We start from the raw sequence: 72,089 nt of genomic DNA on the forward strand, positions 1-72,089 counted from the left end.
TTTAAATTTCTTCCTCTACTAAATACAATGGAGGGGATTACACCTATTTGATCCATTATTCCACTGTTGTTACTAAACACACTTTCCTACACATCTTTCACTACCTCCACTATAACTTTAATATCGTCGTTGTATGGTAATGTCAATGAACATGCCATATTTTTATCTGTGGAGGTTGTTTTTTTCATCCCTTCTTTACCAATTTTTAATATAGGCTTAAAATGTTCATGTCTTTTCTGTATAATTTCCTCTTTCAAACTAGCGATGAGGTTGTCAGGATAATCTCTTTCCGAAAACATTTTACATAAAAAATCTAACTCACTAGTGAAAATAACGTCCTCACTTATTATTCTCGACAACCTAATCATTTGTCCTTTTATTAAATTTCTTTTCTGAAAATAAGGATGACAACTTTTAAAATGCAAATACGAATTTGAAAATGTTTTTTTGCGGAATATGTTAGATTCTATTGTCCCCTCTTTTTTATAAATGTTAATGTCTAAATATTCACATTTGTCTTTACTTATATTGTAAGTGAATTTTAGAAAAGAAGTTGTTCTTCCTAAATAATCAATAAAATCCTTCATTTCTTCTATATTCCCTTTCCAAATTACTAAGATGTCGTCCAGAAATCTTAAGTAAAGAACTACTTTGGACCAAAAAGTGCAATTGAATACATGACTTCTTTTCTAAAATAAGAAGCCAGTCGTCTAAGTATGGAACCACCTGGAATCCTTGACGTCTCAGGTGAGAGGCAACCACTGCCATGCATTTGGTAAACACCCGGGGGGCTGTGGTGAGTCCAAAGGGCAGGGCTCTGAATTGAAAGTGACTGGTTCCCAGCCTGAAGCGGAGGAATCTCCTGGAGCGTCTGTTCATTTTTATATGATAGTACACATCCTGGAGGTCTATAGAGCACATCCAGTTTTCCTTGCCCAATAGGGGTAGGATGGATTGCAACGTGACCATCCGAAATCTTGTTTTCTTGACAGACTTGTTCAAGATGCTGAGATCCAAAATGGGCCTCCAGTCCCCTGTTTTCTTTGGAACCAAAAAGAATTTGGAGTAGATTCCGGATCCTTGCTGGTCTGCTGGAACTGGCTGAATGGCTCTTTTTGCAAGCAACTTTGATATTTCCAACGCTGCTTGATCCCTTTGAGCGGGTGGAACATCTGGAAGGGATTTTTTTGATTGATTTGGAATGTGAAAGAATGGAATGGAATAGCATTCGGAAATGATGGACTGTACCCACTTGTCTTGAGTTAGGGATCGCCAGGCTTCTGGGTACAGTGATAATCTTCCCGACTGCCTCCGAAGGTGGACAGTCGGGCAACACCTCAGGGATGCTGGAAGGGCTTATCGGAAAAGGTTTCTCGATTGCCCTGGTTCTGCGGACCCCCCCTGCCTCTAGGGCGACGTCTACCATTATTGTTCCCCCCTCTGCCTCTAGAGAGGAACCGACTCTGTGCGTCAGGCAAAGTCCCTTGAGATTGCTTATGAACCACATTTTTCCACTTTTCTGGCCTTTGGGGTAAGGCCTAGAAGGAGTAGAAAAACGGACTCTGACGGCAGAAAGAGTTTTGCCATCCGTCTCGCACCTTGTCAAGGTTTCTTTCACTTGAGGACCAAAGAGGGACGATCCATCAAACGGGGAATTAGTGAAAGACGTCTTAAAGGGGTCCGCAAAATTGCATAGCCGCATCCAGGCATGCCGGCGTAAGGCCACACCTGTCCCTGCGGCTCTGCTCGCTCCATCAGCCGCATATGAAAGGAGGCGCATGGAGGAGTTAGCTATAGAATTTAGGGTGGCCAGCTGAGCGTTCATCTTGTCCTGAAAACCCGCAGCTGTAGGATCCTTTAACATCTCACTCACTTCCTTGATCAAGTCTCTTTGAAGACGAGTGAAATGACAGAGGTAGTTCAGCGAACGCATAGAAAAGGTCGCTGACGAAAACATTCGCTTCCTGTACCTGTCCATAGACCTAGATTCCTTGTTAGGGGGATGGACAGGCACCGAAGGATCAGCTAGTTCCTTCTTAGTGGCGGCAGCTACCACCATAGCATCCACAGAAACTCCCTTAGTCAGAAATTGCTTATCTGCTGGTGCTGTAATAAACTTCGAAGGTCTCCTGGGGGTGGGGTCCACAGAGTCAGGAGCCGTCCAAGCCTTTTTTGCTACCACCTGCATAAGGGGGTCAAAGGGGGGGGACACCCAGGAGGTGGAAGGGCGAGAGCCGAACGCCTCAAGATACACAGATTCATCCTCCGAAGGGTTAAGGGCTGGCCAATTTCCCCTCTGTTTCAAGATCTCTAGAATGTCTGCAAAGGAGACATCTTCAGAAGGGGAACGGGGGGAACCCTCAGAATCCTCTAAATCCGTGTCCGAGGTGACAGACTCAGGTGAGTCTATGTGCTTCCTCTTGCACTTTCTCTTCCTAGGGGGCTCCCCTGCCAATTCAGGAGAGGCCTCGGAAGAGGATGAGATCCCCACAGGGGATACTTGAGGAGCTGGCTCTCTGCGGTCTGGGATGAGGGAGTGAGTAGACATTACCTGAGGCACCGAAGAGGGAGGGACGGACGGAGCCGACTGTGGAGTTGAACCGGGTTCCAACACACTCCGCATGACCTCGAAAGCACCCCTGTCAGGCAGAGCCAGAGGTCCCCGCTCCGAAAAGCTGAAAACCTCCCTCGGCACCGACAGTGATGGCTCCGAGGCCGATGTCGGAGCTGAACTCACCAGCGCCGAAGCACCGAGAGGGAGAGCGGGGTCGGACAAGGGTCCGATGCCACTCACCCCCTCGGAGCAGACGAGGGAAGTCCGGCGCCGAGATTCTTCCAAGGAAGAAATCGGAGCCGACGATGGCACCGAAGACAATTGTATCGGATCCGACGCTACCACAGTCTCGGGTCCGAACGCCTGCCCGAGCTCAAAGGAGTCGGAGGAGGAACATTTTGAGAGATAGGATTAAGCATCGACTGATGAGTCGGGCTCTGAAGCATTTGGGCCAGTGCCTCGGACTTAAGAAGTCGACTCACTACCCTCTGAAGGTCATGGTCAGAAAGTCTCGATGACCTAGAGGAGTGAGATCTATGGCTCCATTCAGACAGCAAGGGAGATGCTGGAGCCGAATGAACGGAGCCAAGGGACGGTGACCTGGACCTCTTCCTAGATGTCGGTTCCGATAGTCTGATCGGAGCAGACTCAGATATTTCCAATACCTCGGCTCCAGCCGGAGCCGAAGGAACCACAGAAATAGAAGTTCGAGTCTCATCAGCTCCAGCTGGAGCCGATGTTGTAGTAGACTTTGATGTCTTAGGTGTCGACTCAGTAGCTGGAGTCGAAAACCTAGAAGCCTTAGAAGGTTTGCCCGAAGAAACAGTCGGGGGACCCTCAGGCTTTAGCAAGCCCCGTAAAATGAGCTTATTTTTTCTTTCCTGCAGGACTCTAGGGCTGAAGCCATGGCATACAGCACAAGAGTCCTGCAGGTGTAAAGGTCCCAGGCAGTACACACAAGAAGTGTGACCGTCTGTCAGAGACATTTTCTGACAGCACGAGTCACACTTCTTGAAGCCTGAGACCTTCGAATCCTTAGACATTTCAAGGAACAAGTGCAATCACACACAAGCACAAACACACCGATTACACTATTTACTAAAATAAAACTAATTTAAACTAACAAGTTTAGATAGTCTTTAAAAGTCCCTACAAAAACACGCACACTCTAGGAGGGATGAGAGGGCCCGAAGGCCTAAGGGAAGAACAGATAAGTTCTTGTGGTAAGGAGAAGAGAAAAACAAGAAGGAAGGGATAAAAATCCTTTAAAAGTAAGGGGATACTGGTCAAAAACTAATTTAAAAGGGATTTTCTAAAGTTTTTAAACTGTTTCCTACACTAACCTGAAGCCGGTTGAAGCAACACACCTCGATAGCTGTAGCGGCAAACGAGATCTGAGGTAATACCGCCTAGCATTGTGGGATATAAGGGGAGCCTCGAGCCGGTGGAACCAACTCTCGAGCTTTTAGAGTGGCCGAGTCGGAGCCGAGGTCGGCTCCGAACCCATCCAGCAAGAATGAAGGCGAGATAGACAACTTAACATCTTAAGTTGTGAATGCAAGCAGTCTGATTATACTTAGTTACAGCTGCCAGAGCTATGAAATTTGGTTTTGCTTTTTCTTAAAACACTAATTATACTCACTATATTTTTGTACCATATTGCTGGAGGTTTTGAGTCTGAAGGTTTCCCCTGATGAAGGACCATAGGCCTAATGACATCTTTCCAGATAAAGACTAAATGCATAAACAGTAAACACACAAGAGAAAGACCCTATAAGCAATGCATATCCACCAGGTTTAGTAAACAAAATTGCTAATGATGGTATTTATGATCATTGCCTTGCAATGAGGTAGAGCCAGGTTCTGCCACACTGCAAATCAAAAGGTAAATGTGGTGCAGACTCCAAGAGGAAGAGAGAAAGGGTTCACATAGTGGCAGCATGCCTCAAAGTAACAAACATGGTATGCCATGCCTCTCGCCCCATAGTATGTATGAGGTGAGATTCTTAAATAGAATCCTTATGAACTTAAGTTGCATATAAAATGAGGGAATTCAGTATTTAGTGTGGATAGTCTTCTGCAGAAGCCCACAGCAGAGTGCAGATATGAGAACGTATATGATCTGCCAAAAAACAAAATTCAAGGTTCCAATGGTACCATAAGGATGAGTGTTCAGCTCAGCAGACTCATGTGTTATGGATTAGTTCAAAGTATAGAATTTGATCATGGTACTGACATGCATGGAGAGAGGCCGTTGGAATGACCAGAGTATTCACATAATCTAAGAGGATTCTGTAAATATTTTATTTAAATTTTGTTTTCTTGGATAGAACGCTGATCACAAGTTTCCAATGTCAGTCTCAGTTCAGAAATACAAAGAAAGTCATAATTACATTTAGTGACAGTATGGTCACAGTACATATCTGTAAAATACTATTATTAAAGAGTATATTCAATTTTAATATACATTATTTATTCCCATTCAAGACAAGTCACATTTAGAAAGTACACTGTGTGATAATTATGTGTTGCTTATGATGGAATATGATGTAAAGAGTCTGTGAGCAGCTGGAATAAGTTATGTTAAGCAAAAGACTATGTGAGTGATGAGCATTGATGGGTACAACAGAATGTGCCATACGAGGGACAATAAGAGCGTTACTAGTAGGAGAAAGAGACAGAGCTGTAACTTGAGTTAGGTGATATGGTTGGATAAGAGGCAATGACATTTAGTTGATGAGAAGAGGTGGGCCTTTAGTGGAGTCCTGCGTTTAGGGTAACATGATGTATCTTATTTGTGGGGGAATACTATCCCAGACTTCTGGACCTACTGTTATGTACAATGGAATTCATTTTTTGGGGGTTGCAGAGTGGTTGGGGTTTTTGAAGTTGTAACAGGAAGGACTGTCTAATTAGTTTAGCTACTAGGGAGAGAAGGTCTGTTTGACTAGGAGCATGAATATCTAGGAACCAAAGAAAAGGTCCACGCTTTTGCTGAACAGAGAGAGATACAGAGGCAGAGGCAGTTTGATTTTTGTAAAGTGTTTTACAGCAGTGTTTATTTTTATGGGATGGAATAGTAACTCTACAAATTTTACTGTCTATTGTTTGAATGTGTGTAGAATTTGACTTGGATGCTGAGGCCATTTTCAAGTTGGGAGAGAATGCATTTTGCCTATGGCTATTCTGAAGGTTTTAGTAAGAAAGGTGCAGATTTTAATGGTACAATATAACAGTGAATTAGTTAACCTTTTTTTCCTTGTGTAGTTCAGGTGGATTGAGAAATTAAGAGAGGTGGTCCAGTCAAATGCCAATGCATTTAAAAGAGGTAGTGTTTTCTACGGGGGTGTTGTGATCATAAATATGCAGTGTGTGTCATTTTTTTTAAGCTTCTGTTTAATACAGAAAACCAAAGTTTTGTTTTTTGTGGAATTCAGGACATTTTTGTTGGAGATCCAATGAACAAGGGTTAGGAAATCTGCTTGCAGGTACTTCTAAAGGTTGAGTACTCGGTTGCTTGTTCGAAATAATATCATATCACTTCCATACAGCAGGAGGGAGAAGCTTATTTAGAAAGATGGAGAATAGTTGAGGAGCAAGTATGGAAACTTTTTGTACCCCTTCTGAAGGCTGACTGACTGGGAAATCAGGGTATGAAATTTTAAAGGAGAAGTGGTGACGTGTGAAGCAGTTTTGAAATTAAGGCAGGGAATTGGGACTCATACATATCTATAGGATATGATGAATCAGGATGCTGTGACCAATGAGGTAGAATCCTTTTGTAAAATCGATAAAGATGGTACCAGTGAGCTAGCCTCTGTCTACAGCATGTAGTATTTCATCCATTAGGGTCCATAAGGTTCAGAGTGTGGTCCAAACAGAAAAAAACCTGTAATATTTATGGAAAAGGAAGTTGTACACATTGATGTACTGGGTGAGTTGAACATGGGTATTTTTTAAGCAGTCTGCCTACAGTAGGGAGGACAGAGATTAGCCTATATTGATAAGTTCTAGTGGGGTTAGACTGCTATGGGATGGGGTTGATAATGGCTATTTTCCAAATATTTGGCATGATATTTTGTGTTAGGCAAAGGCTGAAGATGAGTTGCCAAGGGACTGAAAGAAAATCCCTGCAGTAAATGAATCAGGAATACAGGTCATCTCTACCTGGTGAGCTATCAGTTTTTATTTGTTGCAGAAGAGGTTGTGAATCTCATTTTTAATTGCTTAAGGTAAAATGTGGGATTTCGGAATATAGAGCGGTGGTTCTGGAGGGGATAGGGATAAACATGAATGTCTGAGAAAGTGGGTAGCTTACAGCATACAAAAAGAAAGTCAGAGACAAAGAAAGTAGGTATTGCTGCCTGTGGCTTGTTTTGAATATCCCTTCCAATGAGTCAATTATTTATTTCCAGAAATATTTTCATACGTTGGCTTTGTGTCACTGTATTGTTTGTTTGGTGAGGATTCTGAGTTGAATATATTGTTGCCTATAGCTACGGGAGGGGTTGTTTTTCCATGCCTGCCATGTGTCATCTTTATAATTTAAAAGGGATTTATATTCAGGATTTAGCCAATCCTTTTTTCTTTTTGTTTTGTACAGTTGAGAAATTTTACAGAAAAATGAGTCCTGGAGGTATCTGAGTCTACTGGTGACAGCTTCTGCAGCAAGGTTATGGTTGTTTAGACTTAACATGAAAAAACAATCTGTATTAGAGAGTGTTAAGTTGTTGGATGTTTGAGCTTGTCTTAGGCCTGAATGAGATCAATTGGGGGGGGGGGGGTTATTACATTATCATGAATGACATAGACAATCTTACATTTATATAAATGAGGACAAATCATACCAACACATTCTCAGTTGCAAACATTATACATTACAAACCTTGTCGACCATACCTCTAAACCTCTTAGTGGAAGAAATCTGGACAAAGCCTGACAGAATGGCAGGACAAAGGCCCAAAAATAGCGACATATTTTAAATATTGCTCTTACAAACTTAGAAAGTTGCTAGAATAATAGGATTTGTGTTGACATGCATTTCTTGAAATCTGAAACTCAAATGTATGTCAGTGACCTCCCTTCCTCAGCTCATCCCAGTGATTTGCCAGAAAACCACAAACTGTAAGAGGAAAAGAGGAACAGACCAAAAACATCAGGCAAAAATCTGGACATTCTGCGAAAATCTGGACAGTTGAGAGGTATGATGCTGACACATCTGTAGCTGCAAACATTATACATCAATTATAATATATCCTGTCAGGTTAGCTACAATATACTCGCAGCTGACTTGGTCGAACCACTTTGTTTGAAAAACGAACCTCGAACGTTGGCAATGTCGAACTCTGATATTGAAGTACAAATCTCACCCCATCTTGACCCATGTTAATGCTGGTCTCTACATCATATTCTATTTGTAATTTGGCAATACTGGAGTTTGGCAATGCCAGTTTTTGCGGATGTGAGTCGATGATATGGCCATTCGATTGGGTCAGCCACAAGTATATGATAGTAAACCAGTCATTGCCAGTCAACTATTACTTAAGCTCATTCAAATCCTGCCTTATTTTAAACCTTGTTCCTCCTCTGCATGTATTGATCCCACACTTCCCATTTTTCCAATGTAATTTGCTCCTACTTTTTTCTAAAGTTCCCAATTCCAGCTGTTTTATCTCTGTTACTATCTTCACTACATTGAATAATGTTGTTTTAGACTTTGATTTCCATTTTCTAGTAACTACTTTTTTGGCAGCCATCATAATTAGACTCAGCAAGGCCTTACAATGTCTAGGTAATTCCAATTCTGTATCATATCTCAAAAATAAGTTCCTTAATTACATCAATTTGCTCACCCAGCATCTCAAAAAGTGCAGTCTTCAGGGAATATTTAAAGTCTGCCAATTCATTACACTCCAAGAAAATATATTCCCAGTTACCCCTTTCTTCTGGGTAGAGCAGTTTGAATGTCACACCTGCTTCTCAACATTCCCTGAATAATGGAATAAATTTACTCCTCTTCTGCCTTGTGTACAATGAGTAGTCATTCTCCACAAACACCCTGCTGCCTTCCACTTTTAATACTTTGTCCTTCTACCACAGTTTTGACAGAATCAACTCCTTCTGCTGGTAAGATTGCATCTTTACTATTAAATGTGTAGAATGTTTTCTCATATCCAGGTTTGGAGCATACACACAATGTGCCCTTTCAATTAACAATTCCTGTTGTGAAATACCAGTCCAGTTGCTTATTTGTCATTTTCATAAATGTAGTACAGTCTATTCCTTCCAGTTTCTCGGGTACAGCAGAAAAACAAAGGTTTTCCCTATGTGCTCTGTCCTCTAATTTTATTATTTTTTGAAACATCTCTTCTTGTTCAGTCTCATATTCAGCCAGCCTTTTTTCATTTCGACCTCCGGGTTTTGCAGTTTTATCACCTTATCTCAATATCTGTTTAAAGCTTCTTCCATTTTTTCCAGCCTTTTATTATTTGATATACTCAGTGCTTCATTTATTTTAGTCAGGTCTGTGTGCAGTTGCCTTATACTTTCTAGGTTACTGGAAGTCATGTCTGGAGCTTGCAGCCAGCCTTCTTTTCATTTCGACCTCCAAGTTTTGCAGTTTTATCACCTTATCTCAATATCTGTTTAAAGCTTCTTCCATTTTTTCCAGCCTTTTATTATTTGATATACTCAGTGCTTCATTTATTTTAGTCAGGACTGTGTGCAGTTGCCTTATACTTTCTAGGTTACTGGAAGTCATGTCTGGGGCTTGCACTGCTTTTTGTTGAACAATTACAGTACTTTTCCCAGTCAGTGCTTTCTTGTTGTCTTTTGTAGCAGATTTTCCTTCAGGTCCATTGTATTTCTTTTCTTCTGGCATCCAGGCAGAGCACTTACTAGCCAGTTACTGAAATTTATCTAGAAATCTAGGTCCACTGGCTTTCTCTGCTAAGTTTCTGTTGTCACACTGGGAGAGCTAGAATTAAGCTGTTACTCAACGTACAGCCATCTTGGAACTCCAATTTGGGGGAGTGGATTTCTGTTGCAATAGTATGTAAAGCATATTGTGTAATGGTCACAAAAAGAAGGAGGGTAGACAGTAATATCCTGAGATCAGACTAGGATTGTCAGTGATGACTAATTAGATCTAGAAGGGGGTGATCGCTAGTGATTTCAGGGTATGTGGACTGTTGCACTAGATCTTTAAAGTTAAATTCAAACAGAATTTCGTTGGTGTCATGTTGGACTGAGTGAAACATATTTAAGTTGAAGAAACCTAAGTGTTTGTAGTTGCTTTTGTTTCCAAGACGGGATGTTATTTTTTGAATTAGTGTTTGGAGGGAGGAGAGAGGTAGACCAGGTCTAGTGTACAGAAAGCAAATATAATTTGGGAAAAAGGGTGTAAAAGTGGGTGGTCTCTTCTGATTCAGGACTCAGTAACAGCTAGCATGTCAGGGTTGTGCAGTTTAAAGATAGCATCAATCTGCTTTAGTTTGTTATGAAGACTGTGCATTTATTAACCGACAAGAAAGTTGGGGTGGCCAGGTCTGTTTCAATATTGCCTCTGATGAGTAGAATGAAAAGGATGGCTGTGAGTTTGTGTATTCTTTAGGGGAGTTCTGTAGTGTTTTTGTGTAGTAAGAAACTTGCATGGAGATAGGCTGATTCTGGATCTGCATTTTTGTGGTCAAGTTGGGTGTTGGATGGGTGAGTTATGGATAGTGTGCCTGAAAGGTGGGTCCACAGCAAAAGGACATGCCCAGGACCAAAAGAGGCCAGAACTATTCTGCAAAAGTATGTAAGCAAAGTATGTGTTTTTAAAACAAACCTGAGAAAAGTGCAAATAAAGGGAAGAATTTATATTTTGAGCATGCAGCTCTGTGCAGAACTGATACAACATATAACTACCACCATTACAATGGAACCTGCTCCTCAGAAGTCAGTAAAGCTACATGGGGGTGATATTGCACAACCAGGAGCTTTTGGAGGTAGAGACAGTATAAACCGATTATAAATAGTAGTCAGAGGAAAAGTGAAGCAGATGTAAGAAAATAACCAGGGACGAGGGCTTGACTTATATCAGTGTAATCTTGATTTATCCAGAGAGGTCTAGCAGAGCATATGGGGGATGTAGTGATCACCACTGTAAGGGTTAAAAGTTGCACAGATCCCTAGCAAATCACTGAGGTGAGAGATTGGGGGGGGGGGTTTGATCTAAACTGCTGATGAGATAGTGGGAAGTCTGATTACAAACAGGATTCTGGAGTGACAGTAATTTCGGGAGTGGGGGATGTAGGTACAGGAGTCTGATCACTAACAGGTAGATTATGTCTTTCAGGGAGCACTAACTTCTGCCAGAAGTGCTGGTGGAGATGCAATGCTCATTCATAAATTAGGTATGTGCAATGTTCATTCAAAGACTAGGTATGTATAGGGGATAAGGGAACCTTGAGTGCTGCTGCTAAAGGAGGCCTGGCGTGGGAGTCTATTGGAAGGGGAAGGGGGAATGGCTTCAAACACCACTGAAAAACTGTGGATAGCTGCTGTATGTATTTGATACTTGTATTACTGAAATCTTGCTTTTACAGAGCTATCTGTATGCTAAGAAGGCAAATTCTGAGGCACCAAATGTGTATTTTGCTCTGAATAATTTACAATATTATTTAGTGTGCTGCAGCATTGGTCTGCTTTTCAGATTATATTGCATGTTCCTTTTTATACCATATTGGTGAAATGCTAGAATTCCATTATTTACTAGTTTTCATCATACTATTTATTTATTTACTGTGAACGTTTAGTAGGACAGTCTGACTGGCACAGGTGCCCTTTTTCCGCTGAGGCCTGGGGAGAAAAAGCTCCAAGGTATCATATTTAAGGCAATCAATATTTACAAAAACAAATTTTATAATGCAGTTTCATTGACTAGATAGCATAATAGTCAGTATAATAAAACCTGTATTGATATTCAAAAACATTAAATTTACAAGCCTTGCATTGAAACTTTACAGACAGAAGAGTGGTGTACAAGATAGGTAGGAGTAATTTAAGAAGAACAATAGAGTGGGGTATTAGAGGAGATAAGCAAGTTTAACTATTAATAGAGAAGTAGTGATGGAATAGTAATTTGGTTATGCTAATTATGAGTAGTTATAGTAGTCTAAGAAGTACAATAAAGTGAGATATTAGAGGGGCTAAGCAGGTTAAGCAATTTTAGTGCTTTAAAAGGAGATAAAAGAAAGGTGATGAAGGGTGTTAGAAAGCTATGCCCCAGATGAGGAGCAGGGACAAAGCCAGGAGGCAGAGAGGAAGTCTTTTAGTAATGGTTTGAAAAGATGAAAGTGTGTGATACACCTGATTGATACAGGAATTTTATTCCAAGTTCTAGAGACACTATTGGAATACAGACTGACCCCAGCAACCCTTTGTGGTTTGTAGATGGCAGTTGTTTATTTGACTGAAATGGACAATTTGGAAGACAGTATTAAATAGGGGTCTAATTGCTGGGCAGGTGGATGGGATATGGATGATTTTATGGGTTAAGGTAAGCTGTTTGGTGTGTTTAGTGGTAAACAGTGGTGGGTAAGGTTTGTTGCAAGTGTATCTGGCAACTTTGTTATAGCACTGTTCAAGTTTAGAACTAAATGAGGCTTGTAAGTTGGCCATGACAGGGGCTCCATGGAGGACAGAGGTTAAGAGGTAAATGATAGCTGAGTTAATTTGGCAGAGCCTACGAGGAATTTCTTAACTCTATGTAGGGTGTCTAGTTTTTGAGGGGTTTTCTTGATGCTGTTGTGGATATGTAAATTTAATTTAAGATCATCATCAATTGTCATGCCAGTAGTTTTGTATGTGGGGAAATGTCAATCATAGTATTATTTAAGTAAGAAATTTTAAAGAAGTTTTTTTTTATGGAAATGGGATTTTGGAAAAAAAAGAAGTAATTTATGTTTTTTGGGATACAGTAATAAGTGATTATCTTGTAGCCAACTTTCAACAGAGTTAAAGACTTCTTGAGTAATTCTCTGAAGATGTATTAGGTTTTTGAAATGCATGTTATAGTAGATTCATCATAGTGTATGAGGGAAGCTTGCTGAGAGAATGTATGTAAATTGTTAGTGAATATATTAAAGAGTATAGGGCAGAGCATGGAACCCTGTGGCACACCAGTATTAACAGGAAGAGGAAAAAAGTGGAGAGCCATTTAAGAAATTGGTATCTATTGGTTAAAACAGTATCTAAACCATAGTAATGTGGATTGTGATAGCCTGAGGGAAGACAGCTGGCAGAGTTGTTTTTGGTGAGAGCCTAGATCAAAGGCTTTAGAGAGACTGACGAGTACAGAGAAAACAAGCATGGTTTCATCTCTGGCTTTTTTAATAGTATCTGATAACGTTAATAAGGCTGTGGTAGTGCTATGGGCAGGCCTAAAACCATGCTGTGTGGAAGTCAGGTCAGGAGCTTTCATGAAAAATATGTTAAAGAAGTTGCTTGTGAATGTACTTCTCTAGAATTTTTAACAAAGGGGATAATATGGAGATAGGTCTGAAATTGGTTATATTGAATGAGGTTCCTCCTTTATGAAGGGGGATGAAGAAGAATTTTTCCTGTAGAAAAGTAATGTATGTTTCCTTCATAGATCTGTTAATTGGAACAGACACAGGAAAGGCTAGGGAACTGACTGTCAGCTTGAGGTACTCTGCTGGAAGATTATCTACTGAAAGTAAACAGGGTTTCAGTTTAAGTAGCAGTGATTTCAAGGAGGAGGTTTGGGATGGGTTTTAGGGTGAAATGGGGGCTTTTGGCTGTCCGTGGAGATTGCATGTCAGGATTGTTGGGAGGAAATCTTTAGTAAGGGCTTTGATGCTTTCTACAAAATGTGTGTTAAATTGAGCAGCTATTTTGGAGGGAGATCGCCTACTTAGAGGCAATCTCTGCTTGACTTACAAAGCCATGTCTGAGCCAGCTCAGTTAGAAATGCTACATCTAAAGAAATCCCAATCCCTCCGCAATACACGCTTCAGAGACCTCAACCTCATTACCACAATCAACAGAACGTGCTGGGGGTACAGGTTCATAACCCAGAGACTGCCCAAGCTATGGAATAGACTTCTCATACATGTCAAACAGAGCACCTCACTGGCCCTCTTCAAGAGGAATCTTGATGAGTGGATGAGAAATAGAAAATTCACCCTGAGGATCACTCCAGTGGCTCTACTCGACAGAGGCACTGGGAACTAAGGTTGGGTTGCACAATGCCAGGGTAATCCTATGGGCCATTAGCCCAGTACACATCTATGAAATTATGAGCGTTATTTGGTGCAGGACTAGGATTGGTTGGTGTTCCAGAATTGAGTATATTATTAAAAGAAGACCAGAAATTTTTAGAGTTGGAAGACTGATTTAGTAAGGGGTTACTGAAGTAGATTTTCTTGTCTGCAATAATCTGTCTTTCACTACAGTTGTGTACTTCTTTAAAATGTTGTAGGTTTGGGGGATATGTGTATTTTAGCCAATCGTTCCGAGCTCTATCTCTTTCATACATTAGGTGCTTACTTTGAGTGGATAACCGAATATAGTTTGTCTTTATTTTGTCTTTATTTATTTTTTGTTCTAGTTGGAGCCAGACTATTGAGGGTTTTCAGGAAAAGTGAGTTAAATTTATGCACAGCATTATCGAGAGGACTATTTTTCAGGACAGATCAGTTAAAGGAGCTTAAAATTCTGTTAAATGCATCAGGGTTAAAATTAGTGAGGTTATGGGAAGTTCTAAGTAAGTAGTAGTAAGTTGGTAATAGACATTTGCTTTGTTTGTAAGTTCTAAGTAAGTGTTTGACGTGATGGGTGCTGAATTTGTTTGCATATGCAGCGGGTTGACCACTGAGGAAATTGGAGAAGGTATTACTAGAGAGATATTTAGTGGTATTGGACACCAGTATCCATTCGAAAACTGAACCACTTGATTTTAGGATGGTTATAATGTGTGTGTAGTACAATTCATACTGTCTACTATACGGACATTGTTATATAGCAAAGTATAGACATTCAGGAATTACATGACCATTTAATTAAGGGCACATTTCTATTGTTGATGCATATAAAGTTGAAAGTCCCATGCTAACAGCAGTTTCCATGAATTAACATTATGGAGATGGAAAACTTTGTTGCTCCACAGTATCACTGTGTATATATTGTTTGCAGCTTCCCCCTCTGACTATATATTTTTTAGTCTAGGTATTGCAGTTTCATTCCATTTTCAAAAGACATGCCAGTTCACTGTGTACTTTAAATTATCTGAGTACACAGTAGGTATCCTTGTCCTTGCAGTCCATGAAGTAGATGAATAGGGTCTGAGAAAGATCATTTCTGTTACCTAATTATCAAATAATTGAAACAGAAGACTGCATTTTCTACAAGGAAAACATAATTTGTTCAGTAAAGTCACACAATAGTGATGAAGTCCCACACCATTAATGTCTGAGGTTAAATCCTATTTTTAATTATTAGGTATCTGTGTGGAGTTTACACATTTTCTCCATTTTCAGATGGATTTTCTCGAAGTGCTCCAGCTTCTTTACACATAAAGATAGGATAATTGATTCTGTACTCTAAACTGTGTATGCAAAGTGAGTTTGTCCTTGCCCTTGCAGACTGTGTCATGGCTGTACAATTTTCATTAGCACCAGTTCACTTACTCAGTTAAGAAATGACCAAATCAATAAAACATAAATCTTATGTCACCCCTTTGATGTTTCTGTGCTGATAAGGTACTGCAACATAGTGCTGTTCTGTGCCATAATAATAAAAAAGTCATGTTAATGTACATAACTAATACTTATGAATATTGTGCTATAAAGCAACTGTTTTGAATTAAAGATCATATTACATTGTGCTTGTCTAGTACATAACTAAGTTAATACACATAAATATCGTGCTATGGAGCAATTGTTTTGAATTAAAGGTCATGATACATTGTGCATGTCTGGTAAGAGGTAAAAGGCTGTATGGCCTGTCTCTCACAGGGATCACTTCGAAACACCGAACGCCCAAAATCCCGACGCTGAAAATACCGAGACCAGATGACCAAAACCCTGCATTACAGAAAGACCAGAAGCACGAAATGCAAAATCCAGATGTTAAGGGATTTTGCGTTAGCGCTTCTTGTGTTGCGGTTCAGGTATGTATGTGTGTGTAAGTATGTTTGTGAGGGGTGTAGTGTGTGTTGTGACTGTGGTGTGTGTGTGTGTGTGTGTGTGTGTGTGAGGACTGTAATGTGTGGGTTGAGTTTGCCTTGTGTGTCTGTTTGTGCGATCTCGAAGTTAGAATAATAAAAAAGGGGGTGGGGGGTCGCAGCCCCCCACATGGGGGGTGCTTGCCCCCCCTGCCTATGTCTAGTGTAGGATGCACTGTTTGGTTTTGGGGAGAAGGTGTGTGCTGTTTGGTTGTGTAACTTTCGCAATTTTGAATTTCGCGGTTTTAAATATTCGGTATTGCGGGGTTTCAGGCATGTGGTGTCGGTGTTTTAAGCGTCGGGATTTTGGGTGTTCGGTATTTAGTAGTGATTCCCTCTCACACCATCCAGATAATATAAGTAGCAAGAAAGAAAATCTGTTAGCAAAACAGAGTCTGTTAATAAAGCATTTAGGGAGTTTTCAATCTAAGCAGCATTAAAGAAAATCTGTTAGCAAAACAGAGTCTGTTAATAAAGCATTTAGGGAGTTTTCAATCCAAGCAGCATTAAAATCTATTTCCTCCTGACAAAAGGTCATGTTTACTAAAGATGTTTAGAAGAAAAAAAATGAAAGGAATACATTTATAAGGGATTAATGAGAGACACAGTGCTTTATTCTCTGTTAAGTGGATAAGTGAACTGGTCCTCAAGGTCTGCATACTGACTTACTGCAATATATGCATGAGATACAAACAGTGAGTGACTTCTCAGCCTTAATTACTGGGTTCTCAAGTGATCCCCACATAACCAAATTGCCTCTTTAGTAACTGATCACTTTTACAAGAGTGAAGACGACTTTGCTCATCATCACGTCAAACATCAATGAAGAGGAAATCATTAAATGTAACTTTCTGGAACCTTGCTCAGCTAAGAGTTGAAGCAGAGAAAGCATGTAAAAGCTAACATTATTAAAAAAAATCATGCCAAACATTACCTTCTTTACTAGGCATCACAAATGCAGCTGTTCAAATGAAATGGGCTTTTCATAATAATTTACTGCTCCTCCTTATCCTTACCTTAGACGACACTTCTCAACTGTCCAGATTATTTTCTTACATTTTGGTCTGTTCCTCATAACCTTTGTGGTTTTATGGCAAATTGGACTGAATTCAGTACATAATGGCAGACATTTGAGTTTCAGACTTCATACTTTTCAGAAAATGCATGCAACACAAAACGTTTAACTCTAGCAACTTTTTAAGTTTATAAGAACAATATTTAAAATTTGTCGCTAGTTTTGCACCATTGCCCGACAATTGTTTTTGGCTTAGTTCAGATTTTGTGTGCTAACAGATTGAGGGGTATGCTGTAGAGATTCAGTTCAAATGTGCATCTCAAAGAAGGATTTTTGTGAAACATTTTTTTAATACACACATTACATAATTTTCAGCAGTGCCAGGCTGGAAAAATTGTCTTTGTTGATCAACTGGTACCACTATTCTCAGTTTATATAATTTGTCTGCTAAATATTAAGTGGGCTGGCCCACAAATACATTTTCTTGTTCTACATCACACTGCATCACATCTCATCACATAAACCACTTTATTTTATCCACATCATTGTGTCACACATTTACTTTGATTAATGTGGAAGTGGAACATTCATTGTGATATCATGGCATTATTGTATTCATTTCATGACATACACCCTTCATGGCCTACAGTCACAGAAAAGTTTCAAACACAAACTGAAGTCCCTTCATTTTTCCCAGAATTAGAGTAGCCACTATAGATAAGATCCATGTTAAAGTTGCTGGGATAGGATGTTGCAACTTGCTATGTGCAGCATTTAGATGGTATTTGGGAGGCAGAGTATTGTCTGAGTTCCCATATGGTTCTTCTGTCTGAATATTTACATATCAACTGGCTTAGGGGTTTGCTCCCATCTTTACTGTTGGTGACTAGGGTTCGACTAACTACAAGCAAGCACCAGAGGGCTTGCAGGTAGAGTGAAGCGAAACAGTGAATAAGTAGCTCACCAGTCTTAGATGAGGGTGTAGGCACCTTACACTTCAGCTGTAATACTCCATGGCAGAAGATAGGGGGAATCAGCATTGTACTATATGCAAAGTGTTAATTCTGTGCCAATCAGGAAACACTTGATGTTAACAGTACCTAAAGAAGCATGCATGCATGCTGGATCAGCTGCATCTTAGCTCTCTCCGGGGTGATATGGGAGCAGGGTAGTTAGAGTTAAAAGAAATAATCTTCAGTTTCTTGTGCTGGAAGTGCATGCCCTGTATGAATGTTGTATTAACTAGTGTGCACATCTAGTATATGAAACTGGCAGGAACTTTAATGGGACTTTGGGTACTGAAGGAGAGAGGAGAACTGGGGCATTGAGTTCCACGATGTTGCCTAGGGTCAAAAATACATGGCATAAAATATAACTTATTATGACAAATCTTAAGAAATGTCAATTATTCTTGCTAATTTTCTTTCCCATAGCAACAACTGGCAGATATTACTGTACTTACTTTTTGCACTCCATTCAAACTTATGCGGGGACAGTATAAAATGTTTCTGTTTCTTACCTTAATTTATTCTGCCATATCTAATCTTTAATTGCAGCCAGTAATACATCATGTTTTTAAGACAGAAAGAGAGAGAGAACGTGTGGGTGAAGGGTATTTGTATACAAGTTTGTTGTCTATGCATGTACAGGGAGTGCATTGTGTAACAACTTGAGATGGCAATATTAACAATGTGACAGTCTGCCAAACAGATAAGCTGATGTAGCACACTGCAATCCTAGTGAATTAAATGCAATTTTCAAAAAAAAATGAAAGTAACTACCAGTAAGAAATGGGGCAAGAATGTCCTAATTTGAGTAATTAAAGGTAGATGGGGAGGTACAGTTGTCTACCTTGAATACTGAAGTGTCAAAATTTATGAAAGTCAACATACATTAATTAAAGCCCTCAACAAAAAAAAGAGTTTTATTATTAAAGACTTCAGGTACAAAACAGTAGAGAGACAGTGGTCATGTTCACAAGCAGATGAAGGAGATGAGTGATATTTTATCATGTTGTGCCACACACAGACTTTGTAATCAGAGAGAAAAGGTACTGGATATACATGTCTATTTGTAATGGCCAACAGAACAAACGTATACTATCAACAAAAATAAAGCCACATTTCGTGAATAAAACTTTTTCAGTATACTTGCAACCAGTTCAATTTACTTTCTTCCTGGTACTGTAAACTGCAGTATTATATTTTTTGTCCAGGATATAGCAAACAACATATATTTACATATGCACACACAGTGTGTTGCAGAATATTTCAGAAGCAGAAAAATATACCTTACGTTTATATTTAAAATCTATAAGGTGCTACATTTTGCATCTAATTAGTAAATTAAACTATTAAATGTTTTGCATCATATACTAGCATACATGGCTATTATAGTGACAGTTTACTCATGGGGAAAATAGTGTCAGCATGAAGAATGAAAGCAAATGTAGTAGGCTTAGAGTCCAGTATTGAACCTATTTTAATGAATATTGCCTGTAGCAAATGCTGAACCTATAACCTTGTTCTAAATCTATTTTCGGTCTGTCTCTCTAATTACCTACTAAAGATATTTTCCATGCTTACACTCATCACCTAAGTACTGAAAAAAAAACAAAAAAAACCACACTACTTTACCAGCATGGATATGCAGATAAACAATAAATATCTTCATCCCTGGGATCGGAGTGGATCTATGGAGATGCTTAAGCACTGATTATCCCTTGGAGGGGGGGGGGGGTCTTCAGTGTCCTGAGAGTTGGTGGTACTTTGACTTTATACAGGCAAGATGTTATATGACTGAACTAGAACAATAAAAGTACATAACCAAACCCAAATGACTACAGATGACCTCTTCATTAATTCTGTTATTCTGAACATTATTAGGCTGCATGGTTAACATCTTGCCTCCATACAGACAAAAGTGAAAGTACCACCAACTCTCACAACATGTAAGAACCTTCCAAAAGTTTAATCGATGCCTAAGCATCTCCATGAATCCACTCCAATTCCAAGGACCAAGACTTTTATTGTTTATCTACATACCCATGCTGGTAAAGTAGTATTTTGTTTTTTTCTTTAAATTTTTTTTTTTTACAGCCTAGCAGTTCTCTGACAGGGTGGTCTACAACACATCTTGGTAAAAGCAGCGTCATAGGGTATGGTTATCTTGTTTATTTGTCATCTTAGTATTGAATCATAATAATAATAATATTGTAATGGGGAGGTTGCAGAAGGTAATATTCAGCCATGTGTTATGTTACCCTGACTGGAACATATTTTTTATGTATTTTTTATTTATTTAATAAAATGCTTTTCTCTATGTATGTAATTTGTCAAACAAATAAATACATACAAACATACACATAAGTGAAAGATGCATTGTTATGGACATTTTCATTCTTCTTGCTTCAGAGGGCTGTAGACATTTTTTTAAACTCTCATGTTTTCATCCCGTGAAAGAGGCATTGTTTTCATTGGTACTCAACTTTAGTTCCCTACACTGGCTCAAAATCCCATCACAATTCTCAGGACCCAACAATCAACTTGCCTTGCCACTAGTTTTAGCAACCACAGTCTATCAACAGTCTTGGGAAAGTTTTAGTGTGCCAGGCTTGGTTTTTGAGCATATATATATATATATATATATATATATATATATATATATATATATATATATATATATATATATATCTCATCTTGGCTGTTAGCCCATTTTCAGCTGGGACTTAATACAAGTGGAAAAAATGACATTTGTACCTATGGTGTAAGGGTAAATGTTACAATATAGATTAAGTTCAAATTTCAATGCAATAAAATGTGAGCTGGTTAAACCATCTGTCTCTATAACACAGAATATCAAGATGTGTGTATAGTGTTTACAGCTCCTACAATTAAAAATTAAGCTCTACAGTTAATATACTAGAACCAGACTAGATTAGTCAGTATATAGTAAGCTTGATTATTTAAATATTTTTAGAAATTACTGTGTATATTTCACATTACCGCAACAAAGTAATAACATTAATACACTTGCTAATATGATCCCTTATATTATATCTTTAAATGTCATGACTTTATAGCATTACCCATTAATAACAATTACAGTAAGATGTAAGAGGATAAAGGGCACTACAAGTTAAGAGTCTAGACAGAGATGGGAAAAGTTGAGACATGGCATCTAAGAATAAGGAGGAGGTTATGACGGTCTATGAATGACAGAGATCTGCAACTTTTTGACTAATCCTTCTGGGTCTGTGATAATTAAAAAAAATGACTGATTCTAACAGTAACATTGTTAACACACATCAACAACACTAAATTCTTTATAGATAAAATGTTGCCATCAGTTAACATGTTTTATTTGTTAGTATTTCATGAGCATATCTATATGAAGTTATTCCTAGAATTCTAGTTACCTAGAACTCTTTAACAAAAGCCCCTGGGAGGGTATCCTCCTGAGTTCCTAAACACCTTATAGCTGGTTATAACCTTCTAAAGCTAATTCCCATACAATCTCTCACACTCTGTAGATATTGTAAATAGCTTTTGACTTTAACTGTGTGAATTTCTTAAAATGTATATTCACGATATTTTGCCACTATGGGCAATATTGCTCACACTATTATTTGGTATGTATTTGTACTTGTACTTTTATTTTTATTGGACTGCTATCTTTACTGTAATCTGTTTCATGGAGCTTTTCTTCCTGGGCCTCCACGGACAGCTCATGCTATCGGACTGCCGGACTGCAGCCCTCCCACCTAGAAAAAAAAAGAAAGATCTTTAAAAAGCACAAGTCCCGACTGCTCTGCACATGGGCAGACGTTTGAAGACCTCAGACTGCCTTTATCAGCAGTCCAGATAGAGCTAGACAGGTACCCAGCAATCACTGCTGCAAATGCACCCAGGAATCAGTGCAGTGACGACCGCACAGAAGAGGAGGTCCAGATTGCTTCGGCTGCAGGCAGATCCAATGAGGACTGAGAGAGGTGAGCTGCTCTCACGGGACTTTCATTGCACAAGCTCATTCAGGAGGTAGGTGTTGCAGGTTTTGGTCACTGGCTGGATTGCTCCATGTCGCAGGTGGTTTTGCTGTTTCATGTTCATGGATTACTTCAGGTCGCTGGCTGGATTGCTTCGTTCGGGTAGGTGTTTGGTCGGATTGCTGCTTCATGTTCGTTCATGGATTACTTCAGGTCACTGGCTGGATTGGTGTGTGTGTGTGTGTGTGTGTGTGTGTGTGTGTGTGAAATGCCCCAGTTACTATATACTGGTGGCTAGAGAGAGCAAATGGTGGTCTATAGAGATACTCAGGCATGAACCCTGTACTTTGGATGCAGGTGGCAAGGACCTGAATTCCCTATCCACCACCATTTCTTAAAAAAAACTTGCAGATTTTTGCCTCATATTTGTTCTGTTCCTCATAAAATATGTGGTTTCTGTATCTACATTTTTCCTTGCAAAGTCTGTAGTGTAGTGGTGCACTGGTAGCATTGCTACCTAACAGCTACAGGTTCTCTGGTTTGATTCTTGAGTGGGGTGCCTTCTGTGTGGTGTCTGCATGTTCTCTCATCTTGCAAAGATGTGATTGGCATTTCCCTTTGCTCTGCTGAAAATTGTCTTTTGTTCCAAGTCAGACTAGTTTCCTGGTTAAATGTTTAAAAAAATAACAGGCATTTGAATTTCAGACTTCAGAAAGTACATGGTAACACAAAATTGTTCCAGCAGTTGTCTAAGTTTAAAACATGGATATTTGAAATTTGTCCCTATTTTTGGGACTGTATTCCCCCATTATTGGCTGTGTCCAGGTATTCTGCGCTAATGTTGAGAGTTATCTATAGTGAGAACTGTATTCATTGAATGTTTGGGGGCTGTATTCCCCCCCATTACTGGCTTTGTCCACATGTTTTTTGCTAAGAGGTTGAGAGCTATAGTGAGAACTGAATTAACTGAATATGTTTGGGGGCTGTATTCCCCCCATTATTGGCTTTGTCCAGGTATTTTGTGCTAAGGTTGAGAGCTATCTATGGTGAGAACTGTATTCATTGAATGTTTGGGGGCTGTATTCCCCCCATTACTGGCTTTGTCCACATGTTTTTTGCTAAGAGGTTAAGAGCTATAGTGAGAACTGAATTAATTGAATATGTTTGGGGGCTGTATTCCCCCCATTAATGGCTTTGTTCAGGTGTTTTGTGCCAAGAGGTTGACAGCTATGCTGAGAACTGAATTCACTAAATGGTAGCCATTTAAGTTTTGTCTTCCTCTCTTTTACAAAACAGCTGATTTGGCATAGTGGTATGTTTCTCTGACTGTTTTGTACAGGGTCCCCTGGGTTAAAGACATGGCAGTGAAATGTATGGTGGTAACACAGCATTTTATTCTAGCAACTTTCCAACATTATACAAGCAATGTTTAAAATGTGTCCCTGGTTGTCTCCCCCCCCCCCCCAATAAATTTTGGCTTTTTCCAGATTTCTTGTGCTGCAAAGTTCAGAAATACAACTGCGTGTCAAGTAGATTTTACAAGGAGCTGAGAGTTGCAGGGGAACAAAACTTTAGTGCTGCTTATTCTGAGTCTGCTTGCATTAATAGCACAACAGGTAGTGTACTTGCTTTTGATGCAGAAGGCTGTGGGTTCTACTCCCACAGTAGATAGATGCATTGCTGATACTGTACTGTGTTGTAAAGTGGGTGGATACTGCAGTCCTTTTTGGCAAAGATACCTAGAGTAGTAACTATGAACCTGTTATCAGTTTGCCATACAGTCCCTATTGCAATATTACTAGCTTATTATTATTTTTTTAATGCATGCAACATAGGCAATTTATTCCTCAAGGGCAACAGGCACTTTATTTGTAGATGAATAAACAGTGACATATAAAGTTGTTTGCTAGCAGCAACCTCTTCATTGTTACAGACTTCTTTAATGTGGAATTATTTAGATGACTTTTACTTCTTCAGAGATTGTGCATATTTACTGATGCTGGTGGACTGTAGAAGGTTGAGTAGACTTTTATGATGGAAATATTCTGAATTGGGTAGTTTTGTCATTGGTGCATGCATTTTGTTTCATTATTTACTGGAAAAATGTTCAAAACAATAAATTTAAAATGCCGTCTAACAACTGTACTGTATTGTACAATGAATATAATTTAGTAGAATCAGGAAGGTGCATCAAAGAGCACATGTATGTTTCATGTGCAAGGGGCCTATGATTTGAAAACAGCCCAAAGTTAATCTTTATCTGCAACTGGCAAAATGTATTTTCTTTGAATGTGGGTTTCAATGCTGTTTCATTCAATGTGCGTTTCAAGGGCAGAGAAGTTTTTAATGCTAAGCCTGTTTTCATTGTGAGACTGCGTTGCTTTGTTTAACAGATGTCTTGGTGTTTGTGCTGTAAAATGCAAAATAAAACTTTCAAATGAAATCCAGATCATCATAGAAGTAAAGCAGTATGCACATTAGTGTTTATGGTAAATAGAGTGAAATAGCCAAGTAATGGATCATTGGAATGGCTGCAGGGGGAAGGGCTCCATTCGACCATGATTTTGTGAGGGGGAAGGGCGGCAAACTCAAAGACAGGTCCAGCTGAACTATACCTCCCAACTGTCCAGATTTTCACAGAATGAATAGATTTTTGCTTCTTATTTTTGGTTTGTTCCTCATAATATTTGTGGTTTTCTGGAAAATCATTTAGGAATTAAGTCACTAAATAATGACACACTGAGTTTCAGACTTCATAACCTTCAGAAAAATGCATGCTAAAGTAAGACCTGTTCTATCAACTGTCTCAGTTTATACAAGCACAATTTTTAGTACTGTTTATATGTTCCCCCAATATATTTGGTCTTGTCCAGATTTATTGCATTAACAGGTTGAGAGGTACATGCAAATAAATTGCTTTATAGAATTAGGCATAGCCAAACCTCTCAACTGTCCCCGAATTTGGCTCAAAATGTTGTTCTTCCCCTAATAATCTTTCCGCAAAATAGCAATTTTGGAAGAAAACATGGAGGGTTTACAATTTAGAAATAACTGTAATAATCAAGAGTTATAGATTACTTTTATTTCAGAAATGCATGTAGATTCTTTTATTTTGTCAGCTGCTCAAGTTAGCAGTACTATTACTAAAAAAGTGTCCCTTCTTTGACAGGTTCCCAGCTGTATTGTGTGGCTATTTTATATTTTTGCATCACAGTTTTGGTCCATTTTTCATAAAATTGTTTTTTTGGCAAATTAGTGGTAAATCATTAAAGACTGAAGTTAGAAAATAATGACAGACATTTGAGTTTCAGATTTCATACCCTTCAGAAAATTCATACTAATGCAAGACCTACTATTATCGTTCTAAGTTTATAAGCAATATTTAAAAATTGTCCTTATTTTTGGGCCTTTGTCCCACTTCTATGTATGGCTTTGCTCTGAGGGTGAGGTATGACAAATGTGTCAGGGCCATCACAGTCAGCCAGAGACATTTCAAATTGTGACACACTTGTTGCACCCCACTCCCCCATGTAGTGACTCTGGATGTGTCCAAGAAAGGCAAGGAGCAGTTATGCAGTGTAAATGTGCAGGGTATCCCCCCATGCATATGCAGGGTATTCCCCCATCCAAGGTAGACACAAGTACTACAGTGGCTTTTCATCTATTCTTGATTTTGCAGAATGGTCTGGTTTCTGTCATATTTTTGTACTGTTGATTTATGCTCATTACTCAAAGTGCCTGTTGCTCTGTGTTTTAATAGCAATACTTTAATGACCATCAGGTAAGTTTGTCTGAGATCATAACATGCAAGTAAGCTTTAATAAGCATACTGTAAAAGAATTGCCAACATTGAAGCCTTTCTGTTGTTGTCATGCAGAGAATACTTAACTAGATAATGTATAAGCGTTGGGTATTGAAATGCCTATGACAGTATTTGTAATAAAGGACAGGATTACATTATTTTAAGAAGCTCATTACACTTGTTGGAGACTTCCAGTGATCTCTGAGGGCTTTACCCATAAACTAAACAGAATGCCATTCATGTGTGGTCCATAACCTGTACAGTAATCCTTTAAGCAATGTATCTTGAGCTTGTTTGCTTTTGATGTTTTACTTTGATCATGTTTTCCCCATGAAACAAGTAGGTAGTTGTCAAGCAGCAGGTCTTTTTTGGATAAGAAACATTTTTACAAGTGGGGGCATCACAGAGATTGCTACTTTCAGCATGTTACTTGGTACTTTAATAAAGCTGAATATAAATTATAATGCAGTGCAAGGAGAAGTGGTTTGAGTTGAGTGCTGCATGTTTTTCTTATACTTGATTTTGACTAGCATTCCAGTAATGTATTTAAAAAGTAATTTATTTTTTCATGCCGCACAACCTTTTTGTTTCCATCTAGATATTAAGTAAGTTGTCAAGCAGCCAATGCATTGAAATATTTTTATTCTTTTACACTTCATTTGTCTTGACTGGACTCTCATAATGAGGGTTTGGCACCCAGGGCAGCATATTTAATTAAAGTTTAGTTTTTGTGGTTTTGAGCATAGTTCCTCCCCTTTCTAGTTGTCCGCACCCCTTCCCATTGACCCCACCCATTCGGCTATCTCCTGGAGCCCCCCTTTGATTTGAAGTCACCAGCCGCCACTGCGGGCCTCCACTAAAAACGGGCTCTCTGGGGCCAGTGGACTTCCCCGGTAATCAAACTGGAAATAAATAAATAAAATTTAGAAGGCTTACCTAGTGCAGCTCTCAAAAACCCAGTACAAAATATATTTTTAAAAAAGCAATTCTTCTTGTTTAGGATATCAGCCGTTGCATATGATATAAAAACCAACACGTGCGAAGGGATGATGTGTACATTCAGAACATTGCATAGGAGAACTGAGGGAAAGTGATGAGGATGTGACAGGAGAATGGGACAGTGAGGGAATACGAGTTAAAAGGAAGCTCCTACTCTGGAGTCACACATCCTCATGAATGACAGCAGGCTATAAGGAGTATGAATAAGGCATGTTATAAGACAAGGATAAAGTCATTTATGATTTAACTCACTGGGTAGGTAACTAAGCAAAGTTAGCTACTGCATACAATTAATGAAGATGTATTGATTTACAAGATAAGAAAATACTCTCCTTACAAACTCTAAGATCTCACACCTGCTATCTCTAACAGCGAGAACTATATGGCAAAGAATGTCCTACTCCTTCAAACTTGAGTACTGTATTCCTTAGTAACTTTGCACTCTTCCTATAATACCCAAAGGCTACAAATTGTAGACTAAGATTCTTCAAATCTGCACTGCTTTCATATTCACACACACACACACACACACACATACATCACTGACACCTCATAAAGGGCAGTGATGTGTGTTGGGATCTGAAAGCATTTTTCGATAGGGCTTCCTTCCTTTTGAGCTGCCTTCTCTTCAGAATACTATGACCAAGATACTTCTTACCTCTAAGAACCAAACTAGCTTTCAGGGAACCACCTACCTTATCCACTAAGATATAACCAGAATGATGACATCATTCTTATCTGCTCTTGATTTAAAAGAACAAAAGGTAAAAAAGCCTTTTCATGCTTAGGAGTCCTCTATCTGGAACCACATACCCCAAAAAATCAGAACACACTTTACAAGAAATAATAATAATAATAATAATAATAATAATAAAACACTATGAGAGCACCTCATCAGTGAAAACAAATGTAATTGCTTCAGGGATAATGGTTAATAACTCAAATGACCCACATGTTCTGTTCATACACGAGCTAAAATAAAAATTGTGTCTAAATATACTGTATCAAAAGTTTATATATACCATTTTTGTTTTACTGTGTCGCTTTGTAATTGTTTTTCTTAAGTGTATGTCTAGTGAAATTTTCCTTCATAACAATACTTGTGTTGGCTATTATGTACCGCCTCTACAACCATATGATCGTTAAATTCCGTAGATTATCTATTTTGTGTGACCATATTGTGGCTAGAAAGGTGAGTTAGTCAACCAGCCCACCTACCCTTTAAACAAATAGCGAACAATATAAATAAAGAAATAAGCTCACCAGCTGTGTGACATTTAATACAAACACAGGACTGATAACTTTGACAGAACTGGAATGGTGAGGAGGTTCCATCTGCCAGGCGTTTGAGCCTAAGACCCTATGTGGTCACCTTTCCTCTTTATCCACTTATCTTGAGAACCAGCAACTTAAGCTGTTGGTTCAAGGTGCAATGGTGGAATCCTCCAGTCCTGAGGGTCAGCTGTTTGCCAAGAAGAAGGGCCAAAAAAGTCATTTTGATCTGACTGCTGTCCAGCCTCCCCCCAGACATCTCTCTAGAGGCTAGTGAAAGCCCTGAAGCCCATCCAGTGCTTATTCAGATTCCAATACCATGACTCCGTTGGAGGCCAGCATGGATACAAATTCTCTTGCATCCTTGGAGGTTTTTCAAACATCTGTACTTGACGTTGAAGGGGGGCCTCAGCTGATAACATCCTAAGGACTGAGGGGGATTTTGCAGATTTTAGTGAGGGAGGAGATTCCTACCACTATTATTGAGTCACTTCAGGGGTCTGATCTTCCAAGGGTATTTTGAGCAGACATTCTGCAGAAAAAGAAACAAAAGACAAATCATATTTCCCTGTTGTGGAGAATACCAAATGTGAATGGCAGGATTTCACTCAGGGTTCTTTAATGCTTTAATAATCCTGAAGACACCTCAAGGGGTCTCTATTCCTGCTCTCCTGGGACTTCCACTCCAGTCAAGAGGCCTAGGGAGTTGAACTCCTCAGATGAAGATCTGGACTCAGGGGAAGAATACCCATCTTATTATTCCCAAATCCCTTCCCCCTAGACTATGGTTCAGAGGAGGAGGATTCCTTAATACTCCACTTTGGAAGAGCTCCCCTTTGGGGATAGGACTGCCTGCATGATGGACTGTTTTAAGTGAGATTGTTCCCAGGTCTCTGATATTCAGAAAGGTATTATGAGCTCTTACAGATGGAGTCTCCCATACTATATGCTGTTCTTCTTGTTCTGGCTGCCCTTTCAGATGCCTCTTCTGCAGCTTCTGTAGCCACGGACTCTCAGCGTCATGCATCAGAAAAGCCAGATAGTTGCTTAAGGTGTGAAAATTCCTTTATAAATGCACTTCTGCTGAACCTTCTGTAGTGTCAGTCTCTTCTGACAAGCTATCAAGTTGCTACCTTCCACCAAGCTGCTGCATTATGCCCATGCAAAGGTTGGGCAAGAAGGTTTACACTGCTACTACCTAGTCCTTTAGCAACTTCAACTAAAAGACTCATACAACCAGGTATGTTTTGGCTGTCATTTCTCAGGTTTCTAAGATGGTTTCTGAAATTCCTGACTCTAATGGGAAGGTTTACGTCCTTCCCCTGCTGGACTCCACTTGACAAATTCCTCACCATTCAGTCAAATGTAGCTATGATACAGCTGATGCCTCTTCCAGGGCTGCTGCCTTTGGTTCAGTTATAAGGCATTATTCATGGCTTTATCTTCAGGCTTTACCTGATGGCATCAAGTCCAAACCTTTGGATGCTCCTTTGGCTAACAGAAATCTTTCTGGATATGCTGCTGCCCTTTAAGTCCCTCCAGGACAAGGGCAAAATTTTGTGGGAGCTAAAATATATTTTTGTTTCTCCTATTCCGAAGTTTCAGAGGAACTATCCTTCCAAGACTGCCTTTGTTCCCAGGCATTCTCACCCTCCTCCTAAGGGGAATATGGGTTCTAGGCATGTGCCTCCTGCCAAGACTACTCAGATTTCTGCTTCCAAGAAATTTTTTCAGGACAAGCCTAGTTCTATTTGATGGTTTGCTTTCCTCCTTCCCTCAGCGAGGTTCCCTTATCCTTCTACCTTTCCCTGTCTCTTCCAAATTGGCTATGATTCACCTCTCATTCTTGGGTTCTTGTCCATTATAAAGCAGGGATATTTCATGGTTTGGAAGACCCTTTCTCCCTTTTTAGGCATTCCTCAACCTCCTCAGGAACAGCTTTCTCATTGGCAAGTGGTTCTTAACTTTCTTTTGGATCAAGGCACCATCAAGCTGCGTCTCCTACCCAGGAAGGAAAGGATTTTTATTCCAAAATGTTTTTGATCCCATAAAACAAGGTTGCATGAAAAACAATTCTGGATCTTTTCCTGCTAAACACCTTTCTCAAGATTCCTTCCTTTCAGATGTTATCCTTTCAGACAATGTTTCCTCTTTTAGTTTCTCAGGCCTTTCTGGTATTTCTGGATCTCTATGGATACTAGGAAACAACATTTGCATATCCATCCCTTTTTCAGGAAATGTTTATGTTTCTCTTTCTCTTCCTTGCATTCTCAGTTTTCTGCTTTGCCCTTTGGCTTCTCTACTGCTCCAGGGGTATTCACCAAATGCCTTCCTCCTGTCATTGTCTTTTGGAGGCTTCAAGGCATTCAGATTTTTCCCTATCTAGATGATCTGCTTATTCAGGTTCCTTTTCCCCAGCAGTTTGCTTCAGAATCTCAAGTTTACTACTTGCCTATTACATGGTCTGGGGTTCACCATACACCTCCAGAAATCAGTTCTGACACCTTCTCAGGATTATATTTTCCTCAGATGCAGGCTTCAGACAATTCCTATATTGGTATCCCTTCCTACCCCCAAGGATCTGTCTCTAATAACCTTTTTCCAATCTCTTCTTCTTCTGGCATCCCCATGCTATCTCTTGCCAGGCTCCATATGTAGAAGCTTCAGTGATATCTCAAACCACTGTGGCTTCAGCACTGCCACCCCCTGGAGTTCCTGGTGCCCTTTCTTCCCTGTCTCAAGCTCACAATTTCAGTGGTAGATTCATCATCTCTCCTTCAATCTGGGACTTCAATTTCAAGCTCCAATTCCCAAGCAAAATCTTTTTGCACTTGCCTCAGCCAGGGGATGGGGATGTCTCCTGTGGCCCCCTTGAAGGTTCAGACCCTTCTCATCAGAGGTCAGACCATTTCAACATAAAAAAAGATGAGGGCTCTGCTTCTGGCTCTCCAAGCTTTTCATTCCTTCTTTCATCCTGAGTCCCTCACAATCTCACAGACAATACCACAGTGATGTGGTATGTCAACAAGCAGGGGGGTGGGGCACAAGGTCCTATCTTCTTTGCAGACTAACTCTTCAGGTCTGGGATCTAGCTGTCCAGTATCAAGGGACTCTTCAGACAGTTTACATTCTCTCAGAGCACAATCTAGTGGCAGATTGTCTGAGCAGGTCCAGTACCCAAGCTCACAAATGAATGATTCACAGAAAATGTGTTCCTGGACATTGTCCATCAGTGGGCTATACCTCAGGTAGATCTTTTTGCCTCCCTATTTACAAACAACTTCCTCTGTTCTGTTGCAGAGTCCTACGTCCTCTGGCTTGGAAAGTGAATGCTCTATCTTTTCCATGGAAGGGGATGTTTCTGTATGCGTTCTCCATCTCTTCCTCTGTTGCCATGAGTTCTGCCCAAGATCAGGAAAGACTTTTCAAAAATCTTGCTTGCAAATCCCTTTTGGCCCAGACAGTATTGGTTCCTTTTTATTTCTCATTTGGCTAGGGCAAATCACTACAAGTTACCTCACCGGGTGGATTTTCTCATACAAGAGAAAGGATCTCTTGCCCATCCTTGCCAGTCCACTCTTCAGCTGACACTGTGGGCGATAGGGTTTTGATCCCTTTTAGGCACTTCTTTTCTGAGGAGATGTTCTTGCTTCTGCAGGAAATGAGGAAACCCACTACCAGAAAATACTTTATGTCCAAATGGAAGCAATTTTCTATTAGGTTACTCTATCTTCCTCTGGATCCCCTATTTGCGGAGGTTGCTCTGGTGATCTCTTATTCATGTGATCTGCTCCATGCTGGGTTGGCATATTCTTCAGTTAAAGCTCACGTCAGCAATTTCTGCTTGTCTGCCTTTGACTCCTCCTTTGACCTCCATATTTGAGGTCAAGCAATTTCTCAAAGGAGTACTTCATATTGGGTCTCGCAGGAAACCTGCTCTACCTTCCCAGTACCTCAATTTTGCACTAGAAAATTTGACAGAGGCTCCTTCTGAGGCTGCTTTTTCAGCTTTCTTATAACATTATACCTGGAAGGCTGTTCTTTTGGCTCTCAACTCAGCCAAGAGAGTCTCAGAAATTCAGGCTCTCATGGCTGTTCCTCCTTTCTTAGTTTGAAATTCAGACTCTCATGGCTGTTCCTCCTTTCTTAGTTTTTCACAGAGACAGGGGGTCTCCGTACTAATCCTTCTTTTATGCCCAAGGTGGTTAATGAGCTGTCCCTTAATCATTCTGCTCATCTCCCTTTCTTTTCCCCTCTCAACAGTAAGTTATTCACACTTTGGATTTGCATAGACAGCTCAGATATTATTTGGATAAAAATAAAGTTATTCACAAATCTGAGCAGCTTTTTGTTTCTTTTTATGCCAAGACTTTGTGTTTGTCTGTTTCTAAGCAAATCAACTCCTCCTGCATTTCTGAGACCATTTCCTTTGTTTTTCTTTTCATGGCAAATGTCTTTTCTCATATATAATGGCTTATTCTACTAGGGCAGTTGCCTCCCCTGGTGCCTTTGTCAAGGGCCTGGATGCCAATTCCATCTTTGAGGCTGTTACTTGGTCCTTTGTTTATATTCTCACTAAGCATTACAAGTTGGATATTATTTCCAGGGACAGGGCAGGCTTTGCCTGGGCTATCCTGCATGGGTTTGTTGATGGCACTTCTGTGCCTTCCTCCTTCCAGGCTTCCTTTTAAGCTCTTTTTCTCTCCCTTAGGTAAAGAATACTGCAACAGTGATATGGAAGGACATAGTACAGTTGTACAAAATCTTACTGTGATGCTCCACCACTGGCTCAGTAATAAAGGCATCTCAATCCTCATCACTAGCACCACTGGGGGACATGCACTGGGTTGGTGACAGGTGCACATACAGTATTTCCAGATGCAGCTTTCTGCATCAAGTGCAATTTCCCTTAAGAGCACACAGAGACCACAGTCAGACTGTGGCTGGTTTATCCCTCTTTCTCCAGATCCCCAATAAGACTCCCCCTGCTGGCACAGCTATAGAGTTGTGATCTCAGCTGCGTGGCCAAGCCAAGACCTCCAACACTCACTCTATCCAACCACTGCTTCATGTCCCTGACCAAGCAGCTCACACACACACACTCTTGGAGACTTGTTTTACATACACACACAAACAACTGGGAAAGGCTGGTACAGGTTTACTAGCTATGCCCCCTTCTGCCCAGACTATAAGGTAGTTATTATAGCCACCAGACAATTCCATCAGATACTTTAAGATCCTTAACAAAGGGTGTCCCTATCTTACTTTGTAATGTTACTATCAATACAAATGGTAGTTTCACCAAGAGCAAGGCTATTAGGAGTGGCCTACACAGTGTCACTAAATAAATATGCAAGTACTCTCAGAGCTTAAATATGTCTAGACAGACCAGCCACAATGAAAGGTTTAAATATATTTAATAATAAATAAAAGAACAAGAAAATGCTAAATATATATACACAGTAATAGAGTTCAAAATCACAGTAAATATTTAAAAAAACATTGCAGGACAGTCTCACATAAAGAAAACCATCTAAACTATGCTTCACTATATTCCTGACTTAATCTCATAGAATTACTATACCCTAGTATACTTAGAGCAGCAAAACAGATGTGGTGAGTGGATCCTAATGCTGTCAGGTCAAAAACAAAATAGTCTCTCACTAAGAAATTTCCCAAATTAACATCTCAAATATTACTGCTGAGACAGCTTGCAGAATGACATAATTTATTGTCATCTGACTATCCCACGTGAAAACCTCCACTGATGCAGCTGGTAGCATTTAGCATCTACCTGTGAAAATACATAGACAAGGGCTTTTCTTAGATCTAAGGCAGATCCTGGAAGTTATAAAACAATAAAATACTTCCAAGACAATAAAGAAAATTTTTAGTTCTAGACATTGTGTCTGTTACTGCACTAAAACTGAAAGATAACATCGTTTTATTATATGGCCATAATGTAATTTAATTTCAGCTATTTTTCTGATGTTAACCTCTTGTGTTCCAGTTTCCATTGTTAAAATATATACATCTGAACAGTTACAATAGTGCAGGTAGAGTTCGGTTCTACTCCAGTAGGGCATGCTGTGGTTACATCTTTAAACAGCACTTTGTAAAATACCTCTTCAGCACACATCTGTACAAAGCAACTTATACGGCATACAGTTCTAATACATTTGTAACACAAGCATATCAATCATGCTGATATTCACAAATGACATATAATTATTTACAAAATTCCAGATAGCTGGGCTGGCAGTATCTCCTTTCGTGATACTTACCATAATAGTAGATGTCCCTCTCTTCACTGTTGTATTCGGTTCCTTCTTCCTACACCCTCTCTCCTAGCTCTTGCCCTGTATTTTTGCTGCTTTCCTGATTGAGGAGTTCCTTTTCCTCTTTTTCCTTCTGGATGCACATGCTCTCCTTAACCCTGAGGGATTTTTGTTCCTACTGGGGCTTTTTTATTATGATGTTTAAAACCTTCATATAATGCTAAAAGTATTTTACATGTCCTTTCAAATATCAAGTCATGTGAAGTAAATAATGGCACCTAATCTATACCCAACAAACCAACATTTGCCTCGCTGATATAGTCTGTTAAGTATAAACAACTACCTTTTGAAATGAAGAACATTATTCAGTGACAACAAATATTTAACTAAGTCACACCAAATGTACTTAATGTAAGTTCACACCTTAAAAAGAAATCTAGTCATACATGCAAGACTCCAAAAAGTGCTGGAATCCTAGGATAAAAAAAACAGAATAAAAAAACTCATCAATGATGTTGATTTCCTAACAGTAAGAAGTCATACAATTCTGGAATGTGGACTGTCCATGTATGAGAAAAATATCAGATGCCATGGAATTTGGCATTTTAGACTAAAACATTTGTTTACAATAAATTAGTTATGTACTCACTATAACTATGCATCTGTGTTGTCCATTTTCATTCTTCCTCAATGTATGGGCTACAGATCCGGTGTTGTATCGAACTTGCCCGCAGACCACAGACTTAAGGATCCAATTCTCGAGCTCCTCCCTCTACCCATAATGCCCCAGTCAATTTACAATAACTCAGATTAAGTTTGCAGCCTTATAGCTCCCAAGACATAATAGGAAAAAGGAAATAACAGTAAAGCTAGTGCTGAAACCTGGAACAAAAGATTCCAAAATATCAATAAGGTCACTCCAGAAGATGACAGGAAGGGGGAAGAAGGGTGGGGAGTTAAGAAAGAATGAAAATGGACAACACACAGATGCACAGCTGTGAGGAGTACACAGCTTTAATATCTGATTATGTCCTTTTCATTCTTCCTCAATGTTTGGGACAGAATCCCCAGCTATGTGGTTCTTGGGTGGCCCTCACGGAAGGTTATTCCAGAGAACTGCCAAACTAAAAACAGCTCTGCTTCTAGAAGCTAAATCCAGTTTGTAATGAGCACTAAAGGTATAAGTATTACATCACATAGCTGCTGCACAAGTATCAGAAATGTGAGTTCTAGACCAGGGGGCAGAAGAGGTGGCCATAGATCTAGTTGAATGTGCCCTAAGAATGCAATCCGTAATCCATTTGGCCAGGGCAACTTTAGAAACTGGAGATCCCAGTCTGTTTGGTGAGAAAGGCACAAACAACTGGTCTGTTTTTCCTGAAATCTTTTGTCCTGTATAAATAGAAACATAGTTGTCTGTGTACATCTAAAAGATGTAGCATGTACTCTCCTTTATTTAAAGGATTAGGAAAGAAGACAGGCAGATGAATTGCTTGACTGATGTTTAATTCAGAGGCTACCTTTGGTAGGAAAGATGGATTGGATAGTAAAGTAACTGCCTTTATGAAAAACAATGTAAGGGGATTTTGATGATAGAGCCTGGAGTTCAAAAATTCTCCTCGTAGATGTAATAGCTACTAGAAATTTTGTTTTCCAAGACAAACATTTTGAATTTTTGGCTGAAATTTCTAAAGTTTACTGTGTCAACTTCTGAAGCAATGCTGTCAAATCTTTCACTTGGGGACTGAGTAAGAAAGTGCCTTTTAGAAAAGCCTTGCACAATTTGGAAAAAGCTAAAGAGGAAGTTTTTGTCCTGAATGAAAATGTGATATGGCTGCTAAATGAACTCTGTCTGTGGAGAAACTAGCACTTTCCTGAAAAACTGAGGTAAAGAATTGTTGAACCAAAGAAATAGAAGCAGTAAAAGGCTAATTTCCTTTTTAAGGGCCCAGATTAAAAATCTTTTCCATTTACTCCTGTAAGTCTTACTTTTAGAAGCTTTCTGGGAAGATAAAAGTATATGATGAATCAAGGAGGAAAGCCTGGGCTGTGTCTAGCTATTAATGAAATTGGAGAAACCGTGCTGTAAGAGTATGCTCAACAATGTGTTAAGGTTGAAGGTAATTCTTCTACAAATATGCAACATAAATAACATATAAAATAAAGCTTGGTTAAATGTAAAAAGAGAGTTTAGCAATAGGTGATTAACATCCATACTAAATAACTGTGGCTTGGAAAATAAGGAATTTGCTTAATGGACATGTTTTCCTACAGAATCAGCAAGAATGTATGGATTTCACACTGTCAGCAAAAAGGCTGACCTCTTACAGACTTAGCAGAAATGTAAAAAAAAAAAAAAAAAAAAAAAAAAAAAAAACAGGATGTATGCATTTCACTTTGTCATTAAGAAAGCTAACCTGCTTCCTTAAAGAATGGACAACAGGAAAAAATCTGAATGTGTTTCTATCATACGACGCTGTTAACCAAGGAAGTTTGAATGGACATGCTTTTATCAAGTCAGCATGTGCACAAGATGGTTCCTTAAAAGACAGTATCAGCATTGTTTCTCTACAGGATGACAACATATTTTTCTGCAAACACCAGCAAACAGATGTTTTTAAACAAAGACCAAAATAAAATACCAAGGAGAAAAACAGGATGTAAAACCACTATAGCAAATTAAATTGTTAGGAGAGGAATTTTGTACAGGAAAGTTATCATTTATGCTGAACGAGAAGTAAAAAGTGATACAGTGCAACTAAAGCTGCAACAGTAGTCCGTTTGGTTTGTTATAAAAAGTTATTTATTGGTTACTGCTCCTAAAGTGACAGAGTTTGGTGCTATATCAGTGTACATTCTGCAAGTTTGTGTGGACAACAGACTGTAAATGCAATTATAACTAGACTTTGTTTTCAGCAGAATCCAGCCAGCAAGACCTTAGTGTCTTAAGACTTCGAATCCATCACAGTATGCAGCACCTTGATAATTAATTTTTCAGTGGAGTTTGCTTGAGGCCTAGAGTATTGGGATGCTTCATCCCCAACGGATGTGAGAGAAGGTCCGGACCGGGGTCCAGTATCCATGGAGGAGAACAAAGGAAGGGGAACCACATCTGGCATGGCCAAAAACAGGCAATGAGGATAACTGAGCTCTTCAACTGGGGGATAGAAGTAAAGGAGACCAGAGGGCCAAAAGTGGACTAGAGCATCTCTCAGTGACTCCTGTTAAGGGGGGAATGGGGCAAAATACCTGCTGCACTTGTAATGGGGAGATGCAAAGAGGTTGCAGCAAGTTTGGCCGCAGTGACAGAAAATCTTCTCTGCCACTGATTGACTGAAAAATCACTCATGAGGTAATAAAATGGACCTGCTGAGTTGGTCTGCTAGCATATTGAAAATGGATTTCCCTGGAATGTGCATTGCCACTAGAAAGTGGTTGGAGGAGACTGCCCACTGCGACTCTCTCGATACTTCTCGGCAAAGGGAGTAGAATCAGGTTCCACCTTGTTTGTTGATGTGTCAAGTCAAAGACATGTTGTCAGATTGAACTGCAATAGTTCCTACAGGAGAACATCTTGGAAGGCCTGTAATGTGAGTAGAACTGCTTTCATCTCTAGAACATTGATGTGTGAATTGGTCTCCTAGGGGGAACCATGTGCTTTGGACCATAACATGCCCCCCCACCCCAACTGTAAGGTGTCCTTGGTCACTGTGGCCATGGGGGGATAAAGGGACAGCCCATGTGAATCTCATCTGACTGAATCCACCAACAAAGATGTTTTTTGCATACTTTTGAAATTTTGATTGGGAAAAAGATAAATGATATGAATATCCCCTGGACTGTTCTAAGAGATGCTTGGTTGGAGCAGTTAGAAGCCAGTCATATGGAAACACCTGGAATCCTACAGTCTCAGGTGAACTGCTACCACTGCCATACACCTGGTGAACATCCTGGGGACTGTGGTGAGATCAAAAGGTAGGGCTCTGAACTGATACTGAGTGGATCTAGCCTAAAGCACAGATACCTTTGGGAGCATCTGCTCATCTTGATGTGATAGTACGCATCTTTAAGATCGATATAGCACATTCAATAATCCTTTTGCAAAAGTGGCAGGATGGACTGTGCCATGACCATATTTATTTATTTTATTTATTTTACATTTGTTGACTGGGATACTCCGACTGGATACATGTCCATTTTCAGCGGAGGCCCGGGGAGAAAAGCTCCAAGATAATAATACACATTGAACATTTAGTAAATGCTAGTTTCAAGCAGATTACAGTCATAAGCAATACCAGCATTTAGCACATATAGTACTAACTTATTATAAAACACTTTACAAAGCATTACATTATTTTCAAAGTTATATATACATAATATTACATTCAGGTTTAAGACACACTGAGCAGCAGTTATACAACTGACTCTTCCTGAAAGGAAGTGGTAGAAAAATTTAGAAGTAGTTGAAGATAAGGCACCTAAGAAATAGAGAGGTCACTAGTCTGGGTTAGTGCAAGGACATTACCAATGAGTTTTGAAGTACTTTTTGAGTTTGTTTTTGAATTCAGTTAGTGAGGGTTCTAGGGTCAAGTCAGCTGTGAGTCTGTTCCATATTTTTCCAATAGAGTTGGCAAACAGAGAGACCCCAGCTGAGTAGTTGGATTTGTATGTTTGAACTAGGAGTCTAGTGGATGATCGCAGTGGCCGGGTGCTGCTGTAGGGGCTGATAATATTTTTTAGTGCAGGTGTATTTTCTGGTTGGTAAAGGACTTTATATGCCACTATTAGCTGGTTGAACTGCAGTATGCTTGGCAGTTCAAGCCATCCAAAGTGATTTAGGTTGTGACAGTGGTGTGTTCGGTAGGCTGTGCCAGTAGCAAATCTGGCAATGTGGTTATAGCAAGATGATAGTTTATTAAGATCTGTTTTGTTTAAGTTGGAGAATAGAGGTGAGGCATAGAGAAGAGTTGATAGCAGATGGGAACGGGCAATTGCAGTTCTAGCAAGTGGGGTAAGGAAAGGTTTGATTCTGTAAAGAGAGAAGTTATTTATTAATGGTTTTGATAGTTTGATTGATATGCGCATCAAACTTCAGGTTATCAACTATTTTTTTATTTTTATTTATTTTATTTAACATTTGTTGACTGGGAAAGTCCGACTAGGTTCCAGAGATCCTATTTTCAGCGGAGGCTAGGGGAGAAATGCTCCAGAAGCATGTCTTTAGAACTATGACACCCAGTAGTTTAGTTTGAGCTTCTGGGGAGATGATAGTGCCATTGTTAGCAGTTATGTTGAAGAATGGCAAGGGGGTCCTGCATGTGGGGGAGAAGAGGAGCAACTTAGTTTTGTTGGAGTTTAGGATTAGATGTTGATTGGAGAGCCATTTTTCCACTGTACTGAAGGTATTTTAGGTTAATGTGAATAAAGTAGTTGGTGAGGTGTCAGAACAAATCAAGGTAGTGTCATCCGCAGATTGAATGCAGGTAGCATAAACAATGACTGAATGAAGGTCGTTAATAAAGATGGAGAAAAGAAGGGGCCCTAGTATCGAGCCCTGGGGGACTCCTAATGTGATGGGTAGGCGAGATGATAGCTTGTCCTGCCATAGGACTGCCTGTTGCCTGCCCTGCAGGTAGGACTGAAATCACTGGAGTGTATGGTTGTTTAAGGAAAAGGCCTTCACGGTATTTATAAGCATTTTGTGGTCAACCATGTCAAAAGCCTTGGATAGATCTAGAAAGAGCGCTGAGGATAGTTTGTTATTATTGCGGTTGTGGTTAATGACATTAGAGAAAGAGAGGAGGGCAGAAGTAGCACTGTGGTGTGGCTTAAAGCAATGCTGAAAAGTGGACAACAGCTTGTTCTGTGTGAGGTAGTGCATGAGCTGTATGTGTATAGAATAGCTATGGGTCTAAAGTTTGACAGTACAGTGGAACTGCCTCCTTTATGGAGAAGTATGACATGGGAGATTTTCCATATAGTGGGTACAGTAGCTTCAGATATAGCTGTTGATCAAGATTGAGATGGGGTATGCTATGGTGTCAGTAGCCTTTTGCAGATAGTCTGCTGGGAGGAGGTCGGCAGCCAGGGTGGTGGGTCTTAGTTTCTTAAGTAGGGCATGAATAAGTTGAGTAGGAACAGGTTGGAAGGTAAAGTATGCTTGGGTAATGGGTGTGGTTACATTAGAATTGGAGCCATTGGGAGAGAGTTGGCTGGCTAGAGACTGGATAGTCTCTCTGAAGAAGCTGTTAAAGTAGAGAACTAACTTCTTCATAAATAAGGTCAGGATGCTTAGATTCATTCTATTTGAACTCCCTCCTCTGACCCTGGAGGAGTTTTCTCCACATGGATCCTGGAAAATGTCCTGGGATTTATGGAACCACATAGTCTTACCTCCTCTTTGGTTCCGGGAAAAAGATAGTTGGGGGGGTAGGAAAACAAATCTCTATGGCAGACAGGGTCTTCCCATTTTGTTCACTGCAGGAAAGTGTTTCTTTAACAGAAGGGCAAAACAAGGATGTTCCATCAAAAGGAGCATTGATGAAAGAAGACTTGAAGGGTTCTAAAAAATTGCACAACTGCATCCAAGCATGTCTCTGGACAGCAATGCCTGAACTTGCAGCCTGTAAGGTACCCCTTGCAGCATGGGATATCAACCTCATAGATGCACTGGAAATGCATAATTAGAGTGGACAGTTGTGAAGATGTCCTTTTATAGTCATCCACAGACATGGACTCAGAGAGAGATTTGGAGAACTCCTTGGTTAAATCCCTCTGCTGCCTGGTAAACTGCACTAGATAATTCAGGGACTTCACAGCAAGGGTCACTGAAGTAAATGTGTACTTCCCAAATCTGCCCATTGCCCTCAACTCTTTTTTGTGGGTGCCACCATAACCACAGTATCAACAGGTACTCCTTTGCTCCAATGGGATCTGTCCTTAGGTGGTGCCAAAATTTTATCTGGGGGTCAGGGAATAGGTTTGACAGAGTCCAATTCTTTTGCATGCCCGATGAGAGACTAGGTCGATAAGCTCATCAGCTGGGGAGGGTCACCCAAAATGTAGATGGGCAGGAACCACCCAAGATGAAGATGGGCAAGAACAAAAAGCTTCCTGAAAAACTGACTCCTCTGGGGAGGGAATATCTGAAGACCACCCACCCATTTTCTTAAGTATCTCAAGGATGTCTCCAAAGAAGACGTCTGGTGGAGATCTGGGGGGGGGGGGTCCTTCCCCTTCCTCAAAGTCAGTATCTTCTGTGAAAGATTCCATGGGTGAATCTGTGTGCCTCCTCTTGCCCATTACCTAGGCAGAACCTTCTTAATTGGATGCTCTGAGGAGGCATCCGAAGAGAGAGGAATTTCCTGTTAATCTGGATGCTAGGTGGTACCAGCTGCCCCTGCAGAATAGGAATAATGAAATCAGAGCTTGGACCCACAGGAAAAATGGATATAGGATCCAAGTTAGAGACGGAGATTGGATCTCTTGGACAAGAGAAGGCCCTTGCCATTACCTCCAAAGCAGATGGACCTGGGAGAAGCTGTGGCTGGCCACACTGGGGCCAAAACCTCCAAAGTGGCCAAACATCAACCATGCTCTGATCTGTACCTCAAGGAGAGAGCTACACCAAAGCTATCTAGTGCCAAAGCTCAGAAGGGCAGAAACGGCTACGAAAACATCAGAGTAGACCTTTGCTTCCCAGATCAACACTGATGGCTCCAAGCCTCATCCCGATCTGAAGGAACAGGACTAGTCAAGGAGACCGTTAAAGTCAAAGATCTGGCTATCTTTGGATCCAACCTCGACTCTCTTGGGGGCCCTTGGATCTGAGGGCTCTGAAACCAAAGGATGGAATAGAGAAGGAGATATGATTACACGGGAAGTGCAGGAAAGGCTCACGGATCTGTTGGGAGACAGAAGCAGAACAACCCCCATCTGGATCTGAGGAACTTCCATATCATTCTATCCATGTTGGCCTCAAAGACTTCAGGAGGATATCATGGAAGAGGTAGTGTACTGTGGCCATGATTCTCTCCTCAGAGTAGTTTAAGGAAAGGGGGAATGGAGCTAAGTGATACTAGATCAACAGAGAACCTGGGTGAGCAGGCTTGTGGAGACTTAGGTATAGAAGTCTGATCTCAGGTCTTGGGATGTGAGATCTGTGTGAGACTTCACCAATATGACTGACAGATCTGAAGATTTAGGATCTGATCTGTACGCCATAAGTTGAGGAAGAATGACAAGGACAACATCAGAATATCTATTTCTTCTTACATCTAATACTTGTAAAACTGTCTATTTGCTTTGGTCAGTGTTATGTACTTAAAATCTGTTTTAATTTTCTGTTTATGTAAAGGTCCACTAAAATTATGATAAAATCACAGCAACACAACATAATGCACTTTTAGATAATTTATATACCTTGCTTCTTGCAGGCAGTCTGTGATCAATTCATCCATTCATTTTCCGTAGTGATAGAGGAGGGCAACATTTTTGGCATTATCTGGGGGTTTTCCTATTTGGGCCTTACTCTACACTTGGATGGCTGATGTGGATGCCTACATCATTGCAAAGGCCTACTATGCCCTCCCCAGCAAATGAGTGCATACATATGCTACTGAGAGTTACAATCCCTAGCTTGATAAAGCAAGCCCACATCTCCAGTTACTGTTAATTCACCTGCAAGCCAATGGTTGCATTTGACAAAACAGCCAACAGAGTAGCAGTCCCATCCCTGTTTTAGGGCAAATGAGTAACCTTGTCCACCCCACCTTTTCCAATGACTGAGCCGCTAACCAAACTTGAGTTGATTGGCTTGTAGTCACAGCTTTAACCTTCTATGCCACCAAGTTAGGCACCAGACATCACATTTAGTAGTATACTTCTTGAAATATCAAATTATGATAATGGAAATTCATTTTAACAGCCATAAATCCAATGCCCTTGTGGACTACACAGCTTGATTTTTTTATATAAATCAGAAATGTACAGCTTTTACTTTACCTTTTACTCGTATACTTACTAATCTTTTGTTGTGAGTTTATAACTACATAGCAAGGTTTGCTTCTGTCATCAGTTGCAGGATCCATCGCTGTGCCTCACTTTAATATTTTGAATGGCTTGAGTTCGAAATCACCTACTGTGCACTCACCTGAGGTTTATCTTTCTATTTTCATTCACAGCACAAATTGAGGTGATTATTGTAATACATATCATCAGTGTCAAAATGCAAAAATTATTTTCTTGATGGCTATTTACCCTGTTTGTACTGGAAAACATGGAATAGTCTCCTACTTCTCCTCCTTAGGCAGAACCATGTAAAACTGGTAGGGCATTTTTCCACCATTTTTTTTTCAGAAAAATTTGCAAAATTCTAGAATTTGGTCTGTATGGATACTGGAAAACATGACATTTTCATGGAATTTGTCATTTTAGGCCAGAACACATGTGCATCTTGACTTGAATTTCTTGTTATATTTGCTATCCAAAAAATATATATATCAGTTTACTTTATCCAATGTTTTATGCTCAGAATCTCATTTAATTCTTCTTAAATAAAGATGCACTGAAACTATTACAGAATCACAGTAATGAACATAATTTTCACTTAATCACTGGTATAATTTCAAGAATTTCAACTCACAAAAATGAAATTTTTTTAAAAATAATAAACATACAATTAGTATCCTTGTAAATTGTCTTCAAACATGAGCTGCAAATAAAGTATCATCACACAATGGTTCATAACTTTGGACTTACATGAGTGGCTAACTTATAGCACTGATTTCCTGTTACCTATATGTCAATCGTCTTTTGCATGTACATATGATCATGATGATAATTCATGTGTTATTTGAAATGTTCTAAATGAACCTCACAGTCTTATGTAGCTTCACAATTGTCTAAATGTGTCTAGTGTCCTGCAGTGCACACTTATATTGCAGGAAATTTGCAGGTTCAAAGGTGAATATTAGGGAAGCAATCTACAGACTATTAGAAGCCCAGCCAATAAACCATATTCAAAAGCTGTCCCCAGCATCAAGTAGGGTAATGCAAGCTAGATTAGAGGGCGAATTTGAGGTTGCCCATTCAAATATCTGGGTTTACCTTGAAGGTGATAACGGTGCTTGACTTGTAGTAGAAGTTTGTTCCACAGCTGGGCGATACACTGGTATATAAATCTATCATGCCAAAGTGCATTATTTATCTGTTGCTAAAGATTTGGTTTATTTGAAGGACCTTTTGCTCTTCAAATGAACAGGAAGTCAAAGACAGTCGGACCTTTCATGGCATGAAGGGGTAGACACAAATCCCCACAGAGAAACAGGGTAGCATATCTTTTCTGATAGTACAATTGAGTCCAATGATCTTTTTAGTTGAGAAAATCTGGAGTGTGTCAAGCTGATTTAGATATTTAGACACATACATGCCAAAATGAGCATTATATTGAACAAATGGTCTGCTGAGATATGAGTAAAAGGGAATTAAACCTTTTTGAATCTAGATGAGAAGCCCTTAGAAATTAGATGAGATAGGTAGAAGGTTTTCAGAACTACTGCAGAGACACATAATGGTCAAAATATAAGGAATTATCAACAAGAGAGCCCAAATACCTTTAGCAGGGTGTGTCACCTATATGGTATGGTAAAACATTTTGTTTACCAACATGCACTACATTATATTTTTTTTACACTTAATTCGAGACAGCTGTCTTTGCAACAATGGTTATCATGATCTAACCATGCTAGATTAAAAGTGAGTCAGGAAGAGCAAATAAAAGCCAATTTACAGTTGTCTATAAAGTTATACTGACCCAGGAGTGTTAAATTGAAGGTATGAGTAACAGATAGCAAACAGGACAGAGACCAACACCGAGCTGTGTGTTAAACCAGTGGTAATGTTTTTGCTTTCAGAAGTGGCACCTGCAACTCTAACCACATGGGTTTTGCCAGACAATCATTTAGCTATCCACTACACAACATAGGATCATAGATTAGTATTAGGCTAACTGCCCTTGTAGGCCATTTTAAGCCTAGCCAATTACCCTATGTGAGAATCAAACCCTGCACCTTGTGTTGCCAAGGTAAACACCTTAAGCATTATGTCATCCTCCCACACGCAAAGATTTATATTCAGATTTACAAGTCTGCCAATAAAGCCTGCATGGGGAACAGTTAAAAAAAGGCTTTGGACAGGTCCACGTATGATGTACATTCTGTGCACCTACTATCCACTTTTTCAGTAACTGTTTAAAAGAAACTGATAAGTTTAAAGAGGGAGGACCTTCCTTTGTCAAAGTTAAACTGAATGACGGTCTAGGTTTTTAACAGATTTTCAATGTTCAGATTAATGAGGTCTGAGATAATATTTTCCATAGTTTTATATATAAGGCTACTGAGACTAATGAATCTATAGATACCAAGGTCTGTGACTGAGCCATCCTTTTATAATGGCATTGTAATGACCATTTCCAGGCTTCAGGAATGTAACCAGTGGAGAGGTTAAGATTAAAGAGGTTATGTACTGGTTGGGAGAAGCTGTTTTTGATACTAGCAATCAGGCAACCTGGTATGTTATCAAGGTCCATGGATAAGATGTTTTTACCTTTTGAGAGGGCTGAGAGGACTTGTTCCACAGTAATTAAAAGGGGTGACTGTGAGTGATTAAAACTTGCACTAACTGTATTAGCTATGATATCAGCTATGTTATTTGGGTCAGAGTCTGCATTATTATTACGTGGTAGCTCTGAACACTGTAGTGGTGTTAATTTAATTTAATTTCATAGTTAAAATTATTTGTAGTTATTTTTGGTTGTAGTAGTAATTTTAAGTTATTATACATCTTTAAGTTTCTCTTAAGCTCTTTACTAGTTTTAAGTGTGTTCTTAAGGTACGTAAAATGAATTCCTTTATCTTGTCATATAATTTATTTATATGGGTATTCCACCACACTTGATGCAAATTCAGACTGCAAGAACAAAATAACTATTAAAGTGGGAGTAAAAGTTGGAGACACAGACAGAGGCTTTAGCAATGGAATCCATTTGCAGAGTATTAAGTGGAACTTGTGCAGCTTATCAAGTAGCTGAAGAATGTTTTAATTTGAGACATCCCTAAATACAGAGGTATGTTCAGGGGAAATACCATGAACTTTACAGAAAAGGATCACTAATTCATGGTCTGATTTAATAAAGAAAGATGACATATATGGAGATATGCAAGGACAAGATCAAGGGTATTAGGCCCTTAGTACAATGGTTATCTATTTGTACAATTTGTATTTATAAAATCAAGGAAGTTTTGTTACCACTGGCAGTGTAGGACTGTACAGCAAGTTTATTGATGGAGAGCTGAAGTCCACATGTATATGACAATTATGCTCAGAAGGAAACATAGATGATGTTCAACAGCAAGATGTTAAGTGGTAATTAAACTTACTCAGGCTGACCTGAGCATCTAGGAGTTCAAATCTGAAGTCCCGAGGAATCATTTGTGTGACGATGATATCCTTAGCATATACTGAAATTCCACACAACTGCCACTAGGACTGACTAGGGCGCCAGAACCATAGAGCGAGGGGCAGGGGGGAGTGCCCTCCCACATTTACTGCTATTGGCCAGGAGTCTTCGGAAATTTAAAAAAAATAAAAAAACTATTCAAGCCAGCTTCAAGGAGGACCATGTGTGAGCTGCACACCCGCATGCCAATGCAGATGTAAAGACATTTTGCACTTGTGTGCAGAATTTAAACTGGCCGTTCTGTTGAGAGAAGGTAAGTGGCCATTCCATTGACAGTGTGTGTGTGTGTGTGTGTGTGTCTGTGTGTGTTGCCGTGTGAGAGTAGAGAAGGTCGGGGTGTGTATATGTTTAACATACCTCTGAACTGTACAGATTTAGATTCATAGTTTTTGGTCTGTTTCTCGTAAAATTTGTGTTTTTTGGCAAATCCGGGAGGACTGAAGAGACTAAAGAATGGCATAAATATGAGTTTCATCCTTCAGAAAATACATGCCAATATAAATCCTGTTATTCTAGCAGCTTTGTAATTTAAAATGAGCAATATTTGAAATCTATCCCTATTTTGGGTCATTGTATCCCCATTATTTCAGACTTTGTCCAGATTTCTTGCACTAAGAGGTTGAGAAGTATGCATACCTCTCAATTGTTCGGATTTTTGCCTTATATTTTTGGCCTATTGCACAAGATTTGTGGTTTTCTGTCAAATCATTGAGGATTGAAATAACTAAATAATATCATACATTTGAGTTTCAGACTTCATTTCCTTCAGAAAATGCATACTAAGGCCAATGCTGTTATTCCTACAACTAAGTCTATAAGAGCAATATTTAAAAGTTGCCCCCATTTTTGGGCCTTTGCCCCCCGTTATTTTAGGCATTGTCCAGATTTCTTATGCTATGAAGTTGAGAGGTATGGAGGTAGGGTATGTAACAACCTAATTGGGGGGGGGGGGGGGCAGTTTAGTCAATTAACCTGAATCAGGCTTGACCCTGTAACATGGTTACAGGAGACAACAGCCTGAATCCTCTATAACAACTAGCAGACTGCTGAAGGAATTGTGAACTTCAGTGGAAACAGCAGCCTAAATCCTGTACACCAACTACCAGACTGCTGAAGGAGTTGTGAGCTTCAGTGGAAACATGAGAATGAATCCTCTACACTAACTACCAGATTGCTGACAGAAATGTGAGTTTGAGTTTCCAGATATTTTCAGGGAATTACGAGTTTCAGTTAATTTTCATGGAAGTGTGAGTTTCAAGGGAAGAAAGTTTACTGTTTCTCATGTAGGGGAGTGCTGATATTGCAGTCCCCTTTTCATTGCTTATTATTTGGCATATTTTAAGGGGGATATGGGGTATGACATCCCTACTATGGGCCAGCAATCAAGGATCCTGAATCCACACCACTGGCACTGGAGAGGGATATTCACTTAGAACAAAACTAGATACACCCAGTATTTCCAGATGCAGCTCTCTGCATCAAGCACAATTTCCCTTAAGAGCACACAGGGAACACGCTCAGCCCAGGGTCTGGGTTTCTCTCTCCATGCAAGTCCTGATTAAGACTCCCCAATGGCACAGCCCTAGAGTTAAATCCTCAGACAAGTGTCCAAGCCAAGTCTTCCAGCACCCACTCTGTGAAATCAGTGCTTCATGTTCCTTCTCCAAGTAGCTGATGCATGCACATACTTTCACATTTGATTTTCTCACACACACACACACACACACACACACACACACACACACACACACACACACACACACACACACACACACACACACACACACACACACACACACACCTGGGAAAGGCTGGCAGAGATTTACTAGCTATGCCCCTTCTGTCCAGACTATTTGTTAGTTACACTGCCACCAGACACCCCAAAGTCAGCTTCTTAGGTTCATACTAGGCTATCTGCCCTAGGGCATTTATAAGCCTAGCCAGAGTGTGTATGGCTTTCGCCACCCATTTTAAATTAATTTTGCTATGCCCTTTTTCGAGGTTAGTATACTGTGCCTCTGTCTAACAGTGACACAGAAGTGATACCCGGGGTAAACCTACCATCTCCCATCCACTCATCAAGATTCCTCTTGAAGAGAGTCAATGAGGGACTCTGCCTAACCTGGACGGGGATTTTATTCCAGAGTAAAGGGAGCCTCTGGGTTATGAATCTGTCCCTCCAGCATGTCCTATTTATTTCAGTGCTGAGGTTTAAGTCCCTCGAGCGTGTAGCTCGATGGGATTTGGATTTTCTGAGGTGCAGCATGTCCATTAATTCCAGGTTGGACATGGCTTTATACGACAGGCACAGATCGCCTCTGAGCAGGCGGTATGCCACTGAGTAGAGCTGGAGTTTCTTTAACCGGGCAGCATACGGCATCTGTTTGAGCCCCTTGATCCTCTTGGTGAGGTACTTTTGGGGTCTTTCCAGTTGCTGCAGGTAACTGGTAAGGTACAACCCAAAAGGGGCATTGTACTCAATTATGGGCCTGATGAGGGATAAGTAAAGAGGTACGATGACCTCCCCTGATCTAGATGTGAATCCCTTCATGATTAGGTGGGCTATATAAAATGTTTTTCTAACCACTTTGGCCATGTGGTTGTTAAATGAGAGATTGCTATCAACTTGGGTCCCCAGGTCCCTAATTACTTCTTCTGTACTTAATGGATTACCACCTATGTGGTAATTTGTGGGCACTTTGTTTTTGCCAAAGGGGATGACTATACACTTTTTGGCGTTTAGCTTGAGGCCATGGCTCTGGCACCAGTTGTCTGTTTCTATGAGGCCCTTTTGGAGGATGCTTGTGTCGGCTGGAGAGTCTATTATGGTGCCCAGTTTGCAGTCATCTGCGAACTTGGTCAGCCACAGTCCTTCCATGTTGGCCTGTACCTCCGAGAAATATATACCGAACAAGAGGTCCCAAGACTGAGCCTTCTGGGACACCACTTGTAACTGGTTTGGAGTCTGACATGGCTCCAGCTATTCTAACCATGTGGGTTCTGTCCTTGAGCCAGTTTGCAACCCATCTAGTTACATATGGGTTTATATTTAAGCTGGTGAGCTTATCTATAATGCCAGAGTGGGGTATTGTATCGAAGGCTTTTGCGAGGTCCAGGTAGGCTGTGTGGACCACCTTCCCCTTGTCAATGGCCTTGGTGACTGTTTCAAAGAAATCGACCAGGTTTAAGAGGCAGGATCTGCCCTTAACAAAGCCGAACTGGGTAGGATCCAGTGTCTGTAGGTCCCCAATATCTTTATTTATAAGGTCCATGATGATCCTTTCCATAGCTTTGCAGATCAAGCTAGTGAGACTTATGGGGCGATAGTTTCCAGGATCCATTGAGGCACCACCTTTGTGGAGAGGGACCACTGTTGCTGTACGCCACTCTATGGGTACATATCTTGTAGTAAGGCTGAGATTGAACAGTAGTTTTAGGTTTGGGTTTAGCTCTTCTTGGAGTTCATGTAGGACGCAGCCCGGGACACCGTCTGGTCCCATTGATGCTGTGTTTCTTGCTTTGGAGAGGGCAGCTCTTACCTGAGCATCTGAGATGTCAGGGGGGCAGCACTCTGCTGGGATAGATATTAGCCCTTTTGGTGGGGGGGGAGTTTGCACTGAACCTGTCAGCTAGGATTTTGGCAATGTCTGTGGGTTCGGTGTATTTTTTGTCATTTTGGACTAATTCTGAGCATATCTGGGAATTCCCACCCAGGTTCCTAACATAACTAAAGAAAGCCTTGTGATTATCCTTAGTGTCCTGTGCAATTTTTCTCTCGAAGCTGGCCTTAGACGATTTTATGAGTGCCCGTAGTTTTTTGCTAATACTGATCAGAGATGCCTTCCCTTTTTGGGATTTTGCTCTGTCATGTAGTAGCTTCCTCCTTCTGTTGTATAGTTTGTTTATGGCTGGGGTCCACCAGACAAGACGTCTGCCTTTGGAGGATTGGGTCTTGGTTTTATTTGGGATTGCATGATCCATGCATTCCTGAAGGTGTTCATAGAATGCGTTTATAAAGGATTTTGTGGTCTGGGCTGTATTATCCACAGGCCCGGGGGCTTTGAAGGATTTCACCTCGGTTTTGAGGAGTGTGAAATTTGCTTTAGAGAAGTTTTTCACTGTGGTTTTCTGGGCATGGGGTGGGGTCGGGATGTGAATATCCAGTGAGATTAGTTTATGGTCTGATCTTACCAGTGAGGGATACACTTCTGGTCTGGAGCACAGAGTCCCCATGTTGGTGATGATCAGGTCCAGTATGTTTTCCCCTCTTGTGGGAGTGGTAACAAGTTGTTCCATAGCATTTGAGTTTATAAATTCTAGGAACCTTTGGGCTAGGGTGTTGGAGCTAGAGTAATGCTCCCAGTCTATGATTGGGTAGTTGAAGTCACCCAATATAATGGTGTTTGGAGAGACCTTCATATTTTCCAGTGTTCTCAGGAAGGCCGAGTGGGGTTCCTGGGTTTGGGAGGGTGGTCTGTAGCAGGCTATAAACTGGAAGGCAGTTTTACCCACTGTTAGTTGCACATGGATAGTCTCTGATGCTTCGTGCTGTGCCACCAACCTGGAGGTGTGGGTATCTTTGACGAATATTGATACTCCCCCTCCTTTTGTGGTTCGGTCCAAGTTTTGGGGCCGAAAAGCATGGTATGAGGTATAACCTGGTAGTGCTGGGGTGCTCTCGAGAGCCTTGAACCAGGTTTCTGTTACTGCACAGATATCAATGTTCTCCATGCTAAGGAGAGTTTCGAGTGCGTGCATCTTGAGGTTTAGACTTCTGGCATTGAGTAGCATTACTCTTAGTTTCTTATCCCTTATGATACCTATGGAGGTGGGTTTGTCTTTTGAGCCTTGCCTAAAAAAGGCACTATGGGGGTAGCAAGAGCCTTTGCCAATATCCGAAAGCCCAGGGGTGACAGGTGCAAGCCTTCCCTAGCGAAGCATAGTGGCTTGTTGAGCAGGTCATCCCAGGCTGACAGGCATTGGATCCCCTTTGAATGACACCAATACTTAAGCCAATTGTTGAAATTGATAATCTTGTCTTCATACTGTGGCATCATTCTTGGTGAGGGTAAGATGCTACTCAAGGTCAGGGTCATACTGGCCTGGGCTACATGCTCAGAGAGCTCCTCTATGTCTCTTTTCATGTAGTCCAGGGAGGTAAGTCTCAGGTCATTCACACCAGCATGGACAATGACTGAGTCATATTTGTACTTGCCTTGGAGTGACCTGAGCACTCGTGTTATGTGGCGGATCCTAGCGCCCGATAGGCAGCTCACCGTGACCTTCTCCTTGTTCACCCTGGTGAGCGGGACGTCAGTGTTCCTGATGATAGAGTCACCTATTACAAGTGTATCAGGTGTGTTGTTTAACCTTAAGGGCTGTGACTGTTCGGCACACTGGCTTTGTGAGCTATGTGTTGCACATGTTTTGTTTTGGGGTAGCGGTTGCTTGGGTGTCTGCTTTGGAGGTCTCTGCTGCTTAGGCAGATTTTTATTTAGAGCCTCCAGGTATGTTTTTGTGTGTTTATGTGTTTGGTTTGCTGTCGTGGTAGGTCTATGTGAGACTGGAATTGTAGTGAGTGTTGTTTCCTTCTCCTCCTGACTGGTTACGCCAGTACTGAGTTGAGAGAGCTTAGCCTCCAGTTTGGCTATATATAGTTGCATCTCTCACATGTGTTGGAATTTGTTGGGAGGACTCTCTGAGACTTTTGTAAGGGTACCCAATTATACTGAGTGAAATTAATATCAATACAAATGGTAATGTTGATCAAACAACCAGGCTTTCAGGAGTGGCCACAGTGTCATCAAAAGATACAAGTACTCTCCAAGGTTAAAATATTCTCTAAAGAACTAGCCAGGATGAAAAGTTTAAATATATTTAATAATAAAAGAACATGAAAATACCAAGTATGTATTTACAATAAACACAAGAGTTTCATTCACAGGAAATATTTTAAATAACACAGGTGGAGAGGTTCACACAGTTACAGAAAAACAATACTTAACTAATCTCACTATATTTTCCTGACTGATCTAAAGAATTCCCTGGTTACTTACTAGAGCAAGGCAAGGTGAAGTATGTGAGAAATCCTTCTTTGTCAGGTTACAAAAACATAGTGCCATGAGGACTTCAGTCTCGCCTAGTATTAAAATATAATTTTTTCCTAGATTACAAAATGACATCACATATGTCTGGTCATCTGACTTCTAGTTCCAATGTAACCCCCCCCCCTTAGCTAGAAGCTGTTAGGATTCAGCACATGGGTGTCAATAATGCACACATAGAGAGTCTTGTTAAGATCTGCTGCAGCTCCTGGAAGTCATAAAACTATAAAACAATTCCACTCTTCCTACAGGAACTAATAAACCATACTTCTTACAGGCTATGAGTCTGTGGCTTCATTCAAAACTGTGAGATAACACCTTTATTGCCTAGGCCCAGTAATTTATTTTCTTATTATTTTCCAAAGTCAGGTAGATTGAGATTAACCTCTTCCCTTCCAGTATCCTCTGTTAAAACATATACATTTAAACAGTTAAATTTATCTTTCTTTTTCTGTCCAGCAGGGCACACTGCTGGTACATTTTTAACACAAGCAGGTTTACAAATACATTTTTCAACACAGCATCTGTACAAGGCACCCTAGATGGCACTGGATCCACTGATGGTGAATATCTGGTTCTAGCTAAGACAGAGAAAATGGATCCAGAAGGGCTTGAAGTGGTCCGATCTGATGCAGTTTTTGTCAAATCTGAGGAAGTCTGATCTGATGATTTTTTCATTGGATCCAAAGAGGTCTGATCCAGTAATTTTCTCTTTTTTTGGATCTGATGTTGAGGTTGGACCTCTTTAGTTCTTTTCTTAGATGACTCAGAATTCAAAGATGCCAGTTGAAGGCTTCAAAGGAGAAGACTAATATCCAGATAACGTTTTCTCCAAAGGCTGAGGGAAGCAAGCCTTTTAAAATCAATTTATTTTTTCTTTCCAAAAGGGCCTTGGGATTAAGTCCATGGCAAACAGAGCAGGCTTCTTGAAGGTGTAATGGACCTAAACAGTATATGCACAGTGTGGGCATCCAACATGGGGAGCTTATGCTCACACTTAATACCCTTAAGCCCCGCAGGGCCTTTCTCTGCCATACTAACTATAAGAAGCAGATCCGCTACAGCAAGAAAAATAGTAAGACTTATATTATATATGTATATGTGTGTGTGTGTGTGTGTGTGTGTGTGTGTGTGCACAGAATGAGAAAAAAGGAAAAAGATTACCAACAATGGTATGCAAAACTACAGCAAGTGTAGAGAAAGAAATGCTAACTATAGTATTTAAGTGGTATACACAGTATGGAAGTTGAAAACAGCAAAAATGCTTTTCTTTCTTTTTTTAAATACACTACAGAACAGTAAAGGGATAAGGAAGCTAGAAAAAGGGTCAATAAAAGAAAAAATATAACAAATTTAAATCTTAATCTACTTATCTGCCCGAGAACTAAGGTGAACCATGTGGCAAATGAGATCTGAGGTACTTAAGGTTGGTACATTATAGGTAAGGGAGAAGCTTGAGAGTTTTAGGTTGTCACAAGCTTTAGCAATGGCCAAGTTGGATACAATTTGAACCCATCAGTTGAGGATAGAATGAAAACTGACAACATCAAATCAATTAATATAAAGAAAAAACATATAAAAACATAAGAAATACTTAACCTAATCTCCATAACAAATCCAAGCAAAACAGCTGTAGAAAGCGACAGAAAGATTTTTTTTCAATTAGATTTCTTAAATGCTATACATAAGAGCTTTTTTTCTGGAGTCGCCCAGCAACAATGTCTGCATATCATGATTTTCTCAGATTCATGCAGTATGCAAGTGGAGAGTGAGGGAATCAAACCATGGACTACAGAATGATGCTTATTAGCAGCTCATAAACTTAATCTGAACTAGCTGATACCAACCTGCTGATGACCTAAAATAATTCCATCTCCACAGCAAGAAAAAATAGACTTGCTCATAGGTTGGTACTAGGCTATCGGCCCTAGGGCCTATACAAGCATAGTCATAACAATTCCCTGGCTATTTCTTCCCACACAATTTACTTCCCTGGACCCCTGTCTAGCACAGCAACTGATGTGATCCCTGGGGTGAATTTCCTTTCTCCCATCCAATCGTCAAGGTTTCTTTTGAAGAGGGCCAAAGAGGCGCTCTGCTTGACATGTATGGGCAGTCTATTGCAGAGTCTGGGGAGTCTCTGGGTCAGGAACCCATCCCTCCAGCTTGATTTGTTTATTGTGATGACAAGGTTTAGATCCCTGGAGCATGTGGCTCTGAGGGATTGGGATTTCTTTAAGTGTATCATGTCCAACAGCTCTGGGTTTGATATGGCCTTGTATGTTAAGCAGAGATCGCCTCTGAATAGACAATATGTGACAGAGTATAGCTGGAGATTTTAAGGCAGTCAGTATAGGGCATCTGCTTTAGGCCTGTGATTATTTCTGAGGCCTTTCCAGTTGTTGCAGATGTCCTGAGAGGTACATACCAAATGGAGCGTTTTATTCTATATTGGGTCTAATGAGGGATGAGTACAGTGGGACAATGACCTCTTTTTTCTGGATGAAAAGCCCTTAGTGATGAGGTGTGCCACATAGAAGGATTTCCTGACTGTTGTGGCAATGTGGTTATCGAAGGTGAGACCACTGTCCACCTGTGTCCCTAGGTCTCATCACACTTTTGGTGTTTAGTGTACTGCCACCTATGTGGTAATTCACGGGTACATGTTTTTTCCCAAAGGGGTTAACTATACATTTCTTGGCATTGAGCTTGAGCCCATGGTTCTGGCACCAAGCATCTGTTTCTGTAAGGCCCTTTTGTAGAGTATCCACATAATTTGGGGATTCAATAATGGCTCCCAGTTTGCAGTCATCTGCGAACTTTGTTAGCCAGAGTCCCTTAGTGTTGGCATGTACTTCAGAGAAGTAGATGCCAAACAAGAGCAGGCCCAGGACTGAACCCTGAGGTACTCCACTTGTCTGGAGCTGGATTTAGAGTCAGTTACTTTTACAGTGTGGGTTCTGTCAGTAAGCCAGTTGGCAACCCATCGAGTGACGTAGGGATTAATGCCCAGCTTAGTAAGTTTATCTATGATTCCAGAGTGCAGGATGGTGTCAAAGGCCTTGGCGAGGTCCAGATAGGCTGTGTGGACCACCTTACCCTCGTCCACGGCTCTGGAGACTGATTTGAAGAAGTCAATCAGGTTCAGGAGAGAAGATCGGCCCTTCCCAAACCCAAACTGGGTGGGGTCCAGTGTTGGAAGGTTGCCAATGTCTTTTTTTTTTATAAGTTTCATGATAATACGTTCCATGGCCTTGCAGATCAGGCTTGTCAGACTGATGAGGTGGTAGTTCCCAGGATCCAAGATGGATCCCCCCCATGTGGAGTGGGATAAATGTAGATGTGCATCACTCAGTGGGCACAAAGCCTAAGGTAAGGGTATGATTAAACATGGCACTTAGGTGAGGTGCCAGTTCATTTTGCAGTTCATGTAGTACACAGCTCAGGATGTCATCTGGTCCCATGGATGCTGTATTCTTAGCTTTGGAGAGTGCATTTTTTTTCCTGTGTGGCCGTTATTACTGGAATTTGGCAATCTTCCGGTATTGAGATGGGCCATTTAGGAGGTGATAGGGGGTGAAGTTGGCACTGAATCGATCTGCCAGGATATTGGCAATATCCTTGGGATCAGTATATTTAATGCCATTCTGTTGTAGCTCAAAGCAGATCTGAACATTGCCATTTAGATTCTTGACATAATTATAGAATGCCTTGTGGTTGTCTTTGGAATCTTTGGCAATTTTATTTTCGTAACTAGCTTTGGAGCAGCTCTTTAAATAGTAATAAAAATTAAAAAAAATGAATGAGAAAAATGCAAAACTTCTTAAAAAAAACTCAAACAAGGAAGGATCTAACCGATCATTTGCAAGTTACACCACCAAAATCTATTCTATTGCACTAGTTATATTCACACTTCTTCAAATGCTTTGTCATGGTACTGTGGGGTTAATGTTACTGATCACAGCAGAAGGAAAACTACAGAACTTGTCTTCTTGTTTATTGCTGCTTTACTGCTAGCATTAGTAACTACAATGAAGGATTTTTATTCTGGCAACTGCTTGATTTCACTGGAGAAAACAGAAGAACCAACTTGTTCAGAGTCTCCATCTATACAAATAAAAGCTGACCGGAATTAAACAAAGGTCTGTATATCTGCATGCCAATACATCAAATACTACAATATAGTCCAGAGGGATTTTTGATGCTCCTTTATCTTTGTGGCAATTAAGGCCATCACATTCAGAAACTCTAACTCATTCTCACCTTAAGCACTGTCTTGTGGGTTGTTAATGGATTAATTATTTCCTTTTCAGAGTTGGATTTTTAGATGTGTTTCTGAAAAGAATCTCATTTATTAATTAAAAAAAAAAACGGATGAAGGAGATGGATAGAGAGATACATACACAGATGGATAACAGTGGAATGGATCTGCACTTCAGGAGAACTATCATTCTCTGCAGACTGAGCTTCACTCACCTGTCAGAAACAAATTAGAACTCAAACCTTGATTTGAATTTCCATAATTAGATTACAGCAGATATAAAGGGACAAAATAGAAATAACTCCTCTTCACTGGAGATAATGAAGGGAAATAGTTATTACTTATCCGCATTTATTAACTGGTTGGGTATAATGATTTTTGTATGGACAGTTTCTTGACACAGACTATGCTATAAATAAAACAAGGTTACATTGTTGGATAAAGGAAAATTAGCAGTGTGAGACATGCCATAACTCATGTATCAAACCACTGGTTTAGCAGACTCTGAAGCCTTAGATCTAGAAAAAGCATGCACTGCCTACCTATTATAGAATGTACATTTCTTTTTTAAAGCTAATCCAGAAAGCTTCAAAGTCCTGCACTGGTTATAATTGTGTAAAGTCGTCGGGGAAAGGAATAAAATAGCAACATTAGTCACTGAAAATAATAGATTTTGTGATGACTGTATAGTTAGACAGGCACTGAAATCTTAGCATGTTTTTAAAAAAAGATGCATTAAACCACCTCAGTAGCAACTACATGATACAAATGATAGTGTGCTGTCTAAAGAATTTTGTTGCACAGGCTTCCCCGGGGAGAGGTAATGACATGTGAATAGTAATTATAGTCCCACTAATTATGCATGGCTAACTGCAATAAAAATAGCTGCTCAACAGTTAACAATTTGAGGGAAAATCATGAATTTTAAACTTAACAGGATCTACAGCTAGTGAATGTAATAAAAAATCTGTTCCACACAGATCTGCTCTGTAAAGGTATACTTACAAATGATTAAATAATATAAAATTGCTTAGCAAATAAAAGATGTATTCATTATATTAAATTTTACAATTTTTTTGAACACAGTATATCAGACAACCAAAAATAATGCTACCTTTTATATTTGGTTTTGCAGTTTCTTTACCACAAAAATCTGTTTAAATCAATAAGATATGCAAGACAATCCAATATGCATAAAAATATTCAAGATGAGGACTACTCCTTCAACCAATGAATATAATTCATCTATCTTTTACCTGGTATCTGGATACACAAATACTTCTGAACACTGTGCTAAAGAATCTAAAGATCATGTTGTATATGAGACCAGCTCATCAATATTAAATTAAGACCATCACAATCTTCAACTGTTTTCTTCCTATTTTCTACATAGGATTAGGGTGTCATGTGAACTGTAGCCATTTCTCTCCATTCAAAGCCACTCTCCTATCATCTTCAGCACTCATGCCAGACTATCACAGGTCTTCTCTCAAGCAGTCTGTCCATATCTTTGCAGACGCCATCATTTCCTCTTGTCTTCTTCCTGCCTGTCCCAAATCTTCACCAGATTGTCTTCTGCTTTTCTGTATGTGCCCAAACCACCACGCTCTGTTCTCTCTGATCTTCTCTGCAATTGGAGCTATATAGACTTCTTCTCTGATGTCCTCATTTTTTCATCTGTCCCACAGTATGCATCCTACCACCCATGACCCAACTTAGGTACTCCATTTCCATCACCTCTAGCTTCCTCAGCTGCTCAGCCTATACAGCCCAGGTTTCTGTACCATACAGTAGTACTTGTCTCACACTGTTTCATACACCTTACTTTTTAGCTTCTTTGGCATTCTTCTGTCATACTCTATCCCTGACACTTTGTGTCAGTTGGCTGTAGCCCCTCTGATTCCAGCTTAGACCTCCTCATTAACCCCTCCCAAGATAACTGAAGCTGTTAACCCAGTCCACTATTTTCCCTTCAATCTCAGATCTCATCTTCTTCTCACTTCCCCATTTGCTGCCATTACAACTGTCTTATCTGTACTCAATTTCATCCCATATTCCTTCAGTTTTGCATTCCATTCCCCTTTCCTTTGAAGTTCTTGCCTTAATGCCATATCATCTGTATACAAAAACTTTTTGATCTGTTCCCTCCAACCAGTTTGCTGATGTAGCCCATCACCAGTATGGCCAGCAATGGGCTCAGAGCAAAACCATGATGGCACCCCACACCCTCTGTGAGACCGAACACTGTTTGTACTCGAGTCATTGAGACTGTACACAGCTTGCACTAACTCTACCAATGTTTCTGGGACATCAAACCACCTCAGGACTGCCCAAACCAACTTTCTTGGGACCTTGTCACATGTTTTCTCTAAGTCTAGGAATGCTCAGGTGAACACTTTCCTTGTCTCTAGACTGTTCTGAACTATTTGTTTCACTGCAAACATCAGGTCAGTTGCACTGCATTCTGATCTGAATCCAAACTGATCATCTTCCATCGTACTGCTACTCTGTGTATTCGTTTATCAATCACCCGCTCCAGAAATTTCATGCAATGGGACAGGCATTTCATACCTATGTACTGCCCACAGTAGTGAATGTACCCTTTGTTCTTATACATTGGCACTTCTTCAGTCATGAGGGATACACCTATCTCTTCATACTGCTACAAGTACACTCAGGAGCCATTTCTCCTCATCTCACCCAACATCTTGATCGCATCTGCAGTGACCCCTTCTGAGCCTGCTGCTATCCCAGACTTCATTTTCCTTAGTGCTGTTCTTACTTCTTTGATGGTCGTCTGTCTGAATGCACTCTTTTCTTCACTATCACAACCTTGCTGTGGGGCACAGGCTAAGATTATGAAGAGTGTCCTATCCTTACACTTGAGTCTTGACTGCCGTAAGTCTGTCACTAATTCTGATGACATCCCTCACTGTCTTTAGCCATTCTTTCACCACAATTCCCACACCATTTCTAGATTTCCCTCTTCCTGAGTAATAGACTCTAGACCCAAAGCCAAGTGGCTTTGCTGCACTACCATCTTCCATCTTGTCATCCACTTCCAAGCTCTGTCCTGTCAGTGAACCCCTGAGTGTAGAAAAATCCTTAGTTCGTGTTTGGCAGATTGACTGGTTTTATGTCCAGCTTTTGTTCAATAGAATTATCCCAGGTAACCCAAGCTGGGCAACTGGACATCGGCTGGCCAGTAGCTTATTGACCCAGGGATGCTAGACTTTATGGCAGGCACACATTGGCCATTAGAGGTGCATATACCCCCTCCCACCAATAGCATGGATGCCTAGTGTAGGTCAGAGTAGGCCAGGTCCTTCACACACTTATCACCAGCAAATACTCATGCCTATTTGGTAACATTAGTCAACATGACAATCACCTATAGACAATTTTTACCCCATCTAGTGACTGGCCTGACAGGCATGAAGTCTGTGATCTGTGTTCCCTTGTCTTGAGGATACTGCACACCACAGTTGATGCCAAAGCGACTGGTCTATACAACTCTTCTCCCTATAGGGTATCATCTAGAATATGTGCTGCTACAAACAGATCTACTCCTAAATTCGTTTGAAGTGGAAATAATCACCATTTTTTGGGGAGGTTGGAAAAACTCCACAGAGACTCAGGGAGAATATGCGAACTCTATATAGGCATTGGCCAATTGTCAGGATAGAATCCTGTACCTTGTGCTTGGGAGAATAAGACTTTATTATGCCAAATGGTCTTTAACAGTCTGTTGACTGTGACAGACTATTGAACCTGCTGTCCACTATCAGGGGAGAAGAAGACTGATATTTAAGCGGAGTATGAGAAATTCTGTAATTTCATTATCCGTATTTTATAATTTTTAATTCACCAGCAACTGCATGTTGCTCAGAGTGGTGGCAATGTCTGGAATACCCAAAGGACATTTCAGTTTATCTGCATTGCTGCATTTATATCAGATATGCCAAATATGGGTCTCAGGGATATTGGAGTGGAAATGCACGGATTTATCAAGGAGAAAGCTTGACTTTTGATATCTGTGACATTCTCTGAAGAGGTAAAAAAGCAGCATTTGATTAAAAGCTGACATGTTATCAGCTTATCTTGAACTTGCTAAAGTATTTGCAACCATTAAGTGAATAACTGACAAATTGTCAGTATAAAACATCAAAGCATTTAATTCAGTAGGTAAAATACTGGTTTAGTAACAGAACTTAAGTCAGGGCAGAATAATTACCTGCTTATCCCAATGGTCACTACCAGTTGTGCTCTCAGAGCTCTATACTGGGGCTACTTCTTTTTAGGTTCATAGGTGTGTAATAGGCTAATGGCCCTGGAGCCTTTACAAGCCTAGCCCATAGGATTACCCTGGCATTGTGCCACCCAACCTTAGTTCCCAGTGCCTCTGTCAAGTAGAGCCATTGGAGTGAACCCAGGATGAATTTTCTATTTCCCATCCACTCATCAAGATTTTTCTTGAAGAGGGCCAGTGAGGTGCTCTGTTTGACATGTATGGGAAGTGTATTCCATAGCACGGGCAGTCTCTGGGTTTTGAACCTGTCCCTCCAGCATGTTCTGTTGATTGTGGTAATGAGGTTGAGGTCTCTGGAGTGTGTGGTACGGAGAGATTGGGATTTCTTTAGATGTAGCATTTCTAACAGAGCTGGGTCAGACATGGCTTTGTAAGTCAAGCAGAGATCGCCTCTAAGTAGGCGATATGAGACAGTGAAAAGTTGGAGTTTTTTGAGGCTGTCCATATAAGACAAGTGTTTAAGGCCTAGGATCCTCTTTGTGAGGTACTTTTGAGGCCTCTCCAGTTGTTGTAGGTGTCTCGTGAGGTACATACCAAATGGGGCATTGCACTCGATGATTAGCCTAATGAGGGAAGAGTAAAGGGAGACAATGACCTCTTTTTTCCTGGATGCAAAACCCTTAGTAATGAGATGTGCTACATAGAATGACTTACTGACCACAGTGGCAATGTGGTGGTCAAAAGGGAGGTTGCTGTCAACCTGTGTTCCCAAATCTCTTATAATGCCTTCTGTGTTCAGTCGACTACCATCGATGTGGTAATTTATGGGAACTGGGTTTTTCCCAAAGGGGATGACAACACATTTTTTGACATTGAGCTTAAGGCCATGGTTCTGACACCAGTCTTGGTCTCAGTAAGGCCTTTCTGTAGGATGTCAACATCACTTAGGGAGTTAATAATGGCTCCCAACTTGCAATCGTCTGCAAACTTTGTCAGCCAGAGTCCTTTTGTGTTGGCCTGGACTTCTGAGAAATAGATACCAAACAGGAGGGGACCCAGGACTGATCCCTGTGGGACTCCACTCATGACTGGTTGGCAGTTTGACTTGGAGTCAGCTACTTTCACACTGTGGGTTCTATCAGTGAGCCAGTTTGCAACCCACCTAGTGATATAGGGGTTGATGCCTAGCTTAGTGAGTTTTTCTGATTCCTGAGTGGGGGATGTTATCAAAGGCCTTGGCAGATCAAGGTAGGTGGTATGAATCCACCTTGCCTTCATCCACACCTCTGGTGACTGACTCAAAGAAGTTGAACAAGTTGAGCAGGCATGATCTATCCTTTACAAAACCAAACTGTGTGGGATCCAGAGTTTGGAGATTCCCCATATGCTTCTTTATTAGGTCCATGATGATGCCTTCCATAGCATTGCATATCGGACTTGTCAGGCTAACGGGGCGATAGTTTCCAGGGTCTGTAGTCACTCCTCCTTTGTGGAGAGGGATGACTATTGGTAGGGACAAAGCCTGAGGTGAGTCTGTGATTGAACAGGGCACACAGGTGAAGTGCCAGTTCACTCTGTAGTTCATGTAGAACACAGCCAGGGATATTGTCAGGTCTCACAGAAGCTGTATTCTTGGCTTTGTACAGTGCTGTTTTAACCTGTGCAGCAGTAATACTAGGTTCCTGGCAATGTACTGGTATTGTGATTGGTCCTTGGTGGGGGGGGGGGTAAAGTTAGCACTGAATCTGTCGGCCAGTATATTGGCAATATCTGTTGGCTCGGTATAGGAAGCACCACTGTGCAGTAGGTCAGAGCAAATCTATGTGTTGCTGTGGAGATTCTTTACATAACTATAGAAGACCTTGTGGTTGTCTTTACTATCTGCTGCAGTTCTTATTCCACTAGAGCAGACTATTCTATTTATTCTATTTAGATTACTCTTCTCAAATATAAAAGCGAGAATTGGCTTCTAGATGACCAAATATGTTGATAACTATAAACCAAATAAAAATTTCATCAGAGAATGATGCTAAACGTCTCCAAAACAGTCTACAAAAATATACAATTAGTATAACAGGAATGACTCCACTTTTAATATTAGTTAAATGTAGCATCACAAGATTTGGTAAAAAGGACATAAATTACAATTACAAAATAAATGGTCAAATCATATAAAGCCACCATCACTGAAGATTAGTGATACTATCACACAACAAACAGGATTACCTGATTTGAAGAGATATTTTAGAGCTATTCAATTAAGGCTTAAATAAAAACTCAAGCAAAAGGTTATTATTCAGAGTGGAAAAGAATGATAATGAAGCAGGGTGGAAGTTCAAGAAATAAGGAGAGAGTGGGATTTTGGATGCAGGTCCTTGAGGAGAATAACCACCATATAAAATATTATATTCATAATGTAGAAGAAATTATTCTAAGAACTAGGAGAAGGGAGGAAGGAGGTTATGCCAATAGGGATGACTCCAAGTAGGGTTACAGAAAATAGTTAAGAGGGAGGTGGAATTTAGTGTAGAAAACTGTCAAAAGAACCAAAGTATTGGGAGCAAATAACTCAAAAGGGAAAGGTAAAAAAGTGGGATATGGCCAAGGAGATATTTGGAATGCAGGCTAAAGACTGCCTTTCCTACCAGAGGCTGATATCAGAGTCCAGGCAAAGAAAGGGTTTTGGGAATCATAAGTAAAAGATCTACTCTGGTAGAGTTTTTAGCTGATTCTAGAACACAAGCTGCCATTAAAAAGGGATAATGAGCAGGAAACATAACATATTGCATGAAAACTGTAAAAAATAATCGGAGAAGGTTAGAAAAGATCAGGAAGAGAGACTGAAAAGCAATTTACAAGGGAACAATGACAGGGCATAAGTATAGCTCTCAAGTATGGAACAAAGTCCAATACGTTTAGGATTTTTGCTTGGAAGTATTTGCATATATATATTTTTAAACCCCAAGCAGACCTCAGGTAGATAGCAAATGTTGGTGTGATAGGGAAGAGAGAGGTAACTGGAAACATATGATTTTGAAGTGTAATAAATTGTCAGATTTAAAAAAAATTCCCTACAGAATATTCTGTCAGAAATATTGGGTGAGCAAATGGCTGTAACTAAGGAAATTATTCTTTTGAGCCGTGACACAGGATATGAATTATGTAGACATAGTAAGGCCTTGTTAAGGTTTAATTCTGTTGGCTGCCAAAAATATAACTAATAGAAAATGGAAACCAAAGTTTAAACCAACTGTATTTGAAGTAGTGAATCTTGTAAAGAAAAAAAAAAGCAGTGGAAGATATTTAGAAAAGGGAAGGAACAAATTACATAGAAATAAATGGAAATTGTGGGAACAATACATGCAGAATAATTTTCAAGAGGAGGGGTGAGATTTAAGGGAAGGTAGGGATTGAGCAATTTGTATAATGTGCACTGATGACAGCTACAAATAAAGAAAACGTGTGATATATAATGTATGTAAATGGAAAAATGTTAATATGGTTTGTTTTCTTTTCTATTAATGCATGCTTACCTATATATTAAGTAGTAATAAAGGCGTTACAAATATCACACAATTTACATTTACACCACTGTGTATCTGCCAGTATTATAAAAACACATTCTGTAGCTCATATAATTCTAAATGTCATCTAAAAACTCCAGAGAACTCAAAGTACCACTTTATACCTCACTGATCCAACCTATTATTGAATATAGTGTTGTGTTTTGTAGCCTCTGAACAAAAAATTTGAAAAGGTATTTTACTAGAAAAGTTAATGGGTGGGAAAAGGAACAATTCGAAAGGCTTCAGGAATAGTTGTTATATTGTTTTTGATATAGGTTACTAAGAGCTGATCTCTGCCTGTTCTGCAAAGCAATGTTAGTTGCAGTTCTTTTAAGCCCAAATTTGAAATGCACTGGTTGACAATTTAACACTAAATCAGAAGCTTTGCACTAAAAATAAATATTAATGATAGGAAAAAAAAATGCTCAGATACATTATAGCAATAACTGACAACGTTGGTGTGGTATATTGAAGATTTACTCACGGTTGGTGTGGCTTAATCATGAGGGCAAAGCCTGGGTGATTAAATAAAGCCAACTGTGGGTAAATCTTCAATATACCACATCACGGAGTCAGTTATTGCTATTATACAATGACATAAGTGGGAGGTTGGCATAATGGCTAGGTGTTTACCTTATAGACACAAAGTGCAGGGTTTGATTCCCACATGGGGTAATTGGCTAGGCTTAAAATGGCTCCTAGGAGCAGTTAGCCTATTACTAATCTGTGAACTAATCTGTTAAAAAAAAAAAAAAAAAAACTTACTTTTTTATATAATGTCTTTGTGGTGCCCTTCCATGTTTTCTCTGGTATCCTGGGGCTTTACTGATGTACTACGCATGCATATGGAACGTGCGTTCCCATGCTTACGCAGTACATCGGTGTTGTACAAAGGAAGTAATGGAGAAAGGAAGATCAACATTTTTTTATTTATTTATTTATTAAGGAAAAAGAAACAGCGTGACTTTTAATGTTCAGGACACCAGGGACAGAGAAAATAAAAGGATAATCAGGAATGTTTCTTTAGTTTTGCAGGACATACCTGATTATCCCCTTATTTTTCTCTGCACCATCGCCCTCGTTTGTTTCAGGTCTTGGGTTTTGTAAATTTATTAAAAAAAAATAAATAAATAAAAATAAAAGTAAAAATTTTATGAAATATACTAATGCAAAAAAGTCCGGGCGACTGGAATTTTTTCCATTTGTATATTCTTGGATTTATAATGGGCACACTGGTTGGGCTGACCAATCAGAGTGCTCCTTTTTGAATATGACTGGCCAGTCATTGTATAATATGCAATACCTTCTACAACTACACAAAGTTATTCATTCACATCTTTTAAAAATAATCTAGAAATGTATATAGTAGCTTGAGCAAAGCAATATGATGTTATTGTAATCAAATTCCTTGAAGGCCAGTAGGTGAGCTGAACCTGTGAACAGATGAACCTAAAATATTTCACAACTATTTTTGGAAGGAACAAAAAAATGAGGTCCTTGTACCCAGTGTTAACCGAAATACAAAATGGCAAAGCATCCCATATTGGAGAAATTAAAGTTATGTACTTAGCCTAACTATAGATGTTCATTGAAGGATAGGTCACCACAGGTTGTGCCAGTCCAGCATCTTTAAAATTTCCCCAAAGCACAAGCTCCTTCCATTGCTCCCACAATGCATCTCGCTTCCCTAGCCAGATGAGAAACAAGACACCTAGATATGCAAACACCACTAAGTATAAATACATTATATCCTACAGGCCTCAACATTGCTGACTAGCTCAGTAAGGAGAAGAAAGGAAGCACTGGTATGTTGAAGTGGACAGATATGGATCCTGAATATCTATCATTATATGTTATGTACATGACTTACATATTTTGCATGATCCAGTCCATCCAACACAAGTGCAGGACCGAATCCCCCAACTATACAGGTCTGGTGCCCTGACAGAATATGTCTGAGGATTCTGTCCATCACGGAAGACCTGGACTTTAGGATCACATTCACTTGTAGTGTCTTGCAATAATAAGTTGTGAACCCCATGTTGCAGCATTACAAATGTCATCCACTGATAAGTTTTTGAAATAAGCTGAATTTGTAACTATTGATATAGTTGAATAAACTCTGGGCTTACCTGGAATCATCTTATTTCTAGACAGTTAACTTTAAACAATGAAATTTTGGGTTTGCGAGTTTTGGGTAATTGGTTGGCTAGCACTTCTACAAGACTGGGCAGATGAAGGATACCAAGTTCAGTTTTATCCTTGACCATGGCCTTCATTATCTTTTCCTACTGAACTGAACTTACAGGGTTTGTACAAACTTAATCAACCCGAAATTACCAAAGAGTGTTGGGATTCAAGGTACCTTGAAAGTTCCCACTCTGAGGAGAAGCTGCCAAATCTTCTTTCTGGAGTGAGCTCTGGGAAAACTGAAATTTCCAGCTGGGAAGCCCCAGGAGGAGAGCTGTGTACTGATTCTTAAACATGTATAGTATTAGATGGAATTGGGCACTTTTGGGGGGAGGGGGACTTTCATTCCTTCACCTAATTATTTTCTGGCCTTCTATTTTCCTTGCATTTTTTCTATTCTCTTCTCTTATTTTGTTTTTGCCTCAGAAGGTAGGAGACCCTTAAGTATTAACTTGCTCCTATGCTCTTGTAGCACTCTGGAACTGAAAGCCTTTACAAATCTCATGCACTGATTTTAAATAACTCACCTCCAAGCACAAAATACACAGGTCAAATGTATCCTGGAAGGGAATCTTACGGCCATACGTGGGGCATTTCCTAAATCCTGAAGCTTTGTCCATAACTTGTCAACAAAACACAGTCTGACAATCAGCAATATCAGAAAAAAAACACAGCAAATTCTAATCAACCACCACACAATTTTCCCCATAAAAGCAGCAATTAACTGAACTAATAAATATTAGAATTTCACCAAAGCGAAGTCAAGAAATAGCAAGACAAAAAAATCAGGCAACAACTCTAATAAGCAGTAAAAAAAAAAAAAAAAACTTATCACAACATGATAAAACTAAAACTCTACAAAATAAATCTTCATAACTAGGAAAACATTAGTCTGTTATGGGAATGAGGGAGGAAGACTACTCTGACTAAAAAAAATACTTCCTGGGAAAACAACTAAAGTAAATCAAATGAATTAGAGCTACCTCATTAAAGACTCTAAATAAAATGACAACTAGGTATTACCTCCCAGAACGAGGATCTAGAATTAATTTCATAGAACACTGAAGAGATGGAACAGCCATCCAAATGTGATCAGCAGCGAATGAGATATGGAGAGGAGAGAGAAGCAAAGTTCATTATGAGAGTGAGGAGAGAAGCTTTAGCTTTATAGAAATCCAAAAGATGGTGCAAAGACATATATCTAAGCCCATTTGCATATGCACACGTGTGTTGTGTGTATGCATTAGTTATTATGTTTAGAATTATATTCTTCTGCCTTGCACCCACTGAGTGATTCTGGCTGAACTGGATCATGTGGGTAACTGAAAAATGCATAATGTTTTACATCCAATATAAACTCTGTTTCTAGAACTGATTCTGAAATGTTCATTTAAGTAGTTTCAAATTTCACAGTATTAAGGTGGAAGTTGTAGGAATCAAATCCAACTCAAGTTCTGAAGGATATAATCTGTTTATGACTTGCATCCATTAAACTACAGAATTATATACAAGTCCAGTCATAGTAGAAATGTCATTACAAAATCTTAAATCATCCCCCAACAGAGGATTATACTGAATTCTGTTGTGATGTCCTTGTGTATTTCAGCAATCATTATCTTTGCTTGCTATGCATGGCTACCAACACAGAACTTGTCATGAGCTATGGACCACCTACAGTCATATCAAATCTAATTAATAGATGTACTTGGGGGAGATGATGGAGAAGAAAGCTTTTTATAAAAGTAAATCTAAATGTGGGCAAGGGAGTAAGGTCTGATGAGGTTTACCATAGTACTCTTAGGAAAAAAAAAGACAACAATGATATTACTGACAATCATATCTGACAAACTGTGGGAAGAGAGCCAATACTTCATCCACTGAGATGTATAAATATGAATGACAGTGGAATGGGTTAACAGACAGGAAACAAGACCCTTAATTGTAACCTACAAAGTAGGAAGATTATGGAACCATTTCCGCAAGTATTGTGAATCTGAAGGATACTGAGCACATGATTCAGTGAACAACCAGGGCTGTAGGTATGATCTGCTCTGACATTAGTGAAGCTTTCAATGCAGGAGTAATAGATGACTAGTAAGCATATAAACAACTTTGTAATTGACCCAAGGTTAGTATTCTGGAAAAAGCATCAGCTGCCAAAAAATGGCAGAAAGAATAGCAGTAAATAGAACCTTGTCAGAAGAAAGGTTGTTAGATGCACATCATAAGGGTCAGGATCACATCTTTTAATGTACTAACAAGTAATGTTGCTGAGGTTTGTGAGGAAAAGCATTACGTTTTCACAAATGTCACACAGATAAAGGGTTGATACAAAAGGTCATTCACAGGATGGCAAGGCATTTGACAAGACTGTATTTTGTTAGAAATTAGCTGGTTAATTTCAGTGCAAACAAGCATAAAGCCACACATATGCAATAGTTTGAATGCCTACAAAGGTTCTTTACCAGGAAAATTCAGTGGACAAACACATTGTGTTATACTGATTATCTTAAACCCTATCACTATAATTGGTCTCCTATAGGTTACGGAGAGTTAATCTATGCCTCAAATACAAGGCATTCTAGGATCCATCTCTGATGTACATTTTACACATCTGCAAAATGAACAGCTTTAGAACCAGTAGATGGAAGGATTTAAATTTTGCTTGGACAAATAAGACATGTTGGTGAGACAGATATGTGTCGGAGATGATCCTCAAGCCCTGGAACAGGCTCCACACTCTTGTGAAGCAGAGTCCATCCCTAACCCTATTTAAGCATAACCTTGACAATTGGATGAGAAATCTGAATTCACCCTAGGTCTTAGCCCCATGCCTCTGATAGACAGAGGCAGACAGTAATACCCAAACTAACACCCCTCCAACATAAACTCTAGAAACTTCCTAACATAATCCTTTTAATAAAATGCCCACAATACACAGGGACACAACTGGGATGGATTGCAAAGCTAGGCTTTTAAAGGGCATGGTGGTCAGTAGCCCCGTATATACATATGAACCTAAGCAATGGTGAAGCCCCAACAACAGCTACAAAACCAGAATGGGATCATGGGATGTAACATCTCAGACCCAAAACTATCTGATATATTGTGAGATACAAGTTTGTGACTAAAAACAGGTCCTGGGGTAACATTTCACCTATTTGCAAATAAACATTAATAAGTACGCAAGCAAGCATACCTTTTAACTGTACAGATTTTCGCCTCGTATTTTTGGTCTGTTTCTCATAAAATTGCGGTTTTCTGGCAAATTATTGGCAAATTAGTGAGGTTGAAGTCAGAAAATAATGACAGACATTTGAGTTTCAGGCTTCATACTCTTCAGAAAATTCATACTAATGCAAAACCTGTTATTCAATCAATTTTGTAAGAGCAATATTTAAAAAGTGGCACTATTTTGGGGCCTATGTCCCCCATTACTGATGGCTTTGTCCAGATTTCTCGTTAAGAGGTTGAGAGGTATGCAAGCAAGTAAATACATACTAGCATACCTAGAAACAGGTACAGCCATTGAAAACCTAGAATTTATCATCATTCCAGACAAGTCGCTGAAACCTCATGTTTTCTTACATGTAGTTGTGGAGACCTTACCTCTACAATGGCATAGTAAGAAGGCAGACCATCACTCAAAAACAAGAGAGATTCTGGGTCTACATCAGAATTCCTATGAACAAAATATGAAATAGACTTAATATATACCCACAAGCAGGAGACAGAACTACTTTATGAGTACCTTAAACTAAGCAACTAGACATAAGAATGAACTGTGTTTCAAAAGAGTAAAGATATTAAAGTAAAATGATATAATCCGATATAGAACCTGGTAAATGAGGATAATCTTACCTTTTCCACAGTGCAGTGGATCTTAAACACAATTTCTCATGAGATTTTTCTGATTCAATAAAGGGAAAACTCACTGACACAATATGGAAGGTGACAGTGATAAACAATTTGAGTTAATTTGGATCTAGTGTTTATCACTAAGTAGCTTGTCACTAATGTTTCTATAATCCACATCTAGTTTTACAATCAGTACATAGCTGAGTTTCAAACCCCTCTCTTAGTTTTGATTTAAAATACTGAACAGTAACTACATGCTTGTGTGATGATATGAGATAGTGCCATCTGTGCCAGGGAGAGCAGTGAATAGTGCAGTGCATGTGTAACATATGCCAGCATAGTTAGCTTGTGTTTTGAAAAGAATTGTATGTCATTTGACTATCACACTGATTTGTACAGATGCTTGTGTTAAAAATATATTTGTAAAGTTGCTTGTGTTAAAAATGCATCGTGTGCTCTGCTGAACAGAAAATAGATATACATGTATGTCAGACAGTATTACCATAACTGATTACATGTGTATGTTTTAACTGAGAATTCTGGAAGGGAAGAGGTTAATCTCAGTCCAGCTAATTTTGAAAAATAGGTGGAAAATTAAATGGGTTGGTTTAGGCCATAAAGATTTTATCTTACAAGTCTGATTGCAGTCACAGACAAAATGTTTGGGAAAACCAGGACAAATAGGAATCTCACTGTACTGTCCTTAGTGGTGAAGTAATTGTTACTCTGGAAGCAAAACTGTTTTATAGCTTTAATATGCTGCAACAGATCTTAGCAAAGCTCCGGGTGTGTGATTTACCAAAGTCAGGTGACCAGATGTGATGCCATTCTATAACCGGCAATTAAATGATTTTTTAGATATTAGTAAGAGACATTCTGGAACTCTCACTGCAGCACTTTGTTTTTCAGAACCTGACCAGAAAGATCTCTCACAGATATCATATACAACCACATACCTCATCTTGCCTTGCTGTAGTAAGCAACTCAACACACTTCATCTTGCCCTGCTTTAGTAAGTAACCAGGGAACAGGAATTATTTAGTCAGTCATACACTGAGATTAGTTCTGCATCTGTGTGAATCTATCAAACTATGTTATTTTTTATATCTCTTGTGATTGAAACTCTGGTGTTTATTGTAACTAGATATTCGGTATTCTCGTGTTTTCTATTTTATTTATTATTAAATATTTCTATACCTTTTATTGTGGCTG

This window comes from Protopterus annectens, chromosome 16.part0, assembly GCF_019279795.1.
Source record: "Protopterus annectens isolate FY-2018-M chromosome 16.part0, PAN1.0, whole genome shotgun sequence".
In the NCBI taxonomy this organism is placed as follows: Eukaryota; Metazoa; Chordata; order Ceratodontiformes; family Protopteridae; genus Protopterus; species Protopterus annectens.